Source organism: Diplotaxodon limnothrissa, linkage group LG6 (genome assembly GCF_057381915.1).
Source record: "Diplotaxodon limnothrissa isolate DT_005_m linkage group LG6, D_limnothrissa_male_GT1.1, whole genome shotgun sequence".
Taxonomy (NCBI): domain Eukaryota; kingdom Metazoa; phylum Chordata; class Actinopteri; order Cichliformes; family Cichlidae; genus Diplotaxodon; species Diplotaxodon limnothrissa.
Window position 1 is genome coordinate 15,236,009 of NC_140601.1, and position 72,089 is coordinate 15,308,097.

At 41.5% G+C, this 72,089-nt stretch overlaps 3 protein-coding genes across 4 annotated transcripts in view; 1 reads left to right on the top strand and 2 right to left on the bottom strand.

Moving 5' to 3' along the window:
- Positions 1-19,757: 19,757 nt before the first annotated feature.
- fhdc1 (FH2 domain containing 1) lies at positions 19,758-36,951 on the bottom strand. Its single transcript, XM_085355755.1, has 11 exons — positions 36,460-36,951; positions 35,893-35,954; positions 33,390-33,492; positions 33,154-33,239; positions 32,247-32,347; positions 30,665-30,735; positions 29,763-29,870; positions 23,271-23,341; positions 22,461-22,578; positions 22,112-22,276; positions 19,758-21,911 (listed from the first exon to the last, which is right to left on the bottom strand). The coding sequence occupies exons 1-11, from the start codon at positions 36,949-36,951 to the stop codon at positions 19,758-19,760; spliced, it is 3,531 nt and encodes a 1,176-aa protein (XP_085211881.1).
- A 19,920-nt stretch (positions 36,952-56,871) lies between these two features.
- arfip1 (ADP-ribosylation factor interacting protein 1 (arfaptin 1)) lies at positions 56,872-71,011 on the bottom strand. Of its 2 annotated transcripts, XM_085355756.1 has the most exons (10): positions 70,785-71,011; positions 69,100-69,452; positions 64,791-64,892; positions 62,493-62,601; positions 61,785-61,886; positions 60,918-61,030; positions 60,464-60,685; positions 58,141-58,298; positions 57,557-57,731; positions 56,872-57,467 (listed from the first exon to the last, which is right to left on the bottom strand). In XM_085355756.1, the coding sequence occupies exons 2-10, from the start codon at positions 69,448-69,450 to the stop codon at positions 57,312-57,314; spliced, it is 1,488 nt and encodes a 495-aa protein (XP_085211882.1). In that variant the 5' UTR covers positions 69,451-69,452; positions 70,785-71,011; the 3' UTR covers positions 56,872-57,311. The 2 variants fall into 2 exon arrangements, with proteins under 2 accessions (XP_085211882.1, XP_085211883.1); XM_085355757.1 differs by lacking the exon at positions 69,100-69,452.
- Positions 71,012-71,374: 363 nt separating this feature from the next.
- fam193a (family with sequence similarity 193 member A) overlaps positions 71,375-72,089 on the top strand; it is a 17,422-nt gene continuing 16,707 nt past the window's right edge. The window contains exon 1 of the mRNA XM_085356848.1: positions 71,375-71,758. Within this exon, the coding sequence (XP_085212974.1) occupies positions 71,537-71,758 (222 nt within the window). The 5' untranslated portion in view covers positions 71,375-71,536. The remainder of the gene's footprint in view (positions 71,759-72,089) is intronic.

Below are 72,089 nucleotides of genomic sequence, written 5' to 3' on the forward strand. Positions count from 1 at the left end.
GTAACAGGAAACCACCAGCTGAATATGTGAAAGAAGAAGAAGAAATGCGATGTAACTACTGATCTTTTAATCTGTAATGGCTCGTTGCATTGTATGCTAAATCTAACAAACGAGTTCCTTGAGACATGCTTCAGTATTTTCTCCTAAATACTGACTAAATACTGTTTACTCAACCTGAACAATAAAGAAAAGTGAAAGAACAATTTAAGATGATTATTACTTGCTATGAATAACCCATTTTGATTGATTAATGTTTTGTCTTCATTGCTCTCCAGAAAGGTAAATAACCGTAAAACTGCTAATTAGTTTAAGCAGACCATCTCTAAGCTTACGTGTTTATTTTGGTTATTAGGCTGGTTCAGGTTCCTCTTACATTGCAGTCTCCTCCCTTCCTTTCAACCTCCACTCACATCTTGCATCAGGTGACCTCCATAGGTCACATGACAGGGTGGGAAACTGCATTACTTGATAAGAAAGACGTATGATGTCATCACTATTGTACTGTACCCTGTATTGTGACTGACAATACCCTTGACACAAAAAATATATATGTTTGCAGCCTTAATGCTCATAATAGTACAAATGGCTCTCTGTGCAAATATGTTCAAAGATAGTAAGTGAAAGGTTTTCACAGCACATATAACTACAATGTGTGTTGCCTTTAACTTGTAGCATTACATCAGAGCTCCTCATTATTTGGAGATGACCAAAAGATAATGTCACCTCTTGCATGCTAGATCAGAAATAGATCAGAAGGATTTTTATGACTGATACAGATACCGATATTTGGTGATTTAAAAATTCCATATGTATGGAATCTGGAGAACCTGTTTATAACACATAAACAGATTCTCCAATCATTTGGTACGTGTAATTATTTATTTACTTATTCCCACTCCGCTTGAATCTGCTCGGATTAGCTGTTAGTTGTTGTGCGCGGAAAATTGCAGAGTGCCCCCTGGTGGACACACCATGCAACATCAGCACTAATAGTAGGCTCACCAACACACTTCATGCACATAATCTACAATGTGTTTGTTTGCTCTTTCAAAAACGATGTCACTCAGAAGTCCTTCGTTCTCCTGTTGATTTGCAGTCACAGAAATGATTCAGATGCACTCAGAGCTACTACAGAGTAAAGAGTGACTAAGCTGGTTGTTGTTCTAGCTTAATCACTTAGCTTTAACCACACAGACTCTGAGCTCTGGCAGAGCTCAAAGCGCTGGGTCCATTGATCCTGAGGGGTGACAATGTCACAGTGCAACAGTGCAGAACAGCAAGCCTTCGGGGTTTTAGTCACTGTACGAGAAAAACATCAATACTAACACCACCAGCCGACATGTAATGGAAAAATATGTCAGTCGATATCGGGGTTATTTGCGGACTGATACTGTAACAAAGCTACATTTGCCTTAATGAGCGTCTATGTTGCAAATGATCTTAAAATTTTCTATATATTTATGGCTAAACAGTAGGGGTGCAACGATACTCGTATCGATATTGAACCGTTCGATACAGTGCTTTCGGTTCGGTACGCATATGTATGAACAATACAAAATTTTTAATTTATTTTATCAACTTTCCTTCTGACGATGCTGTCTGTGTTGAGCGCTCAATGGATCTGCGCTCGACAGTGCAGCCTAGGCGGAGTAGTCGAACGCAGATTCACTGAGGGCAGGGCAAGCTAGCAAGACAGAAGTTAAGCTCTCCTTGCAACAGGCAAATTGAACCTCATTCAGATGTAGCGTTTGGAACTATTTTGGTTTTCATGTGACGTATGACCCTGAAGGTAAGCGCGTCATGGACTAAAGTAAAACAGTATGTTGGATGTGCCACGCAATGCTCAATTACATGGGTGGGAGCTAGTGTGTTAGCGCAGTTAGCTCGTTAACGTGTTGGCCATCCAGCCCCAGGCACGGGGCGATCCGCGGTAGCTCGTTAATGGAGATTTGCCGTGTTGTGGCGTTAACGTCATTTCAACGAGATTAACCTGAAAGCACTAGTGGGAACACAACGAATATGACTGCACATTTACTCCGACATCATCCTAGTGCAAAGACAAGTGGAAGCAGACAAAAACAACAAGCACGCATGCTACAAACTTTACCCGAGTCATTTAGACAGCCATGAGCACATGATTCTCCTTATGGGGACCTGATATGTTTAATATGCTGCAGTATCCATTTCTCTGTAATAAACTCTCTTTTCCAAAGATGAGTGACTCCTCAATCAGATACAGGGCTCGCAAAATCGCTAGCCCGACGTCCCGGGGCTAGAGATTTTTCCAGTTGGGCTACCAAAATCTCTGCCCTGCCCGTCGGCCTATCGTAGGAAGGAAAAATATATGTCAATGCTTTTGCATTCTTTCGGAAATGTAGCTGGGTAATTATGTCATTGGCATCGGTGAGCCACTGTCAATATGTGACATATTGAAATCGCGTTTGAATTTGCGCTTGTTTTTTGCTTTCACTTTGCAATCGCGCGAACTGTGTATAGAGAGCGACAGCACTGATTGGTGACTGATGATAATTTGTGCACCAATTCCTCTGACATCGTCTTATCAATCGTTAGCTTACTATGCAAACATGACAAGTGAAATCTCCCGCAGCTTAAACATGTGAGAGGTTGATCGCGCAGAGAATCGCTGAGCTTATGTGAGTGTGTGTGTAAAAGCAGCAGGATATATATTTTAGTTCTGCTGAGCCAAATAAGACAGGTCAGGGTGAAGAAGTGACAGCCAAAGAAAAGCTTACCACAAAACGGAAAAGTTATGACAAATCAGACTATAAGGCAAAAAGAAAGTGCAGCTTTATGGTTTCATGGACAAAAGAATTTCTGTGGCTGCAATATGACGAGCTAAATAACCAGGGGTGCACATAAGTGGTCCGCAGGTGCGCATTCGCTGTCAAAATAAAAAACGCGCACAAGATAAGAAGTTGCAACGCGTGTTTGCGTACATAAGATTTTCAGGAGGAGGACAGACATTTGTTTAGAACTCTTAAAGATGTCGAAGAAGCTCCTTTAAGCAATTACTGTGATGTTCCTCCACCTCCAAAGAAATGTCAGGAGTCCGAACCACAAAAGAAGCACGTATTCTCGGAAAAGTAGTTGCAGGAGGTGAGCTGGCTTCAAACAAATGATGAACGCACAGAAATGTGGTGTGAATGTGCCGTGAAAATTTAATAAATGACAAATTAAAAGGCATGAACATTTTTTTGTATCGAAAAAATATCGAACCGTGACACCAAAGTATCGAACCGAACCGTGAATTTTGTGTATCGTTGCACCCCTACTAAACAGATGTTTTGTTATGTAACTTGCTATTAGGTTTGTGCTACTTTATTGCTTATTCATAGTTTTTTTTCTCTCACATGTATTCTCATATTCAAACTTTGTATATTTAAAAACAGTAAGTAATTTCTTTGACGTGGATGAGAATGAGGGATGGATTTGAGGGAAAATAAGTGTTTTGCAACTGCTGACACTACACACTGCGTATCAAGACAACGTACCTCAACTATTCTTTAAGTATCACGAGTGATTAAACACATTTATTGACAAAATGCATTCTACATTTCACTAAAGACTGTTCACTGTGTAGACAAACTATTCAATGTAAATGTAATCTGAAGGACTTTCTTTTAAGGACTCCAGTTTAGCTCCCAGGGTGAGCAGGGAGCGATACGTTGGCCAGGGTTTGACTCTGACCTGCGGCCCTTTGCTGCACTCTCTGCTTTCCTTTCCACTCTTTACTTCACTATCCAATAAAAGCAAAAACAACATTTTAAACTGTCGTTTCATACAGAAACAGTAAGTGTTGCACTGATCGGAGTCAGGATTCTGTGCACAGAGTGGGAATTTTTTGAGGATTACGGTAACTCGATGCAGAGTTAGAGGTGTTTCGGATTTGTGTTATTCCCTGTTTTATCTTTTTAAGATTGTTGCTTGGACGTGCTGCCTTTACCCCCAAAAGTTATTTCATGGACATATGTGGGTTCCTTCATCACTACTTCGTCATTAAGAGGAATTGAGAAGTAGTGAGACTCCTAGGGTGGCTTTTGCATTTTGAAGGTGCAAAACAGAAACATGTGGCCAGAAGGTCTAGGCCAGGGGTGGAGAACTCCAGGCCTCAAGGACCAGTGTCCTGCAGGTTTTAGATATCACCATGGGTCAACACATCTGAATCAAACAATTAGTTCATTAGCAGGCCTCTGGAGAACATTGAGACATGTTGAGGATGTAATTGCCCATATAAATCAACTGTGTTGGATCAAGTACACATCTAAAACCTGCAGGACACTGGCCCTTGAGGCCTGGAGTTCCCCCAACCCTGGTTTAGGCTGTAAAAAATCAAAATCAAAATAACAAACCAATCAGGCTAAGAGCAGAAACACTAGCAGTGAAAACATTTAAATCAAATCTTGGGGGGAAAACAACAAAAGAAAAAATAGACAGAGATGAGCTTGGAAACAAAGACTCCTGGACATCTATGGAAGACAAGAATGGTGGATGACCACACATCCATTAAAATGAAGAAACCTCTATATGGTTAGACACATAATAATCCCATAAAGAGAAGAATTCACAACAATAATCACAGAGGTTTCAACAAACTATTCATCAGACTTAAGAACACAAAGCCCAGATGACACGATTCATTTCCCAGTTTACCTTTTCTGGACAGATGAGACTAATGTCAGCTTCAATCAAAACGATGAGGTAGGCTCGGAACAGCTCACGATCAGGTGGGATGTGATGGATGGGCACGTGTGGCGTCCGGTGCCACTTAGTCACATGATGGGAAAAAGAAGCTTGAAGATGAATTCCTTCTTTCCAAAACACTCACATTTCCCGATTAGCACGAGGATGATGCTCCACTGCAGCGGTGGCAGAACTGTGCAGCCCTTACCACACCACTTTCTACTTTTTGTTCCCACAACCATTTACTGCATTGAAGCATCTCTGATGTCACAACAGAAAGAACAGCCCGCCATAGGAAAACTACTGCTTGGACATCAAAGACTCTCTCGCACAGAGCCAGGATAAGAGAGAGGAGTGGACAGGCTTATGTAATCACACATTAATCCATGACAATGACATGAATGTGGCTTGCTGATGAGCCATTGAGACAATCCACTGTGAATAATGATGGCAATGTCGTAGAAACTCCCAAAATGAATGTAAAACCCCAGCAATGTAACAGACTTCTCTGGTCACATTTGATCAAAGGATTCATTTGGTATTCAATTCAAGTATCTGTAAACTGACTGCAGAGGGAGAGCACAAGTCCAAGGGTCACTTATTAGTATGTTTAATTTCTAAAATCAACACACAGTGTATAAACTGTTCAACTAGGTGTACATGGTGTCAAAATGTCAATTCAAGATTTAATTATTTCATTTATTCCCTGAAAAATTACTGTTACTGTTTTTATTTAAATAAATCACTAACTCAACCGAATCTGCAGAAATGCTCTCATCTCAGTGTTTTTAATGACTCCTGCTAAAATCAGATGACTTCTGAATGAATCCGACGGTCAGACACGTTTCACTGCAGAAATAACAGCAGCTTGTCACAAGCAGCAGAGAATCAGGTGCAGTGCGGCGACTCACGCCAGACTCTGCGCTGTGACAACTCAACTTTAAGATCAAGCCTGAAGTTTAAACTGAAAATACTCACAGAGAACTACACGTGCAGACAACACACGCGCTGAAAACGCCAAACAAAATCCCACAGTGCCTCGCAACTCATGCGATCCTTCCTCCCCAGCGCTCACCACGAGCGCATCAGTGGTTCATTCAAGTTTTCGCAGATTGAAGATGCGGACGTAGGCGCGCTGTTGTCCCGCTGCAGACCTGCGCTCTTACTAAACCAGCAACTGGACATCTGCACTTTATATGATTGGATTCATTTTAACACAGAGATGTGAATCCTCTAAAGCTTTGACTGCGTTAAGCCAAATCCTAAAGCACACACACAGCTGATGTTTACCACTTACCTAAAGGCAGACTTATCCGCGAAAACTGAGGATGTTTCAAGCAGTTATCGTCATCTGCTGGGATTGTCCCGTAAGCTCCCTCTGTCCCGTCCCGTGTGCTGCTCTGCGCTCACTCTACAGCTGAACCGAGAGCCACTTCAACTCACTTCCACTTCACTTATTAAAGGGATCCGCCGACAATAAAGGGCAACAGCAGCCGGAGGCAGTCTGAACTCATCAATTTTGCATTCACGTGTAAAAATAACCGATTGTCAAAGAGTTATTTCTATTTCTGCTTCAGTGTTTGGTACTTCTGTGGATCACTATTTGTAGTATTTCTTGTTTTATCACTTGGGAATCGGGCCTAATATTTCTACCACAATACATTTAAAAGAAAAGTAGGCTTCTGCATGTTGTTAATTTGTTTCTACATAATTTAAACACACACACACACGCACACACACACACACACACAAATAAAAAAATCATTATTGTCGGTGCCAAAAGTTGCATGAAGACATTGACTGACTGGGGTTTTAGGGTTGTAAGAAATACCAGTGGTTATAGTTTAGTATAACGTTAAGAAGCACGGGTAAGCTAAAAGCTAACGTAGTTTTGTCGTATGCCAAAAACAACAACCTCCTTACACTCTTACTGAGGCAAAAATCTCACATTTAGTAATTTAATATTTAAAGTAACTACCAAATAAATGAAATGAGTAAAACAAAGGACAGTCAGCCGAAAAATTAAACAAACAAACCAACTTTAAGTCGTCAGCCGTCCATCAACTGCTAGCTAACACCTGTATTTATTATTCTAGCCTCTTTACAATATAAAGCCTTTGAGTCAGCTGTTGTCATTTGGCACTATATAGATAATTTTTAATTGAATATTGATCCATCTATTTATTTATTCATTCATTCAACTTTACAGGTGACCCTAATTTATTTATTCACCAGATAATAAATAAGTGACAAGCACTGGAGCTAAAATATGGAGTGTCATAAACTGCATTTCCTCTAGCGGCCACTTGAGGCTAAATCCATTAGTGAGTCAATCCTATTTTAAAACTTTACAAAATAAAAAACAAACAAAAAAGTTTACACTGATACAAAATGTGATTTTGGTCTCTGTGGGTAGCTTCAGAAGTCTGCAGAGAAGTGAAGTGAATTTTTTACTAACTGGATTTGATTTGGAGCTGGGTATGCAAACACAGACAGCTGTAGGATAGTTTTCCATGTGAGGAGAACTGTAAGTGGACTTCTTCACAGTGTTTGTGCTGCTGGAGCCATTTGAAGCATTTGTTATAGAATTATCTGACTCATGTCAGGGCTTTGTGTGCGCTACAGACCGGCCGCAAAGTGTGATTAAGTTTAAGGAGTAAACTTCTGGTATTAGACTACTCTAAGCGTGGTACTGAGGGCCTAGAGTGCCAAACTGAATTCTATTTAATTCATTCATTTCGGCCAACTAGGCCCTCCATAAGTAACTAGCTATGTGTGTCTGTGCATGGCACCTCTGCAGGTCATGGATGTAGCTTGCTAATTATGCTTGCGAGCTCCTGCTCTCCTTCAAATGTTGTCACGTCTGCAGAGTCCAAAACCAGCAGGTGATATAACAATAGATATGTTCATGTTAGCTGTCATTTTGTTTTAAATTAGGCTAAGATAGCTTAAACTAAGCTGTCTGTGGGCTAATATTTAACTACACTGTGGTTAACTGTCTAGAGTTTTCCCAGCTCTTCACACAATAAGGATAGGCTTGAGCCATGAACAGGACAAGGATTTAAGAAATCTAACGGATGGATTTATATTGGATGTATTTTTTTAATCCAATCAATCAATCAATAGATAAGATTTTTATTAATTTTTTTAATTGAGTTAAAAAGAATGTAAGCTGGTCGTACAATTCCAGCTTCTAGTAGGACTGATGGGTGTCCCAGAGCCAGTTGTAATTGTGGTTTCCTGTCAAGCCCCTCCCTTTTTTATGCAGGAGCCTGTTGCATGGCAACTCTACATTATGCAGCCGCCCATGAAAGACTCTTTTCAGATGAAATAGAAAGAAAGAATCGAGTTATTTGCATTCCTTCTCCATTAATGATTGTGTTTGATGCAGGAACAGGCTGCGTAACGTTTATTGTCTGGTGTGCGTCAGAGGTGGGGGAAGGGTGACGCATCTGAAGGCCTCACTACTATTTTAGAAAACTCAGGCAGTGTGTGTGTGTGTGTGTGTGTGTGTGTGTGCCACAGTCAAAGGGCAGCTGTTTAGCATGCGATGCACAATCACAGGCTCAGTGCAAAGATTTCTGTTTCTTCTCCGCATCCCACCTCTGCTTCCTCACAGCTAAAGCGGTACAGTGACAGCCTAAAAAGAGTTTTAATAAAGGCTGAAGAGGAACCAGAACACAAAAGCACACCAGTGCATGTAAAATTTCACATTCAGAGTACGCGAGCAAAAGCTCAGAAGCATCAGCAGTAACCAGCATTTATTTTTAAATTAATTCTTATTTACTTAAATCTACACAAAAAGTACACAAAAGTAAAATAAAGGTGTTAAATGCACATACTGGACTGAAAAAGTCTAATATTAATCTTTAAAGTAAATATTAAGGCGCTGAGACGGCCATACGAACATCAAATATTTACAAAAAGTCCAATTTCTGTGGCCATGCTCTGGCAGAGTGCTTTTTAGTTTTAGGCCAGACTGGAGTTTTACCATTTGACCATAATTTCATATCACACCGGTCCCAGCTGCCCGCACCTGCTGCTGTTATTAGCTCAGTGGAGCATGGCCGGATTAGCAGAGGGCTCTGTGAATGGCTGCTGAATAATTGAACAACTTCTTTTGTCTCATTCATGCTGTTTGTTGGAACACATGATTGGGACATTACAAATGTCCAGCCTGAGGCTTTAATTTGGCCATCATTGCAAGTTATTGCAGGCAAATGTACACTGAAGTTACTGCACAGTTACCAGGCAATCTACTGATACTGACAAAACGTACAGTAAGACTAAAGAGCAGCAAAATGTTTGTGGTGTAGTAAAACCAAAAGCTTGAAACAGAATACATACACTCACCTATGTTAGGTACCTGTTCAACTGCTTGTTTACGCAAATATCTAATCAGACAATCACAGGGCAGCACCTAGACATGGTAAAGACAACCTGCTGAGGTTCAAACCGAGCCGCAGAAGGGGAAAAAAAGGTGATTTAAGTTGCTTTGAATGTGGCACGGTTGTTCACGTCAGATGAGCTGGTCTGCTGAGATTTTCCCAACTGTCATCTCCAAAGCATATCCACTCAGTCATCATTCTCTGGGCATAAATGCCTTGTTGATGTAAGAGTTTAGAGAAGGATAGCCAGACTGTGTCAAGTGACTAAGAAGGCACAGCTACAGCAGCAGAAGGCCACACCGAGTGCCACTCCTGTCAGCTAGGAGCAGGAAACTGAGGCTACAATTCACACCAGAAAAGCGCTTTTTACCAGCTGCTAATCATTTAAACACCACAGCCCACCTGAGTATTGTTGCTAAACATGTCCATACGATCCAGCCAACACGTCTGCAGCAGCTGTGTGATGCTGCAGACATCTTGCACCTTGTTGAATTTATGCCACAAAAGGGAACCCAGTAATATGGAGCTGTACCTAAAAAAGTGTCTGGTGAGTGTAAAAGTCTGCAATTTAGAGACTAAAGGAGAATTTAAAAAAATGAGTGACTCAGGTAACATGGTGTGAATATCACGTTGGTTCATAAACACAAAGACAAAGATAGTCTTGTCTTATTGCAGCACATCATTTGAAAAGCGCTGAGTAAACTAGCATGGGGGAGATGTTTTATATCATCCATCCATCCATCCATCTTCATCCGCTTTATCCGGGGCCGGGTCGCGGGGGCAGCAGCCTAAGCAAAGAGGCCCAGACCTCCCTCTCCCCAGCCACCTCCTCCAGCTTATCCGGGGGAATACCAAGGCGTTCCCAGGCCAGCCGAGAGATATAATCTCTCCAGCGTGTCCTGGGTCTGCCCCGGGGCCTCCTCCCGGTGGGACATGCCTGGAACACCTCACCCAGGAGGCGCCCAGGGGGCATCCTTGTCAGATGCCCGAACCACCTCAGCTGGCTCCTTTCGATGTGGAGCAGCAGCGGCTCTACTCTGAGCCCCTCCCGGATGGCCGAACTTCTCACCCTATCTCTAAGGGAGAGGCCAGCCACCCTTCGGAGGAAGCTCATTTCTGCCGCTTGTATCCGCAATCTCGTTCTTTCGGTCACTACCCACAGCTCGTGGCCATAGGTGAGGGTAGGGACGTAGATCGACCGGTAAATTGAGAGCTACGCTTTTACACTCAGCTCCCTCTTCACCACGACGGACCGGTGCAGCGTCTGCATTACTGCAGCTGCAGCCCCAATCCGTCTGTCGATCTCCGGCTCCCTTCTCCCATCACTCGCGAACAAGACCCCGAGATACTTGAACTCCTCCACTTGGGGCAGGAACTCATCCCCGACCCGGAGTGGGCACTCCACCCTTTTCCGGCTGAGAACCATGACCTCAGATTTGGAGGTGCTGATCCTCATTCCCGCTGCTTCACACTCGGCTGCGAACCGTTCCAGTGCGAGCTGGAGGCCCTCACCCGATGAAGCCAACAGAACCACATCATCTGCAAAAATCAGAGATGAGATTCTGAGGCCACCAAAGCGAAAGCCCTCCGCCACTTGGCTGCGCCTAGAAATCCTCCTCCTTGAATCGCTACCTTATCGTGGTGGAGGGGTTTGTGTGTCTCAGGGATCCCAGGGGCTATGTTGTCTGGGGGCTTTTGCCCCCTGGTAGGGTCTCCCATGGCAAATTTGCCCTGGGTGAGGGACCAGACAAAGAGCGATTCAGAAGACCCTTATGAAAAGGATACCGAGGGAACAGTTTACCCTGCCCGGGATAGGGTTACCGGGGCCCCGCCCTGGAGCCAGGCCCGGGGAGGGTGCCCGAGGGCGAGCGTCTGGTGGCCGGGCCTTAGTCCATGGGGCCCGGCCGGGCACAGCCCGAAGAGGAGACATGGGCCCATCCTCCCGCAGGCCCACCACCCGCAGGAGGCGCCATAGGGGTCGGGTGCATTGTGTGCCGGGTGGCGGCCAGGAGTGGAGGCCCTGGCGGACTGACCCCCGGCTGCCAAGACTGTTTTATATCAGTGAATGAAAAACAGTCTCACCTCATGTTTCTGTTCCGGTCTTCTCTCCGGAGCACTTCCTCTCTGTGCTGTGAGGTCAGTTCAGGGGCTTGACTTTCACCACATCTTCATGTAATGAAGATCTGAAGACAGAAGAAAGCCCCACTCAGATCAGCTCTTGACTGTCACTCGCTCTGTTACCGACTTACTTTTAACCCACTGGTTGTATTTATAAGGTCATTGATTGCTTCACTTCTTTTTTTCACAAATCTGAGCAGTTGCATCCAAACCGGCTGCTAATCTGTGTGCTGTAATCACAGGTAATCCCTGAGGCTGTAGTAAGTATGAGTGTGTGAGTATGAAACTCCTAGCATGTTGTTTGTGGGCTGTAGACAGCATTTACAGGCACACGCTTGTTTAAAGGTCACAGTGATGGAGGGAGACTAATAAGCAGTGACAGCATGTCCTTTAAAGTGATACGGAGTAAGGTCATCACCAGGGCAGCGTAGTAAAGCTCTGACTCTAATAACACATGACGTTAAAAAAGTAAACTATCAAACCACAGATGACCCTGCATCAGCCCCAAATTCCAAAAAGAGTCGCAGCTAAAGGGGATTTTCATTTTACAGCTTCATTTGTGGCTTTTGATGCTTAACATCAGAGAAAACTAAATGCAAATATTAAGACTTCATGTTAACTTCTCAGCTGCTGCAGTAAATATTCAGATTGCAGAGGTTACAGAGGTTGCGACTCACTCCTGTACGGGACCACGCCTGTTGTGTCTGATCCCAGGTGTCTGCTTCATGACGTTAATATAAAGGAGACTGTTTATTTGCTGTTCTTCTATCCACCAAACAACCCTTCCAAACCCAGGGATGATTACAGCTTTCTCTGACTAACCAGGCTAACCTTCAGCAGGGAGAAGACTTTTACTACCTGCAGCAGTGAGAGTAAAGAGCTGGCTCTTTAGGTGTCGCCCTGAGCTGTAGGATAAGGAGGGATTGAGAGGAGCATAATCCCTCGCACATGGCTAAAGCGCCTTTGATCTGGAGATAAACGTGCCAAGTCACGAGCTGCTTGACATCTCATGCTTTGTAGTGCTTCCTCTGGAAGAGATGCAGCCCAGTGTTGAACCTGCACCACTCACTGCACCAGTTGACCACAGAAAGCCTTACATAATAGTTTCTGTTATGGTCCTGGCAGATCTGAGGTTTTCTCCTTTTTCCTCCCTCTGTTGTCTCTCTTCTGTCTGTTGTAGCTCTCTCTCACTCTCGGGTGGAGTAACGGGCTGGCGTTTTCTCGCTTGCCTGACTGCAGGTGGAGTTTCTTTCTCTGAGGCTTTCTCCACCACACCCATTCTGCACTGGATCATTGACTCATGCTATTTGGGCGACCGTGGCTCAGGGGGTTGGGAAGCGTATCTATAATCGGAAGGTCGCCGGGTCGATCCCCGGGCTCTCTGTCCTGGTCGTTGTGTCCTTGGGCAAGACACTTTACCCTACTGGTGATGGCCAGAGGGGCCGATGGCGCGACATGGCAGCCTCGCTTCTGTCAGTCTACCCCAGGGCAGCTGTGGCTACAACCGTAGCTTGCCTCCACCAGTGTGTGAATGTGAGAGTGAATGAATAGTGGCATTGTAAAGCGCTTTGGGTGCCTTGAAAAGCGCTATATAAATCCAATCCATTATTATTATTGAGGACCAACTCAGGCTGCTGCTCTCTATCAGGTTATTGTTGGTGTTGTCATCAACCTGGCTCTCTTGTTTGTTCTCTAAAGTGATAACACTAAGTTTAAAAGATACTTCCAGCCTTTTCCCTGGATCTCCCTGGAATCCCGTCTGCCTGCCAGCTTCCCCTCGTGCACCTGTTTAACACTCAGACAAGTACAGTCTCAAACCATCAATGTAAAATCTCATCATACTCACCTTGGAGGCTCCTCCTTTCCTCTGTCCTCCTGCCAGAAACTTCATTCCCATGTTTAAAAGAATAAAATCAGTAAAACTTCTATCATATCAATATATTTAAGTAGTGCTTTATAATATGGCCTGTGACTTAGGGTACAGTTGCCTTATTATTTATGCAATTCCAACCAATTTTATCAAAAATTAGCACATAATTATAATTTATCTACAAATCCTTGTGGATACACTAGAATAACGGAGTACCGATTCAACTTTTTACAAGGAAAAACAAATAAATCTACTGTAAGTAATCTTTGGCTTTTTACATTTTATTTTCTTTTATATTTGCTTCCATCATAGACATTTCACAGTTCAATTGTCTTCCTGTATTACATATAAAAATGCAGTTTACTACTGTTTAGTTATTTCTTTTCTTTCTTTTTAAATTTTCTACACAAAAGCCACTTCATAATACCCCTGCTCCTCAAAGTATTGCATATTTACAGTAAATACAGTAAAATGAGGAAATGCTTTTTTGTGCACTACGTAAAATTACTTACAGTATAATTTGTGTCTTCTTTCCTGTAAAATCTTCAGTTATCACACCCTTATTCTAATCAAACTACCAGTCAGTTCAAGTAAAACACATTGAAATTCTATTCAGTTCAAGGGCAAACGCCCTCTTAGTCACAGGTCGTATTATTATTAACCAAATCTAACATTGCACATTAATGTTTGTGGGTTTTTATTTGACTGTTGTAGGCGTGTGATGTGTTTTCCAGTGTTTACGTGACTGACAACATTCACCCATTCATGCAGTCTATCCCAGCTGTCACAGAGCGAGATGCGGGGTAAACCCTGTACAAGTCACCAGTCTGCTGCAGGGCTTGACTGAGACCAGTCTTACCATTTATCTATCGATGGGCGACCATATCAACGACTCCTGAAGAGATGAAACATGTCTGAGCTGTAACTGTGTCCTCAAAGAGTAGAAAAATCACTATCAATGTATCAAATCCTTGTTGATTTCATTAAGCAGTTAAATGGTATCTAAAACAGAAGACAGGATCAGTGATTTTAGAAAATGAACTCATGTCTATGTGCAATGGAGAATTTTCAGACTGTCAAGTTCACCTCGCTGAATAAAAAACTCCACATTATCCTGCTCTGTCTCCGTGTAATCTTTTAGATATGTCACATGATGATGTGCCATTTATCGTATGCAAACAATAGTCTGACTGTATTCTGTGATCGTGGCAGATAGATAGCTTATCTCTATGAATACTGATAGGCTTACAGCCCCTCTCTGTAAAAAAACATGCAGAACGCTGTCTGTGCTGTTGTTTTTTTATCTCCTCATGATGCTGCATTATGCTTCTATTATCTGCTGTCTGTCTGCATGTTAGGATGGATGACTCATTTACAGTAGACCTGTGTGTGCTGCATTTTATGGTAATAATGGTAATATATACATACATATATATATACACACACACGTCTACATTTTACAGAGTGAAACTGGGTAAACTTGAGGGACGCTTCCTTTGCTATGAGGTCTACATGTGCCTGCAGAACAGGGATAGAGGAGGGTTTTCCAGGCTTTCCTTCTTGAATGGAGCAATGATCTTACATTTAATGTCAGCTGTAGCACAAGAAGAGCGACCAGTCAGTGTGCAGACAGCTTTCCAGTGTTCCAACATTGTGTGACGCATTTCAGGTCAGCGTAAATCATTTATTCCATCCATCTGACATGGTGATGGGCACCTAACTGAAGAGCGGGAATCCCTTGGGAGACAATCGCCAAAAATGATTAATGTCAGCTCGAAAAGTTTGTTGAAGTCATCACGAGGCTGAGCAGATTCCACCTTGTGGGTGTCCAAGTGACAGTCAGGTTTGTTTGGTGTCCTTACTGCGACCTTGAGCTATCTTTTTTTAGGAAATTGGAATCAGAAAAACATGATTATTGATTTTTTTACTATGTTGCTGTGTACAATCATTCAAAAACAAAAAAGTCCTGGCATTAAACCAACGGGTATGTAACAGCAAACCCTCTAAAATCTCTGAAGAGGAACTGAAAAGCCAGAAAACATTCTGAAAGCTGAACTTGTCCTTTCAGGTTAACCCTGTGGCATCACCATGGCACCTCTGAGGTCTTCCTGAGTATCTATAACATCATCTGTATGAATATTAAGGAGACACTACAGAAGGGCTTAAATCAAAATCATTATGGATGTACAGAGTAGATAAGTGTACTGTCAAACAACTGAGTCCTTGATGGTTTTATCATTATCATTCATGCATTTGTCAAAGATTCTTTTAGGTGATGTACACAAACCTCAAAAAAAGATTCTTCCACACAGTGAATACACTTCTAGACCTGCTGTGTTAACATCCTGGCTTTAATTTTACAGGAAGAGAGACAATTCTCAGACCAGCTTTTGAATGATCATACAGTATTATATAATTTATACAGCATTATTAGTTTTGTGGATTTGTTTTAACATTCTGCAATAAACTATGCATATTTGTTTCTGAGAAAAATCATTATTACTGGGAAAATACAGCAGAGGGTGCAGTTTATGAAGGCATGATGTGGTAAGGTAGGTGGAGACAAGCATGTGTTTGAGTCACAGAAGAGCTCAGACATACTCTGCTGCACTCTAGTGGTGTAAACATAGAGGGGGAAGTATTTTTCCATACACTGAGTCACTAAAATTACTAGATCATCTTGTTAAAGCCTAATTTTCTGTTTAACACAGAGATCACATTTGTTTGTCACAGTTATATGATAGAAGCACAGGTCTATGATAATGCACTCCCCAATAGCAGCAGCCTCCCTCAGCAGTGTAATATTAATGAGCAACAGTAGATTCAGGGCTCAGATTGTGAATCCACGGAGCAGAAATAGTTAGTTTAGCAAACTTTCAGCAGTATTTCTCTGTAGAAGGTGTAGTTGTTGATTTCACCATCGTACATCATCATGCCGACTATTAAATATGCACAACTTCAGCCTGCTCAGCAGACCAGATTCTTCAAACATTCATGATTATTACCGGATATCCATCTGTTCAATTAGAAATCACTGATTCTCAAACTGTGGGGCGGGACCCATCTGTGGGACACAGTGTAAGTGGGCCTTGGATGAACAAGAGGAACATTATAAAATAAAATGACTTCTGAAAGGAAAACTAAACAAACATGAGTTTGCTGACGCTCATGTGCTGATCTTTCATTTGTTGTTCTACTTGGATTTATGTAATGAATTCAAAAGTGCCTCCAGTGGGGGCGTGAGCTTTTCTGTGCATGCAGAAAAAATGTTAAAGAAATGGGAGGAGCAAGTTTCCAGTTTACACAGCAATGTGATTTATTTATATCAGCATCAGAAATATAAAGTGGAACAGTAATAACACATTTCGCAGCCCTGCGGTCTAGTGATCAGAGGTGGTCATTTTCTTTATGTATTGGAGCTTTTTTTGTTTTTTCCATCATGAAACTTCAGATTTAGAGATGACCGAGCAGAGCAGCAGAGCACCTATTTGCCTCAGCTGTGAAAACAAAAGACAAGTCCTATTCTCAGAGAATCACATCAGAGTACAAATACATCCTTGGGTAACGAATGCTACAGTAAGACAGGCTTGTTGCAGTGGGGTTGGCGTGTGTCAGTAACGAAATACAACAGATAAAAATGACTCACTCCAAACTTTATAAAGTCACGTAACTTTTAAGCAGCGCTACAAAACTTGTAACGTGACGAAGGTGTTGCTGTACAGAGCTGACAGGACACTTTATAATGGAAACTAATGTTACTATGGTAACCATTCCTTAAATGCAGAAGCTGTGGTGATGAGAGCGAACAAGCATTCAAACTCACAAGCAGCTCTGCTGCTGTAAGCTGTTGTCATGTAATGTAAAGGGCACCCATTGTAAAGCTTAAAATGATGCCGCGGTTGTGGAAGCATCATCTTTCCATGAGGTCATCAAACAGTTGGAGTTTTCAGTTTGTTTGTTTTTTTAAAGAGTGGACATTTCCATGACTCAGCTTTGGTTAGAAATGAAGTGGACACTTTTCTTTTTTTGTCAGTGTAGTCAGAAAAAGGTTACATTTACAGGAGGGCAATCTTTCAAAGATCTCAAAGGAGTCTAAAAGTGTCAGTTAAGGGTTTTCCAAAATGTTCAAACACATCCACTTGTTTTTTCATACATCAAATACATTTTAATGTAACTGCTCCAGACAGACATTAAGTTCAGAAGTCACTATTGTAGTGCTGAAAATGTGAGATTTCTAATTTATTTAGAAAACAAACAGCTGGTTCAGATGGTTGGACAAAAACAAGCATCGCAAATGATTCCTTTGGTTTGATGGGCTTGAAGATTACTTCTGATTTTTGCTACTGGTGGGATTTAAAATTCCTGAAAACATGTGTTAATAGCAACTATCACAGCCCTAAATAACTCTGATACTGTAACAGGAGGATCTATATTTAGGTGGCGTCAGGCCACATACAGTGGTTTGTCACACTGGGCCTATTGTGTCATCAGTCCATCAGCTTCATTTGCATGACAGGGAACAGGAAGACACTCGCAGCGTGTCCACACCCTACAGGTCGACCCTTGCTTTTTAAACATCTGTGCGTGCACACATGATTTATTCTCTTACTCTTTATGTTTTTATGAAATATAAACATATGAATGGTCAGAAAACATCTTTACATTATTTACAAAGTGACCAGCAGAGTTTGACTTTGATGTGATGGAAGGCAGTAAAGTTTCTACTCTCCTTTTACAATCAAGGAGCTTCTACTGGTGATTGATTGGCTACATTAAGCTTTAAGGCAATGCACTGTTGAGAGTGTTGTTTCCATCAAGGCAATGGCACAATGTATTCTAAAAGGCAAGTGGTGCAAAGTGGACGGCGGTGCTGCACTTACATGATGTTTACATTACTTTTTATTTTCTGAAATATGAAGAACTTCCAATATCTGAAAAGCAAAGACCGTCGTTTGTCAGCTCCTGCTGCTGTACTGAAGATTTTTACTGAATCCTTAAAAGCTCATCAAACCATCTGAATTTACAAACAGCTAATACTTCATTTGGAGAAACATTTGGTTTGGTTGCACTACAGAAATAAACAAAAGTATTAGCGCACACCTCAGAAATCTCAGTTTGTGTTTCCATGTCCAAGCAGCTCCTGTCAGTGTAATCTGTAGCTGGTAGTTTTGTCCATATAATGCATATACTATAACATTATATCATCTTAGCATGTTTATGTTCAATTTGTGTGATGTAGAAGAAAATGTATAACCTCTGCCAGCTGTTTTTGTTCACACTGGTGCAACAAAGTATCTAATCTATTTTTGAGTTTGTCATTCGTGAACCATACTTTTGTCCTAGAGTCATTTTTGACTGAACGAAGAGAAAATGCAGTCGCAGCCTGAGAAACTCTCTGAACATCTTATTCTGAGTGTTTTTAAATGCTTGAAATTGTTTCCAAGAATTTAAGGAAAAACCTTCAGTACAGCGAATCTTTCTTTTTTAATAATAAATTTATCACTGGGGATAAATTTAAATGAGCCTGTTTCTGCGTCGTGATGATACTCATGACAGCAACAAACTAGATCCAGGCTGAATTACAACCACGGGCTTACTGTTGTAATTGAACAAGCCTAGAGAAAATATGAGACGACAATGTTCACAGTAGAAAAATTAGGTCAGACTCTAAAAACATGACTGATGATGGCATCAGTGTCTTTGTGTTTCTGTTGCGCTCGGTGGTTTTCTTTCACAGCGTTAGCGTTTTTTTCATGTATTAGCTGAAACAGGAAACATTTCCCACGTGCATGTCTACTCCAAAATATTATGGAGGAGTCCTAACACATTTACAAACTACTGATACAGTACGAGAAGTACCACGGTTGGTATACACACTGGCATAATATGTGTGACTTTTATATATTGTTGTAACATTAATACAGTATACCAGGAATTTCTTAAAAAGTGACATTGCAGTTATTTTTTTGTAAAACTGATCTGATTTTGTCTACATCGTCATCATCATGCAGAACCAAATGAACAAGTCTACTTTTTCTGCTGGTGCAAGGCCACTGCGATCGTTCTGAGGTATCAAGCAAAAAGAATCACAAAGCAAACGGAGCGCTGTTAGTCTACGGGAAGAAGCAGCAAAGTGAAAAAGACACCGTGACAGCAGCGAGGTGAGGTACAACAAATCTCGTAACCCTGAATGAAACAGACGCTGAAAGTCGGTCTCAAATCTGTCAGAGCTAATTAGCAGCTTTATGTAGTCGTGTCTGACGTCAACAGCGTCACAGACACCAAAACATACTGAACGCAGACAGCTAAGCAGGCAAAGAGGCTGCAGTGTAAAAGCACCAATTCGCCATTTGTCAGTTTAGATTTCTTCCGACCCTTAGAAACAAAAACAAAAAACAAGAAGAGGAAATGAGGAACGTGTGCACTTCATTGCATCTTGCTCTTTGTGATTCGTAAACCTGATACAGAGCCAGCTACAGAGGGATTCTTACACAGTGAGAAAGCTTAACATGCTTTTGTTTGATATGCATGGATAACTCTAGACGAGCAGAGCGAACGTGAGTTCATGCCAAAGCAGGTAAAAAAAAAAACAAAAAACAAGCAAACAAAAAAAAAAAAAGTCCTCTCTTCCTGCTTCCTGTTATCCTGCAGTCAGGTTTTTTTTTGTTTTGTTTTGTTTTTTACTTCCAGCTCGGCTTCCTGCTTCTGCTGGATGTCATCAAGTCTCTGGGCTGCACAGACTTTTCAGAGAAGCTGCTAGATTTACGAACGTTCTCACGTGCTACAGGGGGAGGCGGGGTCTCGCTACGGTAGGTGCTGCAGCTTGTTGCCTTCACGCTTTGCACCCGCCGCAGGCTTGTTGCCTGTGGCCGCTCGTCACTGGTGTGACCTGCGTGTGATGCCCGGGTCGGCTTTTGTCGACCCAGGAGGGAGGGGCTGCGAGACGGGGTGGAAGGGACCGACGGAGGGCCCAGCTCTTTCCTGGTCCTGGAAGACGAGGCCACAGTATTGCGGGCGAAGCTGGGGACTCCAGAAGTGTTTTTTGCACTGTGTGTGTGTGAACTGCTGTTCTCAGGAGATGTCTGAGCTTGAGCTTGAGCCTGAGCTTGAGCTTGAGCGAGGGCTCTCATAGTAGAGCGGCACATCTTCTCCTCAGGCGCCGGCTTGGGAATGTTCCTCACGGGTTTGGCGCTTGGCTTGTGGATTGAAGCTTTCCTAGGCATTGAATCACGTGCCCATCTAGAAACGCTGCCCGTGAGAGCACCTCCCTTCTGGGCTTTTGACTCATCAGGAGGCAAACTGGAGTGCCGAGGAGGTCTCGTTGTCTTCTCGCTCCTTCCTCTTGCCGGAGTGCTCTGGTCACGGGGAGGCCGCCGTGTCTCCCCGCTATCGTGAACTGCAGGTTTCTCTGCTCGCCTGCTGCTACCTGTCCTGGTCAGCTTGGTAATAGGGATGACTTTCCGCATACCCTGGTTATCGTTGTTGGCCAGCGTTCGCACACCATGGCCTGCACTGGTTTTGGTTGCTTTGCTGCCTTTGCTCTTTGTAGGCGCTGGCTTTCGGCTGCTTCGTTGTGCATCTTTCCCCGCAGTCTGTTTTCCTTCAGCGGTGTCGCAGCTCTCCGTGTCCCACTCTTCTGTGGTAGTAGATGGAGCCATAGATGCTGCATCCACAGATTTGGGGGCTGAGAGCTCATTAGTTGAAGCAGACTGGTCGTTGGGAGATGTGGATTGCGGGTCTTGCCGACTCTCCTGACCTTTGATGCAGTCAGCTGTTTGGAAATGAAGTCCTTCTTTTGTAGACGAGGATTCCACCTCAGAGCAATCCAAGGTGACAGAGATGTCCGTTTCTGTGCAGTCCATTATATAAAACATTGGCTTCTTGTTGGATACAGAGGTATCTAGTGGAAGAGGGGTATCACAGGTTGTGGATGAAACTGTGCTGTAGTCCTCTTCGTCTTTCTCTCTCTGAGGAGAGACCCCAGCCTGAGTTGGAGGAACTATTGTATCTTCCCATACTACCTTTAGATTTCCCCCCCTTTCCAAAAATGTATCATGTGAAAGGTTGTCCAGATTCTTGGGTGGTGACTGTCTCCCTATTTCCAGATCCGTCACCACAACGTCCCCCCGGTTGACAAAGTGCATGTGATTGCTGTTATTGTTTGGACTGATTAGGTCAAAAGCCTGAGGACCTCGGACTAAAGTATGCTTCTCCACACTAACACTCATGTGGCCAGTAATTGCTGGGTTGGGAATATGGGCAGGCTTCTGAAAGACACAAAAGGGCCGAGGCAGAGCGCTGCTCTCTGACACAGATGAGTAATTGTTGTTGTTGTTGTTGTCCCCGTTATCGTTTAGCTCAGAGGAAGAAAACTTGGCGTGTGAGACGATCGGCTCAGTTTCTGAATGCGGAGACGTTGCTTTTCTTTCACGGCCCAGTTCCCGGTTATTGTCCTGGCCTAACATCCAGGGGGCCATCCTCCGCTGGATAGGACGGCCTAACCGAGGTAGGCTGTTAAATTTTGAAAAGTCAGAGGTGTTCCCTGTGCTTCCGAACAGCTCCAAGTATCCCTGGAGTTCACGATCTGCTATGGAGGTCATGGTGTGTCGGTGTCGGCGTGCGCTGGCAGAACGTTCCAGCGGGCAGTGTGGACTCTGAGACCTCTGGAAAAACTCCAGGAGGCCCTCCTTGGTGAGCATTTCCACGTCGTTCTCGCTGCTGCTGCGACCAAATCCGCCGGTCTGATCCCCGCTCGACCACGCAAAACGCTTTTCCTCCAGTTCTTTGAGACGACGCTGTCTGGCTGCTTCCTTCAACTCCCGGTCCGTGTTGTCCTGATGGAAACAGAAATGTAAGGAAGGAGAATTCTGAGAATCAGGAACATGAATGATGGTGACATCCAACTCACTTATTTTTGAGTTTTTTTAACAGTGGATCACCATGAACAATTACCACGCATATAGAAGACAAGCAAGAAATGACAACATCATATGAGATTATAATAACCCAGAATTACTGCTTCACTCAAGCAGACCTTAACAGCTTTCTTGAATTTGATGCAGAAGTCCTGAAAGATCCGGAAGCCCTCGTCCAGCTTGAACGTGTCCTTGTCTTCACAAAAGAAATCGATGAGAGTACTTCCCTCTTTACGCAGATCCAGCCTGCGTCTCTTTAAGTCCTGAAGTGTCAGTGCTGCACTCTAAGACAAGAGACCGAGCACACATGCACACTTTTTATTCATAACGCATCATCCACTTTTACACAAGTCATTATCTATAGCACTTAAGTCAGCAGCTTCACAAATGTAGAGCGGGCTGGATTCAACTTTCTGTACATGTGTCTGTGTACACAATGTATTACATAACTAACTGCTGCTGCTTCACCTGCAGGAAGGGCTCCAGCTGCTGCAGCAGCTCCTGGTCTCCTTGAACTTTCTCTTCCAGGGATTTGATTCGGACATACAAGGAGGAAAACTCCTCCTCAATGTTTTCCACTGAAATTCTACATGAACACAGGAGAAAGATATTTAAAACACACTTGTACTTGTTATTACATAAAAACTGACAGACAGGAGTGTAAGCAGTCTTCCTTATATTACTTAAAAAAACAAACAAACATGTGACATTAATTTGATGAATGCACTTCCAAACTGTTGAAAATGTAGACCGCAGGGAGAAATGCTTTCAGGGTCTCTATCCTGAGGGCAGGAGGGAGGAGTAATTCTCTGCGGTGCAGTATCTGCACTGACAGCACACAGAGATGACCTTGTGAAGCTGACAGAGCCTGAGACTGTGCTGTGAATATAACTCCTGTTCTACACCTAAATTAGATGTCAGCCTGGTTAATGAGGCTGTGCTTGGCCGTATCAATAAAATACTACGGCAATCGTCGTCTTCAGCGCCTCATTATGTTTCCCATCAGAAAATTTGGCTGTTTAATAAATGTGATGGTGGTTAATTTGGAAATCATTTCATTTTACAGAGGCTTTACAGAAAACTGATGTCTGCTGTGCAACTGACTGATACAAACTGACACTTATGCTCTCACAGTCCTTAACTCACCCTGCTTCAGACTGCATGCACTTGGAGAATAAACAGCTTTTATACGAGTCCATTATCACCTCTGCATGACTGCAAAACTGATAATGGACTCCTACATTTCTCACTGGCAAGGATTTGATTCCCTTCGATTACCTGGCTGCACTCTGGACATCTTGAAGCTTCTCAGGAAACTTGAGCAACTTCTCGTCCTTTTTCTTCGCCTCCTGCATGGAGAGAGACATCGCACAGTCAACATCTAAATGTCTGATTTTGTACAAGATAAAGTGGCGTAGTTGTTGTGATGAAGGACCAATATCTGTATGGTGATGTAACTGCTTGGCGAGCCGTTCTTGGCTCTGTGCTGTTTCCTGTCACCATCTGCTGTCCACCTGCTCTCCTGCAGCTTCAGTGGTCAAACAGTTTTCTCATCACTGCTGTAAAACACTGATTTGAATTTCTTTATGACAGACTTTCCTACAGTGTTTGTACAGTAAATGCATCTTTGCTTATTGTGAGGTTAATCCAGCTTTTTTCAGTTCTGCTATCGTCTTGTTAATACAACCATAAACCTGTTAATATAACCATTCATCATTTTTAAGATAAATGCACAGAGTAGAGGTTTGACACAGGCAAGGCAAGGCAAGGCAAGTTTATTTGTATAGCACAATTCAACAACAAGGTGATTCAAAGTGCTTTACAGAGACATTAGAAACAAGAACAAATAAAAAGCATGATTTAAAATTGATTAAAACAAGCAAATAAACTAACTAACTAATTAACAAACAAACAAACAAACAAAACAGTATATAAAATCAAAACAGATAAAATCAGAACAGTAGATAAAATCAGTAGTTAAATGTAAGTTTTGAAATTTAAGCTTAAAGTGTGGATTTGGTGCTTTATTCAAATGCAGCTGAGAACAGGTGAGTCTTCAACCTGGATTTAAATAAACTGAGTGTTTCAGCTGATCTGAGGCTTTCTGGGAGTTTGTTCCAGATATAAGGAGCATAAAAGCTGAATGCAGCTTCTCCGTGTCTGGTTCTGACTCTGGGAACTGATAAAAGACCGGATCCAGATGACCTGAGGGATCTGGAAGGTTCATACTGGGTCAGGAGGTCATTGATGTATTTTGGTCCTAAACCATTCAGAGCTTTATAGACCAGTATCAACTTTAAAGTCTATCCTCTGACGGACAGGCAGCCAGTGTAAAGACCTCAGAGCTGGACTGATGTGGTCCACTTTTTTGGTCTTAGTGAGGACTCGAGCAGCAGAGTTCTGAATGAGCTGTAGTTGTCTGACTGATTTTTTAGGTAGACCTGTAAAGATGCTGTTACAGTAATCAAGCCTACTAAAGATGAATGCATGGACTAGTTTTTCCAGGTCCTGTTGAGACATCAGATCTTTTATCCTTGAAATATTCTTGAGGTGATAGTAAGCTGACTTTGTTATTGTCTTAATGTGTTTTTCTAAGTTTAGGTCTGCATCCATCACTACACCCAAATTTCTCGCCTGGTTTGTGGTTTTTAGATGTATAGATTGAAGTTCTCTGGTGACCTGTAATCGTTTTTCTTTGGCGCCAAAGACTATTACCTCAGTTTTGTTTTTGTTTAGCTGGAGAAAATTGTGGCACAACCAGTCATTGATTTCCTCAATGCATTTACCAAGAGCCTGTACAGGGCCTCGGTCTCCTGGTGACATTGTGATATATATTTGTGTGTCATCTGCATAGCTATGATAGTTTATTTTGTTGTTCTTTATAATCTGTGCCAGTGGGAGCATGTAAATGTTAAACAGAGGGGGTCCCAAGATGGAACCTTGGGGAACTCCACATGTGATACTTGTCTGCTCAGATGTGAAGTTACCTATTGATACAAAGTATTTCCTGTTTTCTAAGTATGTTTTGAACCAGTTTAGTACAGTTCCTGAAAGACCTGCCCAGTTCTCCAGTCGTTTGAGTAATATGTTGTGGTCAACTGTATCAAATGCTGCACTGAGATCCAGTAAAACTAAGACTGACATTTTTCCACTGTCTGTATTCAGACATATGTCATTAAACACTTTGGTCAGAGCGGTTTCAGTGCTGTGGTTCTGTCTAAAACCTGACTGGAAGGCATCATAGTAGTTATTCTGTTTTAAGAAGTAACTGAGCTGTTGAGAAACTGCTTTTTCAATGATCTTACTTAAAAATGGGAGATTTGAGATCGGCCTGTAGTTGTTCATTTGTGTCTTGTCAAGATTGTCCTTTTTCAGTATAGGTTTTATTACAGCAGTTTTTAGTGATTCTGGAAACACACCTGATAATAAAGAAAAGTTGACGATCTGTAACAGATCTGACTCTAAAGTCTTTGAGACCTTTTTGAAAAAACTTGTTGGCAGGACATCTAAACAGCAGGAGGAGGAGTTCAGTTTACCTAAGATGTCCTCCAGGTCTTTGCTGTTAATAGGTTGAAACTGTTTCATGGTGTTTAAACAGTTTTTTGGTGGACACAGTACATATCCTGGATCTGCTGTTGATGTACCAATTGCTTGTCTAATTTTTTGGATTTTTTCTGTGAAGAATTTGGCAAAGTCATTGCAGGCCATGGTCGAATGAAGTTCAGCTGCCACTGACACAGGAGGGTTTGTTAGCCTGTCAACTGTAGAAAATAAGACCCGAGCATTATGGCTGTTTTTAGTGATGATGTCAGAGAAGTAGGACCTCCTTGCATTCCTCAGTTGTAAATTATAATTGTGAAGTTTCTCTTTATAAATGTCATAATGAACCTGGAGGTTTGTTTTTCTCCATCTGCGCTCAGCTTTCCTACACTCTCTTTTTTCATTTTTCACCAGTGTGGAGTTTCTCCATGGAGACTTTTTCCTTCCAGAGATAACCTTCACCTTAATGGGGGCAATAGTGTCCATTACATTTAACATGTTAGCATTGAAGCTATTGACGAGCTCATTGACTGACCCTCTGGACAGGTCAGGTGTTAATGGGAAGACCTGGTTAAAGATCTCACTACTGTCTTCAGTTATACACCGTTTTGTGATCACTGTTGTTGATATATTTGTGTGGGCTGAGATTTTACTTTCAAAGAAAACACAGTAATGATCAGACAGGCCCACATCAGACACAGTAACCTTTGAAATGCTCAGGCTCTTGGAGATCAGTAGGTCAAGAGTGTGTCCTCTATTATGTGTGGCCTCTGTTACATGCTGAGTCAGCCCAAAGTTGCCCAGAGTGTTACTCAGGTCTTTAGTCCCTTTGTCCTGAGGGTTGTCCACATGGATGTTAAAATCCCCAACAATAATTACACAGTCAAAATTAGGGCTGAACGATATATCGCATTTGCGATAATATCGCGACATGATCAAGTGCAATTTTCTAACCGCAAAGGCTGCGATTATACTCTGGACATGTCCAAATTCATGGGCTGCATCCTCCTGAGGCCGCATTTGTAGACCGATTACGTCACAGCGACGCGCCGAAGGCTGTCCAAATTACTACCATATCCCAGAATTCATAGCGCGGCCCAGCCAAACTCCAGTTTCCAGCAATGGCGGCCGCTACTAAGTTTTAAAATTACTCATACTAATCTTTCTGGGTCACAAAATAAACTTTTAGCATATTTTCAGGCGAGAAAGTAGTTGTGTAAACATCAAATATCTGCTCGGTTTATCAAGATATCCCATATTTGCAAAAGTGCTTCGACGTTTTCAGAAGCGTCTGCTACCCACCAGCTCGACAGCTAGCCGGGAGCTCGAGGGTTACTGATGCGGCCGAGAACGGCACAACTCCCGGCACATCATTTTCAGATCACTGCGGAGTTTCGCTGCTCGGGTTAAACGTAATATATAAGTCACTTAGACAACCTAAAAATGTTATTGTTGGGCTTTTTTCAGTGTTTTGTTTGTTCGTGAGTAAATCGGTTTGGCTGAGATTAAAGTTATTAGATTAGATAAAATAAAACTTTATTAATCCCCCGGGTGGGTTCCTCCTTGGTTTTCACACAGCTGACTAAACGTCAAACAGAAAACTTATTAAACAGAAGTATGAGACAGTCGAGAATTTACGCCAGTGTCTGGTTATATTTTAGATAGCAAGAAGCAGACGGCCGAGTTTAATAAACTCCACCGAGACAGCGGTGACGCTAATCAGAACTAGACCGTCCAATTTCACGCCTTTAAATTTTAAAGGCGTGTTTGTGTGTGTGTTTATACAATTGCTATTATGTTTGCACTTTATGTGTAATGTTACTGACTGCAGAGATCAGTAAGATGTGTGTATTTTTTATTTATTAGTTTTATTTATTTAATATTATTTTTTAATTGAATGACTGTCTAGTAGTTCACAGATGTCGAAAAACTGAGTGTGGTAAAGCCACTGATTTTGTTTATGTATATTTCTGCAATCTGCACATTGTACTGACTTTCATTTTAATGTTTACACCAGGGTTCCTTGTCAGCACTTTATGCTCAGATGTTTGTAAGCTAAAAATAAACTATTGTGTATGTTCAAATATACTGTTGTGATTGAAGAAGTTAAATAAAAATGTCAGTCATCAATTCATGCATCACCTCATGTCATCATAACAGAGGTCTGTCTTCCAGGAAAGAACAGTTTAAAATTAATGTAATATAGTATTGGCCATACTATATGATGTATTGCTTGTCTTTGTTTAATAATACAGAAGACAAAGACCTTAAAAAATAATCGCATATCGCTTCGCAATCGCAATATTGGGGCAAAAAATCGCAATTAGATTATTTTCCATAATCGTTCAGCCCTAGTCAAAATCAACACAGATCACAGACAGCAGTTCACTGAGGTCATTAAAAAAGTCTGTGCAGTATTTGGGAGGCCTGTAAACATTAAGAAACACAACTTTGGATGGGGCCTTCAGCTGTAAAGCCACATATTCAAAAGACTGAAAACTTCCAGGAGATAGCTGCTTACATTGAAATGATTCATTAAATAAGACAGCAACCCCTCCTCCTCTCCTGCTCACCCTGGCCTCACTGATAAAACTGTAGTTAGGAGGGGTCGTCTCGATGAGAACAGCTCCACTGTTACTTTGGTCCAACCAAGTTTCAGTTAAAAACATAAAATCAAGGCTGTGTTCAGTGATTAAATCATTAATTAAAAATGTTTTCCCAGCTAAAGATCTAACGTTTAATAAAGCCAACTTAAGTGTTTTAGAGGCATTACTTGTCCCCTCGTGTTTGGGAGCAGTCTGTGGCACACAAGGTATGTTTACTATGTTTAAAGATCTTTTAGAGTGCAGCTCTCTGTGTTTTGACCAGGCCACATGTCTCCTGTCACCTAAAAGTACAGAAATTTTAAAACCTTCTAGTAAACAGGGTCCCAGCTTCTCCTGGGAAAAGTCACCACTGCCATAATCCTCACAGCCCGGACCCTTCACACATCACACATCAGACTGCGGAGACAAAGCATGAAGGTGGTAAGGAGGAACTAAGGGGGGCGAGGCTGGGCAATGTGACTTCGATTGCTCTGTTGAGGGTGGGGCTCGATGGCGAACCTTTGGCCGCTCTGGTGGGGGGTTTATGGGGGACAAAAAGGGATTGGGACGGGGGGTAGATCTGAGCCCAGCATTGACCCGCTCCATCATCTCCTCAGTGAATTTCAGGTGTGGGGAGGAGGGAGAAAGGGAGGGGGAGGAGGGTGATGGCCTGTCAGGGGTTTGGGGGACTGGGGAAGGTCGAGGTCCCTTGTCCTGGTCGTTGGTGTTGTTGAGAGAGTTGGAGGCAAATAGGGACCCCTCTTCTTGCCTTAGATGTCTCTCCTTTCTGAGGCTCTTCCCGGGTGGGGGCAAATGGAGCTCCTCCTCAAGGTTTCTGCTGGGCTTTGTCTGTTCTTGGAATACTGTTTGTTCCTCTTTATGAGATAACTCCTCGTTTATCTCAGCCTCAGTGCCTCAGTGCAAACAAACAATTAATTCAACACCTGAAACCTGGTAATCGGCCACCAGTTGGAGATGATTTGAGCTTTGTGACATGCTGGAAGCAGAAGATGGTACACTGTGCTCATAAAAGTAGGATAAGGTCAGCATCAATACTCAGGTAAGCTGTGGTGTTTAACTGTTGCTCAGTTAGCATTATGGAGCCCGAAGTGTGCCAGGAAAATATCCCTCAAAACATTACACCAACAGCCAGAAGCACAGGACAGATACATGCCTTCATGTCGTTTTAGCTGACAGGAGTGGTGCCCAGTGATGCTCTTCTGCTGGTGTAGCCCATCAGCTCCAATGTTCAATGTGCTGTGTGTTCAGAGATGCTCTCCTGCACATCTTGGTTATCTGCCTTTCTATCATCTTAAAGCAGTCTGGCCGTTCTTCTCTGGCCTCTAGCATCCACAAGGCATTTTCACCCTGCTGCTGGTCATCTCCTCTTTTTGCACACCCTTCTCTGTGAACCCGCACTCAACACGTGACCGTGTCTATATGCCTAAATGCAATGAATTGCTGCCACGTCATTTGCTGACCTGTGCGAACGGTCGAACAGCTGTACCTACTAAAGTGGCCAGTGAGTGTAAGCGGTAATGTAATTCCATGCTCAAGTGGTTCTGAAACCAGGACTGAATCCACATTACAAACATCTGCAGTGTCTACAGGTGTTTTGTGTGTACTCTACTACAGCGTCACTGACCATGGCCACAAAATGCAGCAGGTTCATCCCAGGCTTGTTGGCTTTGGTGTCAGCCAGTGAAAGGAGGGATGACAGCTTGAATCCCACAGCGTTCCCTGCATAGCCACCCTGAGAACAGAAGGATATTTTACACAGAGAAATGAACAATATCATAGAATCACAGCTGGAATTAACGTGAAACAATAAGACTCTGCCCGAGTGATACAGTGGTCCCTCGTTTAACGCAGGTGTGACGTTCCAAAAATAACCCGCGATAGGTAAAATCTGCGAAGTAGCCAACTTTATTTTTTTTAATTATTATAGATATTTTAAGGCTGTAAAACCCCTCACTACACACTTTAGACACTTTTCTCAGACAAACATGAACATTAACACTTTTCTCTCTTGTTTAAACAAGTTCAAACCTTCGTAGAAAAACAGGTCCAGTATAGAATGAATTGTTTGTTGGGGAGAAAACGTACAAACATACAGTGCAGCACTTCAGAGTCACACTGCTAGTGATCGAAGATTTATGTAAATTTGACAAGCTGAACGCATTCTGTACTGTACAGGAGGCATGGCACGAGATTGCCTGACAATGGTCTACAGCCAATCAGGATGCAGAACACAATGCGCTGTGAGAAAAAAAAAAAGCATGCAAAATTGCACCAAAAAAATTCTGCGAAACAGCGAGACTGCGAAAGGTGAACCGCGTTATAGCGAGAGACCACAGTACAGCTTTCTTCTCTGAGCAGTGATTTTGTTTTGGTTTCCAACAAATACTGACAAAAGGTTTTATTATTTATTTATCTGGAAAAATACAAAAAATAAAAAATAAATCAGGACTGAATCGAAACATCTTGCGTGTTCAGAGGCAGCAGAGATGTGTTCACGTATGCGAACGTAACCTGAGAAGCTCTTACCGCGTTCATAATGTTTCCTGCCTGCAGCACCAGATGCAGGATAGCATGAAGCTCCTCACAGCTCATCAGCTCTTTAAGGAGATATCAATATAAACTCAATTAGAGACTCCAGAGAAGATGTATGACAAACCATCTCGTTTTCATTTATCACTACCATACAGGAAATCTATCAGCAGTAATGTGTCCTTGTGTGATTCAGTCATAAACCTAAAATTACCACTTTAAAGTAAAAGGGTAAATGTTAGCACATTGAAAAGTTTTAATTAAATTTTGTCATAAAAGTTCCAGGTAATTATTCCACACAGTGTTTAAGTGATTGCCCTGCAATGCAGTGAAAAGGTCACAGTACTGTAGAGGAGGGTCTTAAGAAAAAATCCAATACAGCACAAAGACGCAAGACAGTGTGACTCAGCTAAAATGGCAACCTGGTTCAACCAATGGCTGAAAATATAATTAAAAAGGTTTCCAGATCAGTTTATCAATATGGTGATTTTACAGTAAATCACAAATTCAACAGTACATGTCAGCTTTAGCTCCAGAAGAAAAAAAAGAAAAGATATAATATTAGTGTGCACATTCATGAGATAAACTGTAATAACCGTTTGGATCACAGTGATCTCCTATTAAGTGCTACCATCAGGTCACAAGATCCAGCACGTTGTTATATAACCCATACAAAACAAATACTGTTTCCATCAGCTGAGCTTTGTCTCAGTGATAATAAGTAAAAAAAACATGATAAATACTACATAATGTGGTCAGTGCGAGACTTGCAGCAACCTCCACCACTGAAATTTTAAGTGTCAAAACTGCAGTTCCTCAAGTGGCCACTTGAGGCTGGAAACATCCCCAAAGAGTCCTACGGTATGTTAAAATATCCACGTTCAAAGCTGAAATAAACATGTTCATGGTACAAGAACTTCTCCCTCTTTATGACATCTGTAGAGAGGGTGTTTTTTTTGTTTTTTTAAACATGAACAAAATTCCTCCAGAAAAGTTGGGACACTGATGAATTGCAAATTACAAAAAACCTCATATGTTATTCACAATAAAACATTGCGTGTATAAACGCAGCCACAGCTTGTTTAACTTTGACTGAAAGGTCTGAGAAAGCACAGCGGCATTTCTTCATCGTGTTCACATGTGAGGTTGGAACTCACCTCTAACTGTATGGAAGGATGCTGCTAGTGAAGGTTAGCATGCCTTTTAACATTACAGTAAATGATAGATTATAGCACGATGCTACCCAAGCTAGCAATACATTTAACAGAGTACAGCTGGCTTACAAAAATAAATAAAAAACAAGCGAAATGACCAAACTAGCCAAACTCAGGTCTTTCAAATGGTAGTCCATGGCCTAACAGGTCACACTGTGGTGACTATATAAAGTTATTTTTTATTTATTCATTTTTTATAATAATCCAACACTGTGAGTAACTAATATGTATAGAGCTGCTCGACTCTTAAGTTACATTTCAATGAAACTGCTTTTTTTTTGGTCATGAGTGTCCTCACGTCAAAATGAGATCGTCCTGCTTTCTGTGTGTGTGCAAATGTGTTAGAGCAAGTGTGTTATTATTACGTTTAGTCACAACACGGACGACATCAATCTCATGGCCCATCGCAGCACAACAAGGGAGGAACTCTTCCTGGAGGACCATGGCCTCAATCCGAACCTCGAACCTGTCAGAGACGGAGTTCAGAGTTTAAATCTGAGAAAAGATTCGACTCTCTTGCTCAACACTGAGATCCTTAAGAAAAGACAAATTGTTATTATAATGCAGCAGGCTGAGAGAAATGCCTCCTGCTTCCCCCTGGAGAGTACCTTAACACTCCATCTTGCTGCTGAGTGGCAGTAAAACTTGACGACTTTTAGCACCTTAACATCCTCATAATATTTTCTAATCATCATTTCAATTATAGCACGAACCAAAAACGACTTCTGACTAATTTCACTGGACAAATGCTCCATTTCAGCCCAATCAGTCTGCATTAGTTCTCCATAATAATCCCTGCATGGACTGCATCCTCTGAATGACACTAATACCATTTTAATGCGCTATCACACAGTGCTGCTGGACAAAAAGGAAATTCAAAGGAAGTTACTCAGTCCCCGTTCAGAAAAGATGGAAACATGCTTTCAGTTGAATGAACTGAAAATATTATGTAATAAGACCCTTTATACGTGTGGATGGGCTGTTTTATCATCCAAAGGAAGGAGATAAAATGAAATCAAGCATTATATCCTTTTTTACAAAGCTGACAAATGTGCACATTCCCCAGTCGTATTAATATTATTGAAAATGAACACTTGATAGATTAAATACAAGTCAGAGAGCAGCCGTAAACTCTTTGGAGAGTCGGCACAAAATCATGAAACTCTGCACTCAGTTTTGAGTCTTTATCTTCCACTGACTGTCAAACTGCTGACTTGACATTCCTTTTTAATGGAAACTGGATTATATACATGCCCACTGAAACCAACTCACCGTGGCACCTGGATCAAGAGGTACATAAAGGAATCGACCAGTGTCAGCTTGTCTGGATCTCCTTTGAATGCCTGCAGCTTCTTAATCTGCAGAGAAAATAAAGAGGAACAGGAAGCTCAGCAGGGCGCTTTCAATCCACGTAAACTGCCTTTTATCATTAGCTGTGCTCTGTGATTCAAAAGCTTAATGCTATTCATGCTTGGCTAAAAATCACAGGCAAGTACACAAACACGGACCTCCTCTGCGTCGGGCAGGAGCTTCAGCAGGTCTTTGAGCAGCTCCGCTCCATAAATCTTTCCTTCTCCTTTTCGTATGTCTTCGACAATGGAGCGGTTGGACCTGAAAGACAGTTTGTTTCTGTAAAGTTCAGAGATAAATTGCACAGGTGCTTCCTGTAATGCCTGCCCTCCTCTGTTTACAAAGGCACAAAACACAGCTTTTGCAGAGAGCATTAGGCGTCTCTGCCTGGCTTTCTTATTAGCAATATAAATAAAAGAGAAATCTGTTTTCACAAACCCTTTAGGGCACAACTGGTCTACTTTCATGTTTGAGGCTTTAAAATGACTAAAAAGACAATATTAGGTAAGCTGACACTTAGATGTGATTCAAACACTTTAACAAACGCCAGCCTTCAAAAGGTATGCAATACATGTTTATTTAACTCGTGATATGGTAATTTATTTTATTAGGTTAAATTACCAGGTTTTATTTTCTGAATTTCTTGCAATGTTAGGATGAGAACGCGGAAAAAGGAATTATTTGCTCCACGTGATTATTCAGGTTGAGCGGTTTGACGACAAGTTTGAGCGACGAGGCCGACATGGTTTGGACATGTGCAGACGATGGAAAGGGGATATACTGGACAAAGGGTGTTGAAGATGGAGCTGCCAGGTAGGAGGAACAGACGAAGAACACAGAGGAGACTGATGGATGCTGGTGTGATAGGGGAGGATGTTAGGGGTGGGGTGAGATGCTGTGGAGACCCCGAATCAGGCGGGGAGACAAAGATAGGATTTTTTTTTTTTAAGTAACGAACCCGGCAAAAGTTCAAAGCCTCGTTGAAGCCTATAAAGAACTTTTCAGTGCAATATAAAAAAAACGAGACATTTATTTATCTATTTGTTTTTCACAAAGATAATATTAGACTGTTTGTGGAAATTCCCACAAACCCTTTAATAGCCATGAGAGGAAAAACAGCTGGTTCATTGTTCCAACACCAGGAAGGGTACACATTTTCCCTCCCGATCAACGATGGGAATTTCATTTCCAGTTCTGTGGTGTAGACCTGTGCAGGTAGGCTGATGACTGAGTGTGAATATACTGAAGTTGGAACACCCCCCCCCCCCCCCCTTTATTTTTTTTAAACAAGGGGGGAACCACTTGGTGGTATTTTCAACAAAAAGACAATTTCTAATCAATCACAGTCAGAATACTTTATTACGTTTTATAGTAAAGTGCTGCGTAAAGTGCAGCTTATGACATAATTGGCTCAAATGCATTGCAGCAGAAGATTAATGCATACTCCTTAAAATAAAAAGCAACAAAAACAAAAGTAAACGCTGACTGTAATGAGGTCACTGCTCCTACTCTGTCTTGACTCAGTGCAATGGCTCGCAGTCAAATGTCATTAAAATCCTGTGGAGAGCCATGCAAATAGACCTTCAGGCAAACAGATACCTAACACACTTTTTGCTCTCTATTCTAGACAAGTTATGCAACTCAATCCTGAGTCTGGTCAAACTCACTTTGAAACTTCCCGAACCAAATAATTTAGAACAATGGATGCCTAAGAAGGCTTATTAGACTACCTGGCACAGATTTGGACCCTTTCCTTAGTTATGAAAGTTAAACTGATTGATTGAAAATAAGAACGTGTCCATGATAATGATAGCATCTGATCTGAACTGTCCTTAGCAACAGCATGAAGAGCTGATGAGAGGCGTGCTTGGAAAAGCCACGAGGGAAAATAAAAAACAATCTCTAATTTAGTTAAAGTCAAACAACCGTTCGTGGGATTTTTTGTTGGTTGGTCACAGTAAACTCTTTGGTTATGGTAAACCTCACTGCTCTTCTAATGATGGTCATTTAATCCTCTAACTTAAGTAGCTCTGTACTTGACAAAATTAAACACTGGCTGTAACACAGAGCAAGAAAGGTTTTACGAAAACTACGTCACCACTGCCACTAAAGTGATGCTCAAAGTTTCAGTGTGTGTGTGTGTGAGCAAATGGAAGCACGATATGTCTTAAAATGTTGCATGTTCAGTCATTGCAATGGTTTGTTTTGTTTTTACACTTATTTACATAACTTCCCAACAAATTTCAGAAATGGGTTTGTACTTTTCATGTCTTACTGACCATTCAAAGCACTTCAGATTAAAAGTCAGATTTTAACTTTGCATTCATACACTGGTTTATTCTGTGGCTCAGGGGTCTCAAACTTAAATGATCTGGGGGCCACTGCTGGCCATTGTCATTGTAGGGTCTCTTTAGTGTTCAAGAGGCACAAAAACAAACAAACAAGAAAACACCCATAAATATTTCCAAAAATCTAGCGTTTGCTTCTTTTTTTTTTTTTTTTACTGAATAATACAATATTGTAAAATAAGACAAAACTGAAAAAGTGAGCACAAATCTTTTTTCCTCATTCTTAACTGAAGCCTTTTGGTGAACTTACAAAAACACAGATTTCAAATCAATATACGTCAATATAATCAATGGTAACAGTTGGGAAACTTACTTCTTAAACTGCTTGAGGAAAATGCCCACGTTCATCCCCCTCTTTGAGTCAAGGATGTTGACCTGAGGAAAGAAAAAAAACACAAGACACTACGATAAAACTCTGTTGAAGCTCTAGTTAAAATACAGCCAAACAAACACACCCACTCCTGGGTGTTGTTGGTTGTCTCTACGTGAGGTTCAAACCTCCTTCAGAAGCTTGTACGACTCGCACAGAAAACACGTGACTGTGCAGCACATACATTTTTAAAAAATGACCCTGAGGCCCAATTACTACTTTTAAATAGCAACTGGGCACTTTTGTGGTTTGAACTAAAGATGGTGTTTAAAGCATGCTGCAACTGTCTATGTTAAGTTAACCAGTATTGGACATGGTTGGAGACACTGGGAGTGGATGGAGTTCATACTTGCAATAATTTAACAACTCATTCAATAGAAAAATCAAATCTAGTTAATTCATGCCTGAACCTTAATCACCACCTTAATGTCTGCAGTCTAAACTCACCATTAATTGTCAGAAGTTCAGTATTTTAAGCGCCTGTCTTAAACCTTCATGACAGTCACTCACCTCGTCTTTCTTGGTCTCCTTAAAGGAGCGTGATCGGGATACGCGAGTTGATGTTGCAGTTGATGCTGCTGACCCACGGAGGCCCGTCCCCGCATCCTCCTGCTGCCCAAACAGCTCCTCCACCGAGTGAACATCGATCTGGTACTGCTGCTGCTGCACCGCCAGCGTCCAGATGTTCGGCTTCCCGCGCACCTTCTCCTCTGGGATAGGCTTCCAGTAGAAGCTGCGGACCCGGCGCTTTTTCCTCCCATTGTGGTTGGATGATGTGTTTGCCAGGGGCGGAGGGGGCGGCGGTGCCCCAGGAGGTGGGGGCGGGAGGGGAGGAGGGGGCGGCACTTCATTCTGGGTGGTGTCAGAAAGCAAGGTGGGTTGACCGTGCCCAGACATAGAAGAAGGGTCTGAGGTAGTGATGGAGGAAGTGGTGCAGCTGCTCCCCTCGCTGCTACAGCTCTCTGGCTCATTTGTTGTGGATGTACAACTCATAACAAGCATCGCAAGGTTGAGCAGTCAGCATACAGTCTCTGTGCTGACACAAACTAAACAAATATGTGATCTGTATCTCCTGAATTTCCAGAGAACATCAGCTCGCTGCAGCGCTGGTTGGTGTCTCCTAATCTAGTCACTATGAACAGGCTGCATCCATTGATTCATCTCCGTCACTCAGCTGGTCATCCATCGCCCTAAGTGGGGCCTTTGAAAGACACCTCCCAGAGGTAGTGGGCAGGGGGAAATGATGGCCATGGAGCTACAAGAGCAACACAAATGACACAGGACAGGATTATACAGCGGTACCCATGCATATCATCGTCATCGACTATCTGGAATTTGAGGAAATTAAACAAGGGCACGACAGAACAAAGACGAGGGGGACCCAGTGAAGGAAACTGCAAATCCTGTTCTTTTCCATTTTTGAAGGGCTTTGAAGTCAAGCTGTGGGGTGTATAATGACTACAGACATGACACACACCCCTTAGGTTCTGTTACACAATTTCTTTTTTTTTTTTATTTTTTTTTTTATAAAAACAGCCCTCATCTATGCAGCCACCAAGACAATACCGATATGCACTGTATCCCAAAAGTGACGGTTGAAGTCACACCTGAACATGTATTTAAATAGTTATTTGTGTTTCATTTTATTCAACATGAAAATACAGTTCATTTTAAAAATCCAGTAAGAGTTCGTCTAAGTCTGAGAAACAAATGGTTAAAAGTGGATTTTGTCAGACAACTCTGCAAGCTAATCTCGGAAAACAGTTTTCACATTAAGTATTTTTTTTAGAAAAAAACCTTGGCTTGTAAACCTTCCATCAGTCCTACATTTTCTGCCAGTTTCTTTGTCTTAAAGACAAATTAGACTTTGTCATCATTAAAATGACAATCTGTCACATTTGCAGGAGAGCCTGTGTTTAATAAAAGCCTCGCTGTATGGCGACAGTGGATTGATAATGTTAAATGAGAGGATGCAATATTTCTTTATCTCACCTTAAATTTCTGTAGGACATTCTGCACTGGCTGGTGCACAGCAGTAAGGACATTTTAAGTTTGTTGACGCTGCATCTCTGGAAGTAGAGTATTAGTCATCTCCTATGAAGTTTTAGAATTTACATTGTTTTACAGAGTTAATGTCACCATCACAGCCAATGTCTGTGAGAGACTCCTGTGAGGTATATGGGCTCAGCTCCCTCACCATCTACCCTTCACACTGGACTTCTTACTGACTGCACCATTTTGTTAATAAATGATGTTCATTTAAAAGTAAACTGGTGTTGTGTTCCTCCTTGCCTTGCAGCCTTTCGAGCTGTAACGGTTATACATTATACATTTATTTATTAATAAATGAATTATTAAAAACACAACTGCTTACCACCACACACACACACAAGCTGTGCTTTTGAATATAGCACAGATATTTGTGAAACATTAAATTCTTTATACGTCTCGCTCATGAACACTTTAGAAAATCATCCTCATTGAACACTCTCTGAAATGAGTGATCAAATGATAATTTGTGGACACTAAGAACCACTACTTAGGCCAGAAGGAAGGGAAGTGCTTGAGTTTCCTCCTCTTGCTTTTATTAACTGAATGGCAGCGCTCACTGCAGCTCTCAGTTGGAGGGAAACTGTGTTAAGTTCACTCAGTGCTGGAGCTGACGTGGCTACAGTGATCTGATACTCCTCTTTATAAAAGGGTAGTTGAACAGAGGATCTGACAGAAAACAGCAGATGAACAAGATGTATGGTGGCCATGAGGGGGAGGGTACATTGTTTCCAGCACTTTGAAGAAAATAATGTGGTTTCAGAGAAAATGAACTGCTGTGATAACAAATTTCTGGTATCGATAACGGTCCATGTGGTCTCCTTCTGCTGGTTTCTAGAATTAACGCTTTGCCTCTTACACAATCGTAACATCTTAAATGGTAGTCTGCCATTGGTTCGCAGCCTTGTCAACATGATACTGATGAGGTTATAACTAATTAATAAAGCCTGCGTCACTAATAGCTTCATGTTGCCAACATTGGCTTGCACGTTCAGGTGCCCTGTCCTCAGAACTGGACCACACCATCAGTCATCTTTAATTCATCAGATGGTGAGAACATCTGACCTCACACCAACTCCCCACAGTCTGCGGTGAGGAGAAATGGCTACTGCTAACACGTGCTGCTTTAGGATCTGTTTACAGTGTTCGCTGTCATATCAGCTTTAAAGAAGCACTTGATTTCTTTCTTGTGAAACATTAGATGAGAAGATCAATAGCTTGCATGTCTGTTAATAACAGGGCTCCAGCTAGGCATCATTAGCTTGATGCTAGAAACGGGACTGCAGAATGATCAAGATTCATTGTAAACCATCACGTGTTCAAAATCCAGACCGTGGAACACCAAAACCTTCTTTAATACACGCTCATCACTCAGCCAGTGTCAAGACAACCTGCTGGAGTTTAAACCATGGATTTACACATAATGGTCTGGTTTGAAGAGTCTTTATTTCTGCTCCAACATTCATGCCAAGGTCATAAACACATGAAAACATTGATCCAACCTACACTGTATGAACAGTTCAGGCTGAAGGTGATGGGGGATATTTTTTGGCCCACCTTGGGCTCATAAATACCAACTGGTCATCATTTAAAACACCACAGCCTACCTGAGTCTTGTTGCTCATCATGTTCATCTCTTTATGACCACAGCGTACCCTTCTTCTAATGGCTGCTTCCAGCTGAATAATAAACCATATCACAAAGCTCAGTTTAACTCAAACTGATTCTTGAACATGAAAACGAGTTCACTGTACTCAAACGGCCTCTATAATCACCACATCTTGATCAGAGCACCTTAGGGATGTGGTGGAAATCTGCAACAACTGCGTGATGCTATCATGTCAACCAAAATCTCTGTGGAATGTTTGCAGCAACTTGTTAAATCTATGCCATGATTCAACTTCTAAAAGCATAAAGAGATCCAACCTGATACTTGCTAGGTGTACGTAGCAAAGTGATTTGTGAGTGTAGGTCAGTCACAACAAATTTAAAGATCAGAGCTCAGGTTCACAGGTTAACAGTGAGCTCTGACTAAAGCTATAAGACACTTATGAGTATTACTATACACCTGGCAGCAGTGTAGCTAGGAAACCGTTTACTCAAGCTATAAACTGTAAGCTATAAAAACTTGAAAACACCATAAAGACAACAAACATCTGTTATTTCACAACTGACACTTTACAGATTGTTTACTTAATCCCTGCAACACCACTGTATCACATTATGGTGTCTTTATGGACTAGACAAATGAGACATAAAGTGATGCTGACAAAGAAGCTCGGGAGATGCTTTTCACATAAAAAAGTCTAAGTTATTAAAAAAGATGAATCTTCTGCTGGCACTAACCGTGTGTCTAATAGATTCTAAATATATAAAATATAAAGCCAGAGATGATGAGCCTTCTATATGGACGGGCTTTTTGTGCTTAATTATTTAAATGAATTAAAGTTTAAAAAGTTTTAATAAAGGTGGACTTTTTTCACCTAAAAGCCAAACTAGCAGTTTTTCATTGGTTCCAGTCATGTGTGTGATAACTCCATGCGCCAAACCATTCCTCTAAAACTGAGTCCAAACGTTCCTGTCAGCTTTGTTTCAGGTTTAATGTACATTAGTTCTGTGTCTCTAAAGCGAATGACCCAGTGTCAGTGACTGGTTTGTGGCATTTCACATTCATTTAATTAAATTTCACACTGCATGAGGAAAAACCACCAACAATAGGGCAGTAACCAATGTCATCTGTCTAACGTGATTCACAGAGGAGGAAAAACATCAGTCAGTAACACGACACTGGGAAGGCCTTATACTTTTTCAACATGTTCAAAATAAAGATTCAATCAATCAATCAATCAATCAAGGCCTGAGGGAATGAAATCAGACGGGCGGTTGCCAGGCTCAACACATCCACCTGCTGCCACGAGCTTCATCTAAAACATCCACCTGCTGTCGACCCGGGGGCAATCTCGCTCCAATCACTCTTCATTGGTGACAGCAAACACCACACCCTCTATGACTAACTGACCATCCACCTCTAACACAAACCAAGCTGACAACAGTCACGTTGTTATGAGCAGTTCGCCTGTCTTCTACAGCAGAAGGCTGTAGATCCTTCGCCTCCCAAAATATATCACTGCTACTGATCCAATGAGAACCACAGAAGCATCTGTACCAACTCTACCGGTTGTCCGAACCTGACTAGTCTGCATATCTTTTGAGCAAAAACTCTCCAAATTGGAATTTTCTTGTGTTTTCTTCTATGAGGTGAAATAACAGATAACAAGTTTATGAACTGAAGACACAAAAAAACCAAAAACAAACTTTAACGTGAGATAAGAGAACTCAGGAGAAAAAAAAAAATCGCCTCTAGACTTACTAAACTTTTACACTGAGAAGAGAGTTGAACAGAAAAACAAGTTGTGTCTTTTATGCCTTTGGGGACACTCAGTGAGAGGTGAAAGCAAAAATCAGGGAATAAAGAAACACAGAAACTTAACTAGGCTTGACCCAAAGACTGAGCTCACAAACAACAAAACACCAGATGATATCATGAAGTTATACAGTTCTCTCCCTAAAGTTTACCAAAAGAGTGAAGCATAAGTCAAGTGTGAAATGCATTTATATATCATCTTTAAAAGCTACTCCTCACTCCCTCTGTTCCTCCAACAACAAACTGTGGAGTAGACCAGTAAGCCTTCAGTCACACAGGTATAGAGACGAGTTGGTGATCTCCCTGGCAACCTCTGGTCATTAGAGGAAAATGTGTATTGTCCCTTTGGGACAGCCAACATCCATTCACCAACCAGTCAGGGGCTGGCGAATGGATGCTTTTGAGGATGGTACACCATCCTCCAAAATAAAAGTCAGGTCATACTACTGCAATCAACAGATTTCAAAAAAGGCAAAACTTTTACTTTGAAGGCGAATATTCTTTGTTTCCTGTTCATGTCAAACTCTTCAGTTTCACTACAGCAAGTTGTCACTAACTGGTCTCTAAGCCTTTGTGCTTGGCAGCTAATGGAGACTTAAGGATGCGTGCACAGGACAGGCAACCTCTTTATCCAAACCAAAAAACTGACAGAAATTAATTTAAATTTGAGGTGCCTCCCATCTTTGACATGTGCTGAAGAATGAATTACATCTAATGATAATTAGCTACACCATGCTGTGCAGCTTCTTTAAGCTGTTTCAGCTGAAAGCCCATTACTGCATAAATTCATGCAGTAATGGGCTCTTTTGTCTGTTGTGCATTTGCCATTTGTGTGTTTCAGCCTTACATAACTCCATGCAAAGCATTTTTTCTCCCTTTTATCCTGTAAGGATTCTAATTGGAGGTAACTGTCACCAAGTTTCCAGGGTGCCACCAAGTACAAAACAAACACAATCCACTCAAACTCTCAAATGAGTGACAGTGAAGGTCAAGGAGCCACCGCATGCTATAATGATCCCCTGTTGCTAGCTTCAAGTTCAATTTCCTGAGGGTGAGCGCGGCCCTGCAGAGCGCAAGTCTTTTACTCACACCGTAGGGGCACAGAGGCGCATTCACATGGGATTTGGTCAATTCTGCTTCGTCATCATTTCCATGGGAACGCTCGTTAGCAGAAGCTGGCTTATGCAGAGCGCAGTAGGGCGATGCCGTCGGACCTCTTTGTTTCCGACTATCTGGATCCTAACTTCACCAAACAGCAGTGGTGATGGGCTGCCAGTGATGGGATTTCAGTAGCAATTACTATCATTATTCTGTCCAGTCTATAAAATGACAAAATAAAAGGTACAGAATGTGCATACTTTAATCAACAGGCCAAGATCAAAAGACACTGAATTTGAATAAAACAAAAATAGCAGCTTTACTTTATCTTAATGTTTACTGATCTCTCCGAGTGCTTTCTACCTCCGTGAGCAGTCTGGCCTCTTTTCAGGCACAGGAAACTGCACTGCATGTTAACTCCAGTCTCATGTAAAAAGTAATCCTTTCTTTCCTCTGGTGAGAAACAAATTGCATAAAAAAAACCCTAAACATGACCCTTCTCTTGCCATCAAACTGGGCAAAGCTATGATAATGCTAGCTTGAAGCTTCGTAGTTGTCTCTGCCACACTTCTTTGCTCTACAACGTCTCAGCCTCTTTTTGGTCCCTGGAGGTAAATTATTAATTAATTTTCAATAGCAAAACAGCAATTAATATAAACAAATATACACACATTGAATTCAGTGCTTGTTCTGCGTGCTTCTATAGCAAGCATCTGTTTTTATCTTGTAGCTGAAAAGGACATTGTGTTTATTTTGAAACTCACGATGCTGGCTTATCGCTCTCATTTCCATGCGTCGCTTGCAATAAGGAGGACACAGACCAGAGTGGGAGTTAAGCATGCTGTAGCAACAGCACACAGGAACATAGCTTGCACAAACACACAGTGACGAGGCAACTATTGCTCGGATACCAAGCACAAAAGAGCTGTCAAAACTTCTCGTTTCACACACAGACAATATGAAAAGACACCGTTTAGAACAGAAACAGCCAAGCGACCGCAGCTCTGGATTTTGAAGGTGACTGACTGCAGCAGCATCAGTGATGTAGTCAAGCAATAAAAAAAAATAAAAAAACCTGCTCCGTCTCATAAATCACATGAAGCCACCGGTCTCATCCTCAAACAAAAGGGTGGCATATCAAATAAACTGTGCAGTGTGTCTTGTCTTTATATTAATTGCTCTTCTTGAAGTTTGTTGTAAAGATAAAATATGAAATATCGGATGAATAGCCAGACCTTTGTGACCTCGTGCCTGGTTGCATAACACACAAATGAACCACCTCCCATGTCACCAGAATAAACTAACTGGCATACACTGAACAAGGAACCTATTATTCAGGAAATCCTGGATTTATCAAATATTTTCACAGATTGCCTGCTTGTACCTCAACGTCTACATTTTCTAAGTAAGCCTCAGAATCTGACTGAGTGAATTATTTATACCACCGTGAATAAAGTAAGTTCTCTTCCAGTCTAGCTGCTGCTGTCCTGAGCATCTCAAAGATGCTGACCCAGAGTCAGCTCACCTGGGTAAACTAATGCTTTAGTGACATATTAATAACAAAAGAAGCAACATGTACAGAACTGAAATGCTATTTAATTCATTTACAAGCATTTAGTCTTATTAATCAACCATTATTAAATCAGTTAAAAGAAATAATCACCCCAAAACTGATGTGAATAAGTTGGGTGATGTATTGGTGCCTGAAACAAACAACAACGTGTTACAGAGTCTGTACAGTGGATTAACATAGCTCAAACAGAACACAGCACTTTCCTCTCAAATCTGAAACAAGCGGTTTGGAGGAGATTATTTCACAGTTCAATTTGTCTAGAGAGTAGTTAGGCCAAGGTACCACGTGGCACCTCATGCCATGTGAGGCTAAACCCACAACACTGCTGAACTTGCACCAGTGCAAGTGAATCTGCTTCAGGTCAGAATATTAACCTACTGCTGTTCACCAGTAAGCTTATGTTGCCATTTTATCTCTAGATATGCAACTTTACTGACGTGAAGAAGCAGGGAATGGGGAGAATGTTTCTTAAGCCCACAGTGAACCTCAGTCTTCTAAACCGATGAAAAACACCTGCTCAATCCTCAGTGTTGGTTTAATCCTTAAAGGAAACGTCCTGGATGCTCCCATAAACGTGACACAAAGCTGGCATACAATTGACTCATGGTGTAATATCACTGCAATTTTTAACATTCTGCAATATGCTGTGTATTGCAGGAATGCAAATTACGATTTGTCACATTAAAGTTAAAAATTTCAATATGTATTTTATCTAATAACATAAAATTATCTCAGTCAGATATTTTTTGCTGCAAAATGAAATTGTCAAGCGCATCAACGATTTCACTAAAACCTGCCATGATTGTTGCAGTAAGACAGTAAGTCTGATATCAGCTTGCAATTGAATGGAGTCAAGTTGGCAATTACATTGAATCTGTTTCTGATAATACAGCAAGACAGCTGTTTGCAGAAAGGTTGCCTGCTATTAGCTGAGGTGAGCCCTCTTATTCATAGTATTCTCAGATAAATATATATTTAATTTTATAAAATATTCATATTTAAAGTCATTGTATTGATGCAATATCGCCACTAGTAAACATCCTTTTTTTTCCATCCTGTCTCTACTCACATTTGAGCACCAAGAAAAGCTGTTGGTTACAAGTCATTGTAATGTTCATCTTGTGTCTTTCTGTAACCGTACCAAAACCAGCAACAGCTCATTCTTACAAAGGGCACACCTACAGGGACAATGAATTGGTTGTAGTTAGCAAGTGCTATCAGTGTGAATGAACCTGAAACAACAGCTTTGTGGGTTTCTGAGTTATTAAATACAGTCAGGAAAGCACAAAACACTTAGTGAGCTATTTGTAGCACATAAAGTTCTGATTAATGATCACTTCAAGAGTTATGACATTGCGCTTTGCTGCTACACAGTTAAGTTTAATGAGTCATATAAAGAAGCTGCAAGCTCACATCAATGAATGAGCTCCTTTTTCTAGGAAAAATGGCTCTTGTAATTTCACAGAGCTTTTCACTAATACGCTGTATGTTAAAGATGGGGGAAATGCACTTGAAAGCAGTTTTTTTTTTACCAGTGTTTTTAAACATTTGACAATCTGTGTCAAATGAAAAATTGATACTAAATATAGTGAAATGTAATTTTTTTCACATAAGCACACTGCAGAGGTCTAACACACAAAAGTTACTTCTAGCTTTAAAGAAAACTAAGACAATGTGCCAATAAGTTGCAATTCCTTAGCACTACAGCCGCTATCCTACAACAGCAGCAATGCAAAGAAGTTGTTTCTTGAAGACGTTAAATAATCAATTTTCATATTTTTGTTTTAATCATAAGAGTTAAAGATAAAACAGGCACTAAACTTGAAGATTATTAGTTTTAAACATTTAGGTTAAATTTTATATAACTAAAAAAAACAAATTATGACAAAAGTGGTGTTCTTTCTTGGCCAAGTGTGTGAGCTTATGGGCTCAATACTGAATAAAATGTTAAGAATTATTTTACAAATCTCTGTCATACTAGGTTTCCAAAAAACAGACTATCCAAGGTATCAATGAGCATGCAGTTACGCAGTCAGACACACCCCTCCTCATCACATCTGTTCTTCTGAAACCAAGGCAGTGATGGTGAAAACGCTCAAAACAGGATTTCAGAAACCAACAGGTGACATCTCAGTAGCTTTGTCCATCTTTTATAAGGCCTGTGGTCCAAATACTACCTGTGACATGGTGACAACTGAAATACCAAACTCACTCCACACAACTTTTTTTTCATGTTGTACATGTTTTTATGACAAATGTCAGAACCTAACCTTAAAACAAACAAACCTTCAGTGCCTCTCTTCTCCCAGGAACAAAAGTGAGCATCAAATGGTGATCACAACAAACAAATGGTTTGAAAAGCAACACAGACTTTTACACAAATGCTACATCCAGAAAATAAACAAAAGATTTCTTTAAGTAGTTTTCAGGAAAAGTTCTCCAGGCTTCTTGAAGGACTTCTGAAGCTCTTAGTTGGATGTTGGCTGCCTTTTGTTCTGTTCTCTGTCAATATGTTCACTGCTTCAGTAATTGTGAGGAAGCCAACCCATGACTGATGGCGTTCCACTGTGTGTGTTTTATATCCAGGTATGTGTTTACTGTGTTGGCAGTGTATTTGGGATGAGCTGTAGCTCAGGAGGTGGAGCAGGTTATCTACTTATCGGAAGGTTAGTGGTTCAATACCTGGCTCTTCCAGTCTGCATGTCAAGTTTCCTTGGGCAAGATACTAACCCCAAATTGCTCTCCGATACATCCATCGGAGTATGACTGTGTATGAATGTTAGCTAGGAAGCACTAAAAGCTTAGAAGAAAGTGCTTGTGTGAATGGGTGAATGTGGCATGTTGTATAGAGGGCTTTGAGTACTCTGCTAAATAATAATCAGTCCATTTACCATTGTCACGCTGAAAGCTGAAAAAGTTGATGCTTCTCACACAGTATTACATGGTGGATCTAAATCTGATGATACATTTTTGTGTTTTTGTGAAAGGCTGCTAGAAACAAAGTGCCTAAACTATTCTTTGTCTACTATGTGTAAACACAACACTTGTCAATCCCTTCGGTTTGGAGCCTTTTTCATGCTTGAATGATTCATAGGTCAGTGTTAAGTGGCTTAATAGCCACAAAAAAACATTCCTATGAAAATGTCACATTTAAGGACTGGACTGAAAATTGGTGAAAAAGCTGTCAATGTCCAAAGGAAAACTTCACAAAGCGTGGAGAGCTGTTGCTAAAGACCTTTCTATAAAAGAAATTAAAAGGAAGTCTGACTCCTTGAAAGCAAAACTGACAGAAACACGGGTCTTCAAGACTTTTGTACTTCAACACTGGCTATCCGACTTAGATTAAACAGGCAGCTGCTTTATTATATCAAATAACAGTAACAGTGAGTTGACCAAAAACAGGCAAATGTAATATTAAAGTTAAGACACATTATTAAATCATGGTGGTGAAATAGTTTGAGCCTGGCACTGAGGAAAAGAAGTGTACTGACCATTTGTTTTTTAGGAATCATGAATGAAATGTTTGATTTATAAGAGGGACTCTGTTTTATTTTTGTCTTCTAAAAACTACTTAGTCAGTGAATGTGTTTTTCAATCCGGCTTCATTTCCTTTGCCAGCAGCCAAAATAATCTTCTTTGTAATTATTGACAAATCTATCTCAAACAGATCAGTCATGGACAACAATAGAAAAGCCTCCCTGCATGTTTAAAGCCTTTGTTTTCATTGTCTCTGCTGCACTGAGAAACAGCGCTAGCCTGGTGACAGCTAGGAGAAATGATTTTGCACTTTAAAGCTGTAAATGGGTGAAACACAAGGATTGCCAACAGCGTCACGAATTATATTACAGCTTACATCAACTCCAAATCACTTCGTGGCTGAAGACAACAGCCTAGTATAAATATATCTTAACTTTGGATGCCAAACCTCAAATTAACCTTGTAACTGTCTTCCCTTCACTGTGTACCAAACACCTACAGCAGCCCAAAACACAACATATCCCCCTAGCTTAGCACAAATCTGCTAATAGCAGCCTGCCACTGAAACGAGGTTTTCAGATTTTAAAGATTAAAGCTGCCAGTTGCAGAGCACGCGAGGTGCCTCTGTCAATTACTGTTTAAGCAGGCTTCAGTTAAGACCAATATGAATGAGTATCCTGGCTGTGGAACTGGTGGTACCACACCTGTCAGCTAACCTGCAACTCCGGAGGGAATTCATTTAATCATATAACCAGCAGTAATACCAGTGCTAAATCTCAAACAAACAAACAAAAATCTGTGCCAATCCTCTTAATAACCAGCCAAGCAGAACATGTTTGGACCAACACCTCATTTAGTATGTGTACCAGAGCGTTCGACACATCAGACTCAAACTTAGCACCATTTCTACTACTGCTGAAATTAATAATGGACTCAGTGATTAATTTGCAGCACTGTTGATATTTTGGATTAAGTATTTGTGCTATTTGTACAAAGGCTTTTTAAAAAGATCTACTTGGGTAATAGATGTTTTCTTGAGCTAAATTTCATCTTCAGGCAATTTAGTGAGTGGACAAAAAGTTTAAAAAAAAAAAAAAAAAAAAAAGCAGCCATCTCCACGGTTAATTTGTGCAACTTACACCATACCATCATTTATATGAATGACTAAAAGTCTTGGTGACTACTGTAAAACAATCTGTAAAACAGCACATATTGACTCACAAGTCAAATCTGATTTAAAAACGAGGCTCAAAAAAAGCTGTTCTCTCAATTTTATATTTATTCTATACGATTACAGATTCATTAATTTTACACACAAAATCAGCATCTGTCCCCATCGCACCAGGGCACTGAACAAATGCTGTGCTCATTCACACGATGGACAGTGATACCCGAGAAAAAGATCTTTGCTACAATAACTGAAACTGTCATGAACTTCAGCTGCCATGTTGGCTTGGATGATGCGAGTCCTTGTTCACCAGTTATAAGTTGATGATTGGGTCTGAGGGAGCAACTTTGGCATTACAAAAGTCTACTTTGTATTTCAATATGACTTTCATGTCATTGCTTTACAATATCTCTGGTTATAATTAATAGGACTGGCATGACACCACTGAGATATTTCACTATACCCGAGCCTTTCTCCACATTGACTCACTATAGTAAAAAAAGGACAGCAGCCTCCTTGTGCAATCCCTTCCGATCACAGGGCGATTGCACAGGTCGTCAAGTGCGAGGCAACCCGTCTCCAAACAGTTGCAGTCACTCTTAAACAGATAAGTGAAGATTTGCAAATAAGTGCAGTCTAATTTATAAATGCAGACAAGTTGCTAATGAGGGCAACTTGCCTGCAACATGTCTCTTTGCATCGGGGAACTTAGTTGTTGGTTGTATTCTGCTTTTATTCCAATATAAAACCAAGCTCCAAAGTCATCTTGCAGTTAAACCCCAGCCCTGCAGCAACCACGTCAGTATTTATGAAGGAATTTCTGCTTCAAATCTGTGAGGTTCTGGCTGCAGTCTGCATGCAAGTATTTAATTTCTGTTTTTCTGTTAGTTTTGCAATAAATGGCAATGTAGATGCAATGATTTCTTTACAAACAGAACAGACAGTTTGTCAGCTGGTCAGAGCTAACAGAAAAATGGGTGTTGTTTTGTTAAATATAACACAAACTCACTGCCTTTACTGTATCATGCTGATCGTGCTTATGTCATCCCTGAAGGCTCAGAAAACACCATGTACACCACAGTATTTTAGTTCTGTAGTACTTTGTAGGATTTGTATTTTTACTAGAAAATAAAGCCTTAATGATGACAAAGCATGGCCAAAGCTTCTTCAGAGGGAATTTTCCAGAACAACAATACACATCCTATCACAAAACAAGCCCCGAATCTAACCTAATAAAAAATACAGAGGGAAGAGAAACCCAGGTGAAACCAAAACCTACTCAGGCGGGATAGTGACACTAATGGAGGGATGAGATGGCACGGGATACACCGTCTGTGAGGCTGCAGATTTATAAAAAAAAAAAAAAAAAAAAAAAAAAAGCGAGAAGAGCTTTATTCATCTCGCGTTTGTTCTTTTGTTAACAGGTGTTCAGTGTCTGGCCTGCAGCAGGCAACCGCCTGTCTATCTTCGCTGGCTCTGGGCTCCAGTTGTTGCTTCAGCAATATGAGGCTTGTGCCAAGATCGGCTTTAAGCAAATCTCGCTGCACCGCTTGGCTTCACTGACTGCCACAGAAGCTTAAGCATTAATCACATTATTTTGTGTATGATTTTGGAGGAAACTAGGCCTTAACCAACACATCCTGAGTGAGAATAAAGCAGGTGTTCAGGTCACCATAGAGACAACAGTAGGTTTTAACATGAAGGGAATGCAAACATGTTTACACTGCAGTGAGGAAAGTGTTTACCCAGGGGCACCAAGACACTTGAGCTGGCTTCATTAGGATACATTTTAATACCTGGGAAAGACTACCCACAGGTACACATGCATACGGCTGACATTACCCATTCTGAACACTTAGAGGCGCACTGTGAAAGGCGTGGCACTCTTCCTTGCCTTTAATTTCATTTTGAGCTCTTTTCCTGTATTAGACAGCTCACAGCTGACAGATTTGGGCATGTTTGGGACCCGAGTTGCCACCAACTATTCAGCCCCCTCTCCTGCTCCCACACAAATAAATCAAACCCCCTTAAATATCTTCCTCCTCGGGCTGACGTCAGAGCATTGAGTTTTCCATGTTACTCTCTGCCTCCACAGCAACCCGGGGGGCGACCCACCCCCCCTTGACCTGACCCAAGGAGACACCCCCCCCCCCTCTGAAGGGTATTGTTCCCAGCACTTGAATGGACTCCACTAACTCATCTGGGCATGGATAGCAGTGTACAAAAGCCAAGGAAAGCAGGGGCTGAGACAAAACCAGCACTGACTTACATGTTGGATTAGCTTGTGCTGGTGAAACACTTGTTTTTACTCCAGTAGTAACACACTCTATATGCATATAAGCTATAATCAATATATTTGTACTTTGGCACAAAGTTTCAGGAAATGCAAAAGCCCCAAAGGAGCACTACACACTAATCATATTTGTTTACATTTTAATTTTGTGATAGGTTACTTCCTGATTTTAATTAAAAATCATGAGTATTTTACACTCTTGTATAAAGAAACTTTTCAAATAGTTTAAATGGAGAACTTTAACTACTTTTCTTTAAGGAGGAAAAATGAAATGTAATGTAGCAAGCATTTCTAAGTATTTTTTATTTATTTATTTATTTTAAACTGATGCTGTCAAGTCCTACAGAGAAATACTGAGATACACAGTCATGACGTTTATGCACAGCAAAGCAACAGATTCAGGGCTTGAACTACACCAAATCACCAAAATGATGTAATTTTGGACGTGGACTGCATTGCAGAACACCTCGACTGTCACCTCAGAGAAAACCCCCACAAAAGAGCAGGAAGGTTAAACGCTCATCGCCTCACTAAAATGCTTCCTCACGGTGCAACGACTCTCCACACCTGAGTTACACACCGCACATTCACAAACACATAACATATACACACACAGAGCGTGATGATGCGGCGGTTACCGTCCCGCTTGACTCACCGGACGGACGACAGGGCTCCGACGCCGTTGGTGTTAGCGAAAGATACTTTTCAGAGGAGAAAATCTTGCGTGGTCTTCTCGGGCTGTCAGCCCTGTCAGGTGAGCTGCTGGCCGAGCTGCGGGTCAATGCGAGGCTCCACGGCAGCGGCGGCAGACTGTAGCGCTGCTCTCAGCTTCCTCGTACGTGATTGGGCCAGGTGGAACGGGCGCATGCACGTGCCGCTCACCCTCCTCGCGCGCGCTAGCGTGTGAGCACTGGTGCAATCACAAGGCGGAAAACAGCGCTGAAGGTGGGCTAGGTGAGGAGCTGGGTATAAGTGGGTATGTATAATTAGGCGTGAGCACAGGTGGAGCGTAACATGTATTTATGCAACATTAAACCTCCCCGCGTTTGGCGCTGTGTTATTCTTATTTACGTGTAAGTAAAGCCAGGATCAGTGTTGCTGATACTTTTAACCTATAAAGGCAGCTTATGTAGGGGAGATCTGTGTGTCATGATTCATCATTAATTTGTAAACCCTGAACACGTTTTAATGACCACAAAATCACCAGTGGTGATATATACCTATAAAAATAATTAGTTAACACAAAAAAACCACGTTTCAGTTTTTGGTGTATTTTGAAACGTGTTTTTTTCTTCTTTTTTCGGGGGGAGACCTGGAGTGTAAAAGTGCCTGTCTCTAAACTCTGGCTCAGCTTCTGTTTTTAGCGTGTTATTTAAATAAAATAGACATGACAGTCAACAAAAAACGGTAGAGACATTTTTCATAGTTCATGTTTAAAACCAAAGTTGGTATCGATACTGTCAACATTTGGATCAATCTGCACACCTGTAACACTATCTTTAATTCAAACCTTTTGTTATTTAGCTGCCTATGATTTATTTGTTTTTGTTTTTTGTATTTACACTATGAATACTTTAAACCAGGGGTAGGCAACCTTTCTGATGACGAGTGCCATTTAAAATTTCCTCAGAAGTCAGTGTGCCATATGATTGCTTTAGCAATAAATTTAATAACGCTCTATATGAACAGTTACGCAATATATAGAACCACTTTATAGAATTATATTTGTTTGCAGATGTTGGCAGCTATCAGCGAATAGTTATCAGCTGTTTTGAAACAAAAAAATACACTTTTTATCCATAACAAGAACTCCATGACAGCAAATGAACTGTACAACAGAAAATACAAATGCTATTTATGGTCTCCTCACAACAATGATAAGAGAAATAAACTGGGCCAATATGGCATGTTTGTTAATATTCAACCCAACCCTTCAACTCATTCATGTCACCTAAAAGGTAAACCTGTTTCTCCATCACCTGTTCAGCTCTGATGATCCAGTAAGGACATCTCCTGGTTTCATCTTCATGTTTCCCTCTCACCAGATAACCAAACCGACATCATGACCAGCAGGTTTTACAGCTGTGGCTCCAGCAAACATCAGCTAAATTCTAACAACACCTGATCAAACTTAAACGTGCTGCTGTTGTTTAGCGCGACATCCGGCGGTTTCCTCTTTTTGGCGCAAAGTAGGCGATAAACAAACAAGAGAGAAAAGCCGATCAGCTGATCATTGATCAGTTTCATGATTGAAGTAGCAACAGCAGAGAGAGGGGAGAGAATGAGAGAAGAAGAGGCAGCTGTGCGGAGTAACAGAATAAATCCACCTTTGTGTCTTTTTCCATTCTAGCTGAAGTACGGGACAAACTGTGTCCCTTCTCAGCTCAACACCAAACACGTAATTTAGGTAATTTACTGACGGTTGGCAACTCTACTAACCTTATGAATAAAATAAAGTTCACTATCAGTAACATCAAAGCACAAACCCAGCTGTATAGAAACTCTGTCATGCTAGCTCAGGCAGTACGAGTTATTGTAACTGACTGTAAAAAGTCAGCATAACGAAAATAAACTCCACCTAAACTTGGTTTATATCTGACCCAGATAGACTGCAGGTCATAACTTCTTACCTGAAGTTCAGTTCACCTGACACTCGGACCGGGGCCGCCTCGGGTCTCTCCTCTTGCCTCCCCTTTCTCTCATCCACCTGCTGGCCTCCACCACTTATTAATGTTACTGAATCTGTGGAAGCTCCGCCATAGCCACCACCAAACAACTGAGTTAGTTTTTTACACACCGACCAGCATCTGGCCAATCCACCACTTTCATTGTTTATACGGTTACAAAAAATAAATAAATAAAAATCATCAGGCCACAGACCAAATGCCCGGTATGCCCGATGGCCAGTCCACCCTTCGGGTGTCAACTGTGGCACGCGTGCCTCGGGTTGCCGACCCCTGCTTTAGACACTTCACACAACACATCTTCTCTAAAGAAAAACTTGAAAAATTAACATGTTGCTAGTTTACCCTAAAAAAAAAATCGGCGTTATTTTAGCAAGTCGAAATTTTGAGAAACCTAACTTAAACTTTTCAGAAATAAGCTAATCATTTCAATTTCAATCAATTTGTTTTTTTTTTTTTTTTGCTTCATTAATTATTTGTTATTTCAGCTACTAAACAAGCGGTTCCCATTTCAGGTGTTTCAGAAGTGGTGGTGGGGGTGTAAGTTTCTTTAAAGGCGGACTCCCCCATATGTACCTCACAGTGGTTTGATCCACTGCCTGCCATTCCCTAACTCCTTAAGTTTGCAAACTGTAAACAAAGGTTGTGTGACACGCTGTTATTATAACGCTCAGTAAAATTAAACGTAGCTACCGTTGGAACCACACAACATTTTACTAGCTTCGTTACGTCACCGATAGGTCCTGCGCTTTAATGTAGATACTTCATTAGTATGGGACTATGTATTTGTGGAAAGAGGCAGGCACATTAAAATTTGTAAATTTGTTATAAGTTATTGAATTTAGATTCTTTTTTTGGGGGGTGGGGTGGGGGGGGGGGGGTGATATTTTGATAAATCTGATATCAAACAATTACAACATTATTTAACTTCCATCCAACCCGACCCTGTCCCAGTAGTCATAGGTAAGATGTGCATGTCATAGCCACCCCTATGGTGGATGTGACATGCGTGTTTAGACTGCGGGAGCTCACACAGACTCGAGGAGAATGTGGAAACTTCACACAGTCAGGCCTCAGCTGAAACCCAGAATCTTCTGCACTATTCCATTTAATTCAATCTAAAGGAATTTCCCAATTATTTTAACAGTTTCACATTTCAAATGCTCTCAAAATACCAAGATTTTGTTTAGCTAAAAATTTTTTTTATGTAAAATGCATTTTAAAATGATTAATTAGTTCCTACTTTGTGAAAGTCAAAAACGTGAATGAGATTCCTTCCCCCCCCCCCCAGCAATGGAAAACATTTCCAAGACTTCATTTGTTGGCATGGGACACTGAAAGGCCTCATTTGTGCCTGCAGATAAAACATGTCACTGATTTTGTGATGAACATCCTCAAAGCGTTTCCCCGAGGATTAACCGGATCCTGCCAAATGTATAATTGTGGGTGTGGTGGGCTCATCATTGTGAAAACCTACAGAGGGATCTGAAAGCACATGGAGTTAAGTAAACGCAGACAAGCCCCAGTGAAATGGCTCCACGCTCTAGAACTGCTGGGTAAACTACATCAATCTGAATCCATATGTCAGAATGCAGCAGGCTGCAGACTGATGTATCACAGCAGCCTGTGTGAAAAGGAAAGGTGGGGGGGAAAAAAAAGAAAAGCATAAATAACCCGTAAGGATATATTTTCACCGGCAGGTCAAAAGTAGCCTGCTTTTCTTTGTTGGCCCCTGGTGGTGACTTTCTATACAAGCTACTACCATTACCCCCAATTACAGCACCAACACTGAACTCTGGAGACACTTTTTTTAAAAATGTTTTATTTCCCCCCCCCCAAAAAAAGGTTACACAACATTCAGAATCCTTTTAACTCAACATTTGTTAATGTTTCATTATTACAAAGGTAGATGCCCACTGTGACACGGTGCTACCACAGTAGCACACCATTATGCAGGTCTTTAGGAAAACAACGCCAAAGGGCAGCATTTTTGTCATACTAAAAATCAAATAGAGATTAAAAATATATAGCCATCTATTTTAAGGAACAGATTGTTGTACAAGATTCACGCTCTCACACTGCTATAGCGAGCCACAGGAGAAGTACAAATCCACAAAGTGAGGACCACACTAGCAGACAGAACGTCCCCTTTGGAATAATCATACTTTCGCACAGCCCATCGAAGGAAACCGTACGCAGCCTATGCAAAAAAATGCTGGTGTTTAAATTTACAAAAGACAATATCTCTCAAGTTAATTGCATTTTGGTTTAAAACGTACATGTCACACACTTCTAACAAGTTTTTGATCTCAATTTCAGAAATGTGCACGTGTGCAATATGGATAAGTATGTTTGAGAACAGCACGTCTTCACTAAGGTACTGGAGTTTTCCTTTTATTTGTGCTGCGTTTAAACGTGTAAAATTGTACAGGATCCATCTCAGAGGGTGGAAGGTGCTCGTTTGCTCCATTCTCTGAACACTGGTAGCGAGCGCACCTGCTTTTAACAAGAAGACCAGACAGCATGGATTTGAGGAGAACCAATTCAAGAAATCAAGGCACATCTATTCACATAAGGCTGATCCTTCATTTTATCAACACTTTTACCCATTCAACCGCGAGCCCTAAATGTAGACAAAACAACAATAAAACCCCCAGAAGTCCTAAAAACAGAGGGATTGTGTAAAGGTCATCTGAACTGCCATCTCTTTGCACGGAGTGTTTCAAACATTTGGGAAAACCTTTTGCACAAATGTGGGGATGGACAGCCATCTAGCTCATCCAGAGGAAGAAGTCAGTTACAGTAGCTTAGCATAAAATTCACAATCAGAAACATGGCTGCCTGGTTTTACCTCTGCACAAGCACACCTTGATTTCATACACTTTGGCTTTCTGTATTCATGAACTTTAGAGGTATTAGGAGGCAGGTTCCTTTCTAACCGGTGGAAAGAGTAAAGCTACCCTCGTGTCTAGTTTTTATCCTAAGCTAACCGGCTGCTGGCTTTAAACTGAGAGGACAGAGCAGATCTTACATGAGCCTCGGCAAGAAAGCAAATTCCCAAAATATCAAACTACCACTTTAATCAGAGTTTGTGAGTAAAATTGATCAATTCATTAAAGGATTTGCATTTAAAAAAAAAAAAAAAAGCTTCCTGCTTATCTTTTGCAAAGCATTCATCGGCTGATAAGAGCAGTATAAAGAATGTGAGTAAAACGGCAGTTGTTTTGATCCCATAGCTGCCCCACTTTACAAAGCCAACATGTCCACTGTGCTGGGATACAACAATCATACGCTGGAATACAAAAGGCCATGTAGAGTTTCCAAACGCGTTTACTGCAGCAACATCTGTTTGACACATCTGTCAAACAGTGCAAAAGTGCGTGTTTCAATGATGTGAAATAACCAAGAAGAAGGAAAACGATTTAACAAAGACAAATGGAATGTGGGAGGTTTTTTTTTTTTCGTTTTTGCATTATTTTCATTTACAGTTCTCAAAGTTCGAAAAGCAGCGAGAATAGCATTAAAGAGGGAAGAAAGCTCCTGTAGTTTCTCTGTAAATTTGACATGTCCTGTCAAATGGAGCCGAAAAGGAATGATTAGTGCTCTTCCAGCCAAGATGGACTGTCCTCGCCTGGCATTTTCAACTTGATGTGGAACTGCTTGAGTGTCTGTTCCAGCTGCTGTTGATTTCCAGCATAGTATGCAGCGATGGCATTGTGGAACAGGATGAGCTGATTATGCAGAACTTTCACCTGAGACAACAGGAGCAAAAAAGCGACACAATTAGCTGAAAGTTAACACGTGGGCAGTGATATGTAGAGCGAGCTAGCACCTAACCAACCTTGTTCTCCTCCAGGAACTTCAGCTTAACGGAGACGTCGTTTCGCATCCTCTCGTATTTCTCGCGGTAGGTCTGGAACTGCTGCTGAGACACCTCGATCTTCGGCACGGTGTTGGCGTCACGCGGCCCCAGATTCAGCTCCTCCAGATCTGTACGGTATGCATCATACTCAACCCTAGGAGTGTTTAAATATATAAACCACATCAGAAAAACGCAAACTGCGTCAACTGAATCAACAATAATTTTTGTACCAAAAAAAAAAAAAAAAAAAAAAAGTTTTACATTAGTGCATCGTAAATTTATTATTAAATATTGCCCTGATGTAAAAGCTGTCCTTGAGTCTGTTTTTCCGCAACCTCAACAACCTGAATCTCCGGCAGCAGCTTAAACACAATTCAATTTGTCCACAGTTAAAACTGTCCAATTTAATTAAAATGGTAATTCATCAAATTAAACACAACAACTTATATGTCTGAACTTTAGAGAAAGACGTTTCCGTGGGCATCCAGCCAAAGCCTTGTGTCTCACAATTAAATAAAAGTCTGTTTGGTGCAGAAGTAGAACTAAGCCTGTGTGCACATTACCTTGCAGCTTCATACTGTTTGATATTGATCATGGTGTCTTCGATTGTTTTGTCCACGAGCGTGTTCACACTGGAGATGAAGAAGTTGATGGCAGCCAGCAGCGTCTCTCCGTTTTTGGACAACAGCTTTTGGGTTTCAGCGTTGTATCCAAACTCCTCCTGAAAAGAACAGGCACAATTATTTGTGTTTATTGCACCAAATTAAAATTTAAAACACACGGGTTTAAGCTGTGACCTTCCACAAATTTAATTGACTAACACACAAACTTATTTTGAAAAATGCAGACTTAAGGCATCGTGAAAGTTCAATTAACTTAATTAAAGTTCAGCATTACACAATGCAATAAAGAGCTCTGATTTCACTTTTTTCAAATGACCCCAAACTGCAGCCTCTAAAGATGAATTATCACCACCATAACTAAATACAACAAGCTTCACGCATTCACCAACTTAGGTTTCCACGCCGCCCACGCGGCGGTGCGGCAATAACCCTCAGCCTTTTAGGGCTGAGGGGTAAAAGCTAAATTCAGCTGTGGCAAACTGCTGGCAAACAACCAACTTCTTTGCTACCGATTTCAACCAGTGACTGAAAGCAACCTGAAAAAAGAAGCACTGGTTTCAGTCGAGGGAATACACATTGTTCCCTAGCAACCAGTGTATCACATCTAATAATGGTGGACAACTCTTAACCTCCCAGGACAGGGGTGTCAAACTCAAATACACAGTGGGCCAAAATTCAAAACTGGAACAAAGTCGCGGGATAATGTTAATATTTATTGAAATATATTTATTCCTCCAGATATAAGAATGAATCTTTTCTTATGGACTCAAACACTTTTTGCTGAAAACCTGAATATGGAACAAGCAAAGCTTAATACTAAACAATATATATATTAGCTGTATAATACCAGTAGGCCAGCTCTAATAGTAATTTGGTATGGCTTCGCGGGCCAAATGTAATTAGGCTGCCCAAATTTGGCCCGCGGGCCAGAGTTTGACACCTATGTCCTAGGACCTGGCATCCACATATTTGGACATCACATTTTGGGTTATTTAGACCAAAATACTCAATTTTGCTCTACAAGCACCTGATATCCACTTATGAGGACATTATACTGCTACTGTTCTATCGAAATTTTAAACAAATATCCTCACATGTGGCTCTCATTTTTCTTAGAAACAAAAATATAGGTTTAAAAAAAAAACCAAAAAAAAAAAAACCTGGTAATTCTTTGTTTTTACTTTCATCTGGTCCCAATATGCCCAAATATCGAAGAGAAACTAAAAATGCATGCCGTGGAAGAGTTTGGGTCTTAGGAGGTTAACTAATGTGTGCATGCTGTCACATAAGATTCCTCTAAATACTAGAAAGTAAAACAACAAATATGACCTAAAAGAATAAAACCTCTCTTTGTTAACTTAGTCTCTAATGCAGCGGACATTTGATGTGTTTTTGTACTTCTGCACAAAAGGACATAAGAGGATAATGGCTGATCAAGGTCTATAGAAAATAAATAAATGAATGAATGAATAAATAAATATTTCAAGAAAGCAACAGTACTGCTGCAGAAAACCTTTACTGCCCACTGCTACTGTTTACTTCTAACTGGATCTCTAATCATCAGAGCTTCAAACTTCATACAAAAAAATGGCATGAAAATTAAAGGCTACTCAGTTCATATCAGGTCTGACGCTGTCCCATAGCGTTCTGAAAGAGACCAGATCAAAGTGAAATGGGATCCAATCTTGCCGATCAAGTTTTCTGATCAGTGTTTTATAAGCTGCAGATTCAACAATACAAAACAGACGCAGCAGGATAGGAGGAGCAAGCAGAAAAACATATTAATGGCTTTCCTGCCTCACTGAAGACATGCAAATTACAGCGCCAATGCAACATAGACAGGTTGTGCTGCTGTAACGTCACAGAAGGACTTATTGTGATGTCAGTAAAATATGGCTCTAGATGATCTATATCTCACTCATAGCAGATATTCATTTAAAAAAAACAAATTAATTAAAATCACACACGCAAAACCAATCTGCTTGTGTACTGAAAGCATCTTTAAAATTAAACTCATAACCTCTGGACAAGGTTATATGTTGAGCATGAGCTGCTATGGTGATCTAGACACTCTGAAGCAGAACCACCTTCACGACACTGAAAATTTTGGCTTCATGTTTGACATACCTCAAAAACCCAAAGAAAGCTCAGAGCCCTCAGACGGATCACAAGCCAATAGCTTCTGTAGGATTTTTTTTTTTTTTTTTTTTTTTAAACTGTATTAAATCCAGTCTGGCGGTTTTCAGATTTTATGGGGACTCACGTGGAGTTCCGGTGTCTTGAGGCTGAGGTCGGCGAAGGCATCTCCCAGCTGCCTCTGTGTCTGCATGATCTGGGAGAGCTGACTGGCCAGCATCTGAGCCAGCTTGATCACATGCTGGTACTTTCTCTTGTTGTCACGGAGGACTTCGATTTGGGCCTCTAGCTCCAGGTCCACGGTCCGCGAGCCGCGACCCAGCTTTTCTGACAGGATCTGCCGGGTACACTGTGGAGGACAGGAGGATTGTTGAAACAAAACAAGCAAATAATAGAGAAACAGAAATTTAAACATAAGAACAGGGACAGCTGGGAGTTTCTACTTAAGAGTGGAGTCACAATAACGTCTAAAGTGACAGAATGTCGATCACTCTCCTAACATCCCAGTTTACAAATGGAAGAAGAAGAAGCAGGAGGTTAGAAAAAGGACATAATAATAAATCAATTAAAGAGAGGTTTACTTTATATGTGTTGATGCTCCACTTCCTCACTAAGTCCAGTTTTTCCATCGCTGGATTCTTTAAGTCTTCTGAAAGCACCACCGCTCCGCTCTTTGGCTGTGCTGTCATCGAGCCTGGAGAGTTGAAAGTTATTCACTTAGCAAAGTGATATCTATGAACAGCCCAGCTGAAATTAACTCTACAGCATTAAAATATTGTAAATGACAGGAGCTTCATTTTGTTTTGGGTCTAGAGAAATGCTGAAAGATACGGAGCTCCAGAGCTGATGAAACTGTAGAAGGTGGTCATCATCTGAAGGTAAAAAAAAAAGGTCAGCTACAGTAGCTTTAAGTGATAGTTTTAAAATCAAATGTCAAAGCAGTGAAGAACGTTTTGATTTATTCCATTTTCTCTCATCTGACCGCCTTTCAAAAACATGATGGCAGCTTTGAGGCTCCATAAAGACATGCCGGGTGCCACATTACGCGAGGACAAAGGCTGCATGCAGGAAAACCCACTGAGATTAAATTTGCAGGCAGTTTTTTTCTCCAAGCCAAGCAAATGTAAAGGTATCAAGAAGTTAAATCTAGACATTCTGACATGTAGACCTCAGTAAAAGGACTCTAAAGGGTATTTAAATGCTCACCGATTGCCAGTGCAAAGCATAACACTACTTATGTTAGCCCGGTCTTATGCAAAGGCAAAGTTTGAAGAGCCAACAAACAGGAAGGGAGAGGAAAGGTTTGATTTGCAACGAAGCACAGCCTGTAGGAATAAAGAGCAGGTAAGGACCTGGTGAGAACCAAAGGCGGTAAAGTAGATTGTGGTTAATTTTGCGTAGAAAATGGTGTTGCTTCATCTGATTCATACACTATCGCTTCGAGGTACCTTTCTCAGCCTGACTATCGCTGGAAGAGCGCGCCAGGCGGCTGGCAACAGCCGAGCTGGGAGCTACAGGTGACACGGGAGATGCGGGCAGGCTTGCTGACCCTGGGAGATAGAGTTATCATTAGTGCGTTACCTTTTTTCCAGCACAAGTATAAGGGGGACTTTCTCACTGGTGTTTATTTCCTGTGCCCCCCCCTCCCCTCCCACTGGTGTTTATTTCCTGTGCCCCCCCCCCCCCCCCAAGCTCACGTGCTTGTGAACAAAAGCCTACCTCAGCCAGTGTAAATAACATGGAAAATAGCCATGGCAACATGGCGGTGAATGGGCTCTAGCAGCTCTACGCACTATGGGGAGATTTTTATTTGCATTTGTAACAAGGACATGATGATAAAACGCAGACGGGGCGATACGATGTGAAGATCACAGCAAACTCATTAAATTCAATTAGATGTCCAGCTTTAGAAATTCAAATTTCTACCTTTTATATTTCAGAGAGATTTAAAAAAAACAAAAACAAAAGTGGGGCAGTGGGAACATGGACAGATGGGTGGTTTGTAAACTCAGAATGTTGCAAATAAAATCCAATAATGTAACAAGCTGACAAAGCCTGACAACACACTGACAGAGATGCTGCTTCATAAAACCTCTGAATAGTGAGGAAACGGTCCACAAAGCAACAGGCGTAAAACTGGGGAGAGTACGGCTCACCTTTGTATGGTCCTGATTCAATGATGCCCTCCGTGGTTGAGGCAAAGTTGCTTGATGTGACACAAGTCTCTGAAAGGTTTATGGCCCCTGGGCCACTGGGATAAGAGTCCTACGGGAGGAAACAAAACAAAGATAAAATAGTTTAAGTAGACCTGACAGACACAAACATAAAAACATATCTGGACTTGATTTCTTAGGGACTGGAAGCTTCCTTCTGTAGTCTGAAACCTACAGTTATCCCCTGATAACAGTTTAGCTCTCTCTAAGCATCTTTTAGTTGCCTTCCTGACAAGCAAGCAGAACAGGAAGTCTTTGCGTGGAAGCTACAGATGATTGGTGGGTGTCCCCAAAGGCTTAATCAGAAGAAGGTCTTATGGGTGCGCACATTAACAACTGATTTAGTGAAGCTAAATTTATGAGTCACTTTTGAAATACAGCTATGGTCGAGAAGAGAGAAAACCTCCACTGTGGTTTATCAAGCTGTTTAAATCTTTTATACCATCTAAAGTTTTAATGTAATATATTTTTGCCCACTAACAGTGCAGACACACAGGGTGGCACGCAACAATTTGTGAAACATTCACCACTCCTAACAAATTAACCTCACACTCAAGAAAGCTCGAACAGCCGTGCCTAGGATCAATTCATCTCGTTCAGCACTGAATCGTTGTGTTTAAGTTCAGGAGAGTTATGACCATGTGGTCACCAGCAACCATGACCATAAAAAAAAAACAAAAAACAAACAAACAAACAAACATGGAGCGTTATGGTTTTCCTGTCACCATTACACATATTGAGGCCTTCCTAAAGCGAGAGCCAATCAAAAGGACCACTCCCTCCATGACTATCACCATCTACACCACAAGTCTCCAGCTCCAATCCTCAAGAGCTACTGTGCTGCAGCTTTTAGATGCATCCTTGTTCCAGCAGACCTGAATCAAGTGAATGGCTCATTCAGGACTTTGCCAAACTTGATGGCATGCTGAAGAGGTAATTCAACCATTTGATTCAGCTGTCAAGGACAGTAGCTCTCGAAGACTGGAGCTGGAGACCCCTGATCTACACTATAGGTATATGAAGCCATATGGTGCGACCTGACATGCACCTCCCCAGATATCTGGCTATCCCGCTTAATACTTGTCACACACTAACAAAGGACTTGGCCACTTGTGTAGACGCTGCAGATTTATCACAGCAGGATTCAAGTGGCATGGAACACATGTATCAAACGTTTTTATCATTTTACGAATAAGTAATATAAGAATATTTATTTCATTCCTCCATTCACATTCAAGTTAAATCAAGTCAGATGAAACCAGGTAAGAACCTTCCGGTAATTTATCAGTTCCTGCCTCAGCAAGTTATTTTATCAGGATTAAACATTTTAAAGTTCCACACATGCTTGTGGTTACACCATAGACAGTTTAAAAAAAAAAAAAAAATCTGAACACAGCTGTCTGACTGGAAAAAGGCCAACGTTGAAGTGCTTAAAAACTTGCACTCTATCTGAAGACCACCAGATGGCGATAGCTGTGGTTGCAAAAAGACTTCCAGTCCTATAGAAGTCTATGGGAAAATGGCTCTCTTTCCCAAACTCTAAACACTGTGTTACTGAACTCACTCGTTAGTCACTCATTCTTGTGTCACACTGACTAAAAAAAAATAAAATTGTTAAACTTGGTCATATTATATGTGAAAAAGAAGATTAGCTGGGGTATTTTCTGCTCGCTCATGGGCTTGTCAATCATAAGTTATTAGCCAATGACGAAGTGGTTTCACTGCCAGACCCGCCCCATCTCGTCACATCTGATGTCTCGCGACCAAGACGGTAACTGAGAAAACACTCGTTTGAGGTTTCAAAACAGAACTTCAGAGAACCGCAGGTGACATGACGGTAGCTATGTCCATGTTTTATACTGTCTGTGAGCTGAACAGACTTGGCAGTGTGACTGTGAGCTATAAGGAGCAATCAGCTGGAACCACTGCCAACTCTCAGACTGATGAGAAAGAAATGTGTCTGGGGTCTGTATGTGATTGGTGGAAAGTGCTTTTCTTTACTGTACCATTACATCACTGCTTGACTGCCTTAAATTAATTTACCCTCAAACATCTGCCACTTAGAGCTGCTCCAAAGTGTACAGTTGATGCTCTTTTTTAGAAATCGTGGCAAACTAAATATCAGTTGTTAAAAATAGCAAATACATCCCTTTATACAAGTTTCCCTTGTTTTGTGACACATACTCTTCATAGATATTTGCACAGTTTTTAAGGTTTAATGAAACTAAGCTCATCTCTTACCCTGCTGAATACAGACTCGGGGCTCTGCTCTAGTTCTCCATTGCTGGTGACGGGGATCTCCGCCGCTGTGCTTCTGTGGGACTCCTCGGCCATTGTGCTCTCCTGCAATAAGGATGGTTAAATGAAGCAGGTTATTTCTCAAGGAAAAAAAGAGGACTGGATATCATAGACTGTAAATAAGAGAGGCATCGTCGAGGGCTTAAAATTAAGCTAGTGCTGAGGAGCTGCGTCCTTCAAATGGGCAGCAGGGGGCGACTCATCATCTGGTTGAAAATAAGTTTAATATACAGAAGTCAATAGGAAGAAAAAAAAAAATCCCCCTATTTCTCACTGGATTTATAATTTTAAGTAAACATCTTCCAAGTGCGTTATAGTCTAAATGGCCAACAGCATGTTCATTTTGTGATTGTATGTACTCATAGCCAAGATCCAAGAACACAGCAGTTGTTGCAGGTTATATAGTTGTAAGAGTTTCAAGTGAAGTTTAGTGGGGTTTTTTCTGTAACTTAAGCACTTTTGTTCACATTCAGTGACATATAAATAACAATTTGACTATTAAACTGCTTTTTTAATATTTAACCTCAACAAATACTTAACATGGTCAGTTTGACTATTCTACATTAACATACCTAAACCATGCTGCATCACCACGACACTGATCAACCCATCCTCCTCTCACAGTTTTCTTCACTGATTATCAAGACAGGATGAAAAGATTTCATTTACGATTAGATTTAAGATCGTTGCTTTGATTGATTTCAGCACCGATCAGGATATGAAGTTTTTGTGCAACAACAACCGGCATCAGCTTTCCACACTCCCCTATTTCACAACATTACTTCTTAAAGCTACACAGAATAGAATGCATCATCAGTGGCCTTCCACATCTCCTAATATCTGCCACTGCAATGCCTTAAACAGACAATACCCAAATTTTGTGGCTATGTCCACGTGAGCATTAGCTCACCCTATCCAGCTGGAATAAGCATCGAACAAAACTCAATTCTCACAATAATCATGTGGCAGTCCTCATTTTATTCGCCATGAAAAATAGAAATCGTAGCCTTAATCATGATGCAGTGACACATTGGCTTGTTTAGCTCAACCTCGGAGCAAACCGCAGGGTGGAGACAGTTTATGGCCACATCACTTTGGTTTAAGCTATAATAATCTGCCTGCAGTTGGAGGATGAAGATACAGCTGTGCTAGTTTTAGTACTTTTTTATGGCCTAATCACTGTGGACCTGAAAACTGGGACACTGACCTAATCACTATGACATTCTGTATGGAAGCTTTTATGAGGCCTGTGAATGTTAGTGTGTGGGGGAAAAAAGCATTTAAAGTGAGGTGTTTTTATAATCAGTACAGGGGAATTTGCATCTTTGAGCAAGATATTTTATTTATGAATCTTGACCCCTTTCTAAATAATGCAAGTAGTATCCAGATCAGCTGGTAAGAGGAGCCGGTTCCTGTCTTAACAGGCTGAGTGGTTTCACTGTGAGAACACAACGGTAAGTTTATATTGACCCCTACAGCATTTTCCCTCTCATCAACCCACACACACAATACTTCACAATAAGAAAGGGAATGTTTGGTACATTTATCAAAAAATATAACACTGAAATATCCCATGACAGGGTATCTGGGAGCCACTATAGCCTCAACACTATTTGAAAGTCATCCTACAAACTTGGCACGTGTTTTTGGACACACAGCCATTTTCAGGTCTCTTCAGAGATTCTGGTCTGGACTCTAGCTGGGTCGCAACAGCCAAAGCCACTCCTGTGTTTTCTCACCAGGGCATTGTGTTCATGAAATATAAACTTTGAACACAGCCTGAGATCCTGAGAAATAAATTCAATCCAGGCTTGCACTACATTATCTGCATACATCTGCAAGGGCCTGTTGCTTCAAAGTATTCCCACAGCATGATGCCGCCACCACCACGTTTCAGCATAGGGGTCGTAATAATGAGGTGGTGGTCAGTGTCAGGTTTTTCTCCACACACGTCTTTAGGAATTGTGGGTAGATATTTCCCTCTTTGGTTCCTCAGGACAGAGGATTTTGCTTCTCCTTGTTAAGATCTGCTTACCGGTATGCGTCTCCCAGCAGGCTCGATCGGTGACTGCTGCACCATTTTCCCCCCTCTATTCGAACGTCGTTCACAATGGACCAAAACAGACTAGACTGGATTCTTGGATACCTGTTCGACTGAGGCCCTCTGTCTATAATTACTTCTTTTGACCCATTTTTACAAAGACTCTTGGTGTTTCCAAACTTCTTCTGTTTGTATCATTTGAGAATGATAGAACCCAACATCCTCTGCACACCTTCTGCCCTCAGGTCTGTGCTTTGACACAATCATAACCAAAGGACTAGTGCCAACTGTCTGAACTTCATGGCTCAGGTTTCACTCTAACATATACCATCACCTGTGAGAACTTCCAGCTCTAATTATGACTTGTGAATTCGACTGCAGCTTGTAATGCAACTAAATAAGATATACTGGAAGCTGCAGTGAGCCATTTTTACTTACAACAGCTATGGTGTGTAAACCACTTTATACCATTTTCAAATACTTTGCAAAGCCATAGATTTGGCATTTTGCTTTGATCACATTTTGTCTCAAGGGGAACACTTGATGTAAAATAGTTTAGTGTGTTTGAGTGAATGGAAATCAAAATAGTTGATCAAAAACAGAATCGTCTGCTTCACTTATTGATCCACAGTATAACACATTAAAAACAGGATGGGATGGGCGATAAAGACACTGCTTTGCTGGCTGCACCATGTGATTGGCACATTAATACTTAAAGGCCATAGGAAACCTGCAGGCAGGCAGGCAGCACAGATAAGCACTGCTCTGCTTATCCAACTACCAGCTGCAGGTAAGACTGGCTCCACTCAGGTTCAAACCATTTGCCTGAAAAAGGTACATCTCCCATAACAAACAGAGAACAAGAACATGTGTAAATAAATTTGCTGACTAGTTCTGTTATTGGTGCTTTTAGCAGCAAATTCTAGCTGTCCATGCATCCATATTAATGACTCTTTTTATCCAAAAAATCCCAACAAAAACCCCCAAAACAAAACATAAAGAGACGATTCACAGAACAACAAATTATCAGGGGCCTTGAGGCAAAAATGATCACACCCACAGTCTGCAGAAAAACTGGCTAACAGTGTTATTCCACTGGCTGCAAATGAGTCAGGCGTGCAAATGGACAAGGTATGGCATGTCATAGGTTGCCATTCCCTACGGTTCAGTAACCTGGATTCAGATCAAGATGATGTAAGAGGGAGGGATGGATAATAACAATAAGCTTACTGTCCAATTAGCTGTGTCAGCTAATGGCGTCTTGCAAACTACAGACGAACGTGACACATTAGCGTTGCGCAATGTTGTGCTCAAACTGCAAACAAAAACACCCCACCACCAAAAAAATAAATAAGCAAAACCTGAAATGTGTCTACGTCAAAAGTATGCAGGGTGACTAAAGGAAAATGGGAAGAACAATTAAAATTTCTGATATGAAATTCTTGGGATGCCACATTCAATGCTGGCGCTGAGCCTGAAACTGAACACAAAACAACAACCTAAGGAGTCACATTCCAGAAACAATAAATGTGGGATTGCCTGTGAACGTTCAGTCAGGACTCCAAATCTCTCTAGCCAACCATGTGACCGGCATGTGCAGAACTCAAGAGATGTAAGAATGCCCAACTTAGCAAAAAAAGTGGAGGAAACTGTGTCATTCGCACATTAACCTTCAGTTAACAGTTAATCTAAATAAGGCAAAATATGCATAGATTCATACTTACCAGCCAGCAGGGGATAACCATGACAAATCAGCACTTTGTAACACATGTATATTTGCAATAATACAAAGTAATAAACAGAAATTCATTTCTTTTCTTAGCAATCACTTTGCTGTAAGCCAAAAGAGCAGAGTGCACGAGGCTTTGATGATCCTCAAACACATTACAAAGCAACACTTGGTAACTAGTGAGAAAACCAAGCGCACCACCAACAGAGAGAAAACCAGCTAATTTGTAACTCCTGCAAAGCAAGTGGAAGATGAAACAAAGCAAACGTAAAAAGAGGGAAACAAACACAATCACTCTACACAATAACGCAGTTTCTTGTTTTGGATTACTTCTAATAAAGCTCCGCAACAATATTTAACCTGATTATATAGGAAGAATACCGCCACCGCAACAGCAAATCAAGGACAAAATGGCAACATGAGCGAGAGCAGAGAGGAAGTGCCAGGACAGGTCGATTGTTCAGAGTGAAGGTAAATGTCACCTTTGTTTCAGTGTGAGTATCTCCGCTTTCCTGTGGTGTTTCAGCCGTTTCAATGCTGCGTTTCGTCTCGTGTCCCCTATCGGCTACACGACCAGACGCCAAAGTCTCGCTCTGAATGCCCTCATCATGCGGCTTCTGTCCCTTCCTGTTACTGCTTTCTGCATTCTCTTCATCACTGTTAATGTCAATGTCGTACATCACATCGTCCTCCCTGACACTGCTGCTGTCTACGCTCTCCTGCTTTAACTCCTTGCTCAAACTCTCCTCTGCTTTGCCATCCTCCTCACAATCCATCTGAGGCTCCTCGGATGAGGTCTTCCCCGACTCTGCCTCAAGACTAACTTCAGACATACCTGGAAACAGACAGACAGGCAAGTATGAAAAAGTCCCACGAAGCTGGCTGACTGCTTATAGTGCCCCTACTAACAAAGGGAAATTAGTTAACTGCTGCTTGTAAGGTATTTTAGGACTTCTCATGGTCTTCTTTGTGTATCTGTATCTCACTGAGTGATTACTTTTTATTAAATACGACACCAGGGAATCACAATAACGGTTTCCTAACTTTATACAAAGTCATGTTTTTGTACAAAGTAAGAATCGTTTAAATTCACATTGTTTAAACGAGTAGTGGGATTTGAGGCTGCACAATACATACTCTGGGCCACGCCTACAGCACATCCATGTACTATACTTCCTTATCTGCCCCAGTCCAGACCTCTGAATAGTCTGCCTATCAGGCACATGTAAAGACCAATTGTAATTGTGGTGTATGTCCTACAGTTCCAGCACATTAATGTGTCTATCGAATGGCCATGTTTGAACTTTGAGTCGAATGCATGTGAGAGGCACAAACTGGGGTTCTGTTATTGATGAAAGCACTTGCACAACAGGAAAGTGAAGTGGCTCACATATAGACACCATTTTTAAACTACACTCAGGAGCAGCTGTGTAATCCAATCCCTAACCAGAACTCACAACAGGATTTTACAGTTCTATTTATTATTTATTCTAAGGTAAATTTCGATTGAATTTTACCTTGCATTTTAAAGCGTACCTGTAAAACTACAGGTACGTCTACAGGCTGTTAGCTGTCACCTGTGATACTGGAGCAACTACCTCCGACATTAGAGAACTGTTGGATAATTTCCAGATTTTCAGCTCTCTGCCGGAAACAAAGTGCACCTTTCACATAATGTTAACCGCGTCAGGTTTATAGCCTTTATGACATTGTGGAAATCGACGTGGATGCTGCTAGTACTACCCGGAACAGAGTCGAGTTTATCAAGGTTACCTGTTGAAGTGCAGTCACGTGACTTGCTGCAAGGCTGTTCACAAGTGATTAAAAAAAAACAAACTTGCCAGACCAAATATATAATGCAGCTAATTCATTTCATTTATTGAGATTGCAACATAATAAAAGTGATAAGTATGCATCAACCAAACCGTTCCCTAGCTTTACCCGCTAGTCGGTTAGCTCTGAGCTGCCCACTAATTTGACTTAACGTGAATCTATCGCAGCTGTTGACGTGTAGTTAGCTAGCGTTAAGTAGCTAACAAGCCTACAGGCAGCTAAGGAAAAACTTCCAATGAAAGCACTTAAAGTTGACAGTGTCTTCAAGCTTCGCTGGATGTGCACATCCGTGCAACAATTAAACAGGGAAGAAGAAAACTTTAGTTCACGTTACCTGTGTGCGGATGCGGCTAACTGTTTTAGCTGTGCCCCGTTAGCCGTTGTAGATGCTTATTGAAATCCTCAGCACCGGGCCGCACTGGATGTTTTAGCGCAAAGGGCTGTTAACGCAGACGGTGCATATAGATGTACTAGCAGTTTATCATCGGCTGTCTTTCGCTCTCGGCAAAGACGCCAGACTCGCTGTTTGACTGCCCGGAAAGACTGTTCCACTCTGCTGGGCCTCTGCTGTCAGCTGAAGCAAACTACACCATTTGCGGGATGCGCTCTCCCCCTGCTGTTAAAATGTGTTGTTTGCAGTTTGTGTCGGGTGCTTGTAATACGTTTATTATCTATTTTAGATCCGAGTAGAGACATATAATCTAAGGCAAAAGGATAAGATAAGAAGAAGACCGATATGTTTGTAAAGCATTCAACGTCAGTGTTTATCTCCGCTAACTACAACTTTCTCCCTGTTATCTGCTTAGAAAGTGATTTCCCATGGCAAACTCAATTTCCCATGAGCGCCTGGGTGAGGACGCACATTTACGTTTCGACGCGATCTGAGCCCTGGTTGAGGCAGTCCAGTCAGAGGCCATATTGGAATATATGAAGTCGGCTTGCACTTTGATGGAACTGAGTGTCTGCCGTTTTGAGAGTCTCTATACTGCTATCCAGGATTTATACGCGAGTGATTACAACAGGCATTCCACTTGAGACTCTGCTAAGTCTGGACGGCAAGTTGTCTCGCTTCTTTTATTGGGAAAAATGAGTCCAACCGATGCTAAACGGGGGGCTAAACGCAGGAAGAACAAGCGGGGCGGTGGCAGTAGCTGCAGTGCTGTCTGCAATACCAGCGGTGGCAAGGCCGGGGTTGCTTCGGCCCTGGGCTGTGAGGGAACAGCAGCACCTGCCTCTGTCGTCGGCTTTTTGACACCTGGCAGTGCAGGCAGCGGGAATATAGGATCCATCACGGGCATAAACGACGAGGTAAGAGTGTCACACTACTGGATGTCAAAACAGGGGCGAGCAGCTTGGAGCGTTATCAACGACACATCTGATTTGGGCCCGAGACTGATGCGAGGAAGGCAGCTAGCTAGCTAACTAACAAGTGCAACGTAGCTGGTAGTTAACCGGCTTAATCACAGCTAATAATAGTTGTTTATTCTTTGTGAAATAATCGCCAGCAGTTAAACAGTCCCCAGTGTAATATAACACACTGTCTTAAACGTCAGGCTAACTTACTAAAGTCTTGGCGAAATCCTAACACTACCATCGTTAGCTTAAGTTAAGAGGTCGTAGGTGTATCGACAACGATTTA

Excerpts from the sequence above, each read along its gene's own strand:
- fhdc1 (XM_085355755.1), bottom strand. The coding sequence starts at position 36,951 with ATGCTTGTTATGAGTTGTACATCCACAACAAATGAGCCAGAGAGCTGT. Across the intron at positions 33,240-33,389 it reads TCCTGCCCGACGCAGAGGAG|ATTAAGAAGCTGCAGGCATT; the intron begins GTCCGTGTTTGT and ends TTTTCTCTGCAG. Across the intron at positions 22,277-22,460 it reads AGCTGGAGCCCTTCCTGCAG|AGTGCAGCACTGACACTTCA; the intron begins GTGAAGCAGCAG and ends CTCTTGTCTTAG.
- arfip1 (XM_085355756.1), bottom strand. The coding sequence starts at position 69,450 with ATGTCTGAAGTTAGTCTTGAGGCAGAGTCGGGGAAGACCTCATCCGAG. Across the intron at positions 61,031-61,784 it reads CGATAGTCAGGCTGAGAAAG|GCTCGATGACAGCACAGCCA; the intron begins GTACCTCGAAGC and ends TCAACTCTCCAG. Across the intron at positions 60,686-60,917 it reads GGAGCATCAACACATATAAA|TGTACCCGGCAGATCCTGTC; the intron begins GTAAACCTCTCT and ends TGTCCTCCACAG.